Here is a 70,963-nt window from a genome sequence, read left to right as displayed (position 1 = left end):
TATAAAAGTATAGTTATATGTTATGCTAAGAGAACATTGGTTTTATATTAGAAAACATAATATTAGGGCCCGGAGAGATAGCACAGCGGCGTTTGCCTTGCTAGCAGCCGATCCAGGACCAAAGGTGGTTGGTTCGAGTCCCGGTGTCCCATATGGTCCCCCGTGCCTGCCAGGAGCTATTTCTGAGCAGACAGCCAGGAGTAACCCCTGAGCATCGTCGGGTGTGGCCCAAAAACAAAAAAACAAAGAAAAAGAAAAAGAAAACATAATATTATAGATCCTGCTTCACTGTTTACACTAATAAGATTGCAATATAAATTTCCACAGATGTAAAAAGTTTGGTAGTACGTAGAATATTTAATGTAAAAGATACAATAATTCATTATTGAAAATGTTTATCAGTGTGGCCATAAGTAAAGACAGGACAGGTTTTTACCTGTCTCAGCAGGCTCCACATCTACTTTCCCCTAAGCCACATCTTCTGACATGAAACACTGCACATCTAAAAAACACCACAGGATTAGTTGACAACAATGAATGACCTTTTACTTCTCCTTACCTTACCCAAAACTGGGCAGTCTCATCTCTCCTATTGCTATCACTTATAATCATAAGTGTCATAATTATCCCATCCCCAATAAACACTGAACTGTTCCTGAAAGGTCTCTTGAGTCTCTGCTCTCCATCCTCAACTCTTCACCCACAAAGACCAGACATATTATCTTAAATGAAGTAAGCCAGAAGAAAAAAAATAAATACAGGATGATATCACTTATATATGGCATTTAGAATAAGTGCATGGGCTTTCCTGTTTTCCTGAGTGAGTTAGCCAAGAAGATGACAGTGAATATAATCGCTTTAGGGCCCAGCACAGGATAAGCTGTCTCCGCTCAATAAGGGTGGAGACTGATTTCTGCCATGTGTTTGGGCACAAGAGAGCATTATAAAAGGCTGCTGCCTTGCTTACTGCCTGCTTTCCTGTGTGAAGCAACCAAGAAGATTACAGTGAACATAATCTCTTCAGGGTCCAGCATAGGGTAAGCTGTCTCTGCCCAATAAGGTTGGGACCAGAGGAGTGCAGCCAAGGAGCTAAGTGGAATATCTTCAATCCCATGAACTCCACCAAAACACATAGAAAAAAACCACACTACACGCATGGCAATGGGGAAACAATGCAGGAGAGCACCATGCATAGAGAATGAAGATGGCAACTCTGATGACCCGAAAAGTACCAACCACCTAGTTAGCCCCTCAGATAAGGAGTTTAGAGTAGAAATATGGAGGATGTTCAGAGAACTCAAAGAAAGCATAGATCGATTTGGACAGAAGACAAAGATAAAAATCAGAAAACTTCAAACTGAAATACAGGACTGAAAAACTCGGTAGATGAAATGAAAACTTCAATGGAAAGCCTCCCCAACAGAGTAACAGCAGCTGAAGACAGAATCAGTGATCTGGAAGATGAGACGCAGAATAATTCCATACAGCAGAATAGATTGGAAAAGAGCCTTAAAGCAAATGATCAGACAATGAAAAAAATACTCAAAGAATGTGAACAGATGAAAATAGAAGTCGTTGATAAACTCAACAGAAACAACGTAAGAATCAATGGGGTCCCAGAAAGCCAGGAAGAAAATCCCTAGGAAGAATCAAGAGTCAATAACAGGGGCCAGCGAGGTGGCACTAGAGGTAAGGTGTTTGCCTTGCAAGCGCTAGCCAAGGAAGGACCGCGATTTGATCCCCTGGCATCCCATATGGTCCCCCCAAGCCAGGGGCAATTTCTGAGTGCTCATCCAGGAGTAACCCCTGAGCATCAAACAGGTGTGGTCCGGGGCCGGAGAGATAGCATGGAGGTAAGACGTTTGCCTTTCATGCAAGAGGTCATCGGTTCAAATCTCGGCGCCCCATATGGTCAACCGTGCCTGCCAGGAGCAATTTCTGAGCCTGGAGCCAGGAATAACCACTGAGCACTGCCGGGTGTGACCCAAAAAAAAAAAAAAAAAACAGGTGTGGTCTGAAAAAAAAAAAAAGAGTCAAGGACATAATTACAGAGAAACTCTCAGAGCTATATGCAACCAAATCCAGCATGTCCAAAGCATACCAGCTGAAAGAGACCCTAAAAATATCATCCCTAGCACTGGTAAAGGAGGGTGTTCTTTATATGACTGAAACCCAACTTTAATTATATTTGTAATCAAGGTGTTTAAATAAAGATATTTTTAAAAATAAAGCCATCCCAAGACACATTCTAGTCACAATGATAAATCCCACAGATAAGGATAGAATATTGAAAGCAACAAGATCAAAAAAGGAAATTACATTCAAAGAAGCATCCTTAAGATTTACAGCAGACCTGCCACAAGAAACCCTCCAGGCCAAAAGGCAGTGGTGGGATATAGTGACACAACTCAATGAAATAAATGTTTCGCTTAGAATACTGTATTTGGGGCCGGGCGGTGGCGCTAAAGGTAAGGTGCCTGCCTTGCCTGCGCTAGCCTTGGACGGACCGCGGTTCGATCCCCCGGTGTCCCATATGGTCCCCCAAGCCAGGAGCAACTTCTGAGCACATAGCCAGGAGTAACCCCTGAGCATCACTGGGTGTGGCCCAAAAACCAAAAACCAAAAAAAAAAAAATAGAATACTGTATTCAGTCAGACTCACTTTCAGGTTTGAAGGAAGTATACATAGCTTCACAGATAAGCATCAAGTCAGAAACTTTACAGACTCAAAACCAGCCTTAAAGATAAACTGACCATTCATCTACTGAGGGGCATCTAGGCTGTTTCCAGAGTCTGGCTATTGTAAATAACGCTGCTATGAATATAGATGTGAGAAAGGGATTTTTGTATTGTATTTTTGTATTCCTAGGATATATATCCCTAGGAGTGGTACATATACACAATGGAATATTATGCAGCCATCAGAAGAGATGAAGTCATGAAATTTTCCTAGGGGGCCGGAGAGATAGCATGGAGGTAAGGCGTTTGCCTTTCATGCAGGAGGTCATCGGTTCGAATCCCGGTGCCCCATATGGTCCCCCGTGCCTGCCAGGAGCAATTTCTGAGCCTGGAGCCAGGAATAACCCCTGAGCACTGCCGGGTGTGACCCAAAAACCACAAAAAAAAAAAAATTTCCTATACATGGATGTATATGGAATCTATTATGCTGAGTGAAATAAGTCATCTATGGGTTTTGAGAAAAATGAAAAACATTTGTGTAATGATTCTCAGAGACAAAATAAAGGAGGGCTGAAGGGTCCAACTCCCGACATGAAGCTCACCACAGGGATAGTTTAGTGCAGTCACAGAAATAATTACACTGAGAACTATCATAACAAAATGTGACTAAATGAGGGAAGTAGAAAACCTGTCTAGAGTACAGGCCGATGTGGGGTGGGGAGGAAGGACACTTGGGATATTGGTCATAGGAATGTTGCACTGGTGAAGGATATATATATATATATATATATATATATATATATATATATATATATATATATATATTAAAAAATCAAAAAAGGGCCCAGAGAGATAGCACAGCAGCGTTTGCCTTGCAAGCAGCCGATCCAGGACCAAAGGTGGTTGGTTCGAATCCCGGTGTCCCATATGGTCCCCCGTGCCTGCCAGGAGTTATTTCTGAGCAGACAGCCAGGAGTAACCCCTGAGCACCACCGGGTGTGGTCCAAAAACAAAAAAAATCAAAAAAAAAAAGAAAAGAAAAGATAAGGCCTCCCAATTCTTACCACAGGCTGTGTTCTTTACACTGTATAGAAAGAGAAGGTACAGTAAGTACATGCACCCCATATACACCTCAACACAGGCCCTTTGTCTGGTTTGTATTGTGAAATGGGGGACAAAACAAAAATAAAAAACAGAATATTGAATCCTAACAAAAAATTCTATGATGGGCCCGGAGAGATAGCACAGCAGCGTTTGTCTTGCAAGCAGCCGATCCAGGACCAAGGGTGGTTGGTTCGAATCCCGGTGTCCCATATGGTCCCCCGTGCCTGCCAGGAGCTATTTCTGAGCAGACAGCCAGGAGTAACCCCTGAGCAACGCTGGGTGTGGCCCAAAAACCAAAAAAAAAAAAAAATTCTATGAAGCAGGTATTCTATAGATAAAGAAACTAAGGCAGAAAGGTTTTAATAAATTGTCCAAATCATATATATATATATATATATATAAATGAGATGTATACATAAATGAAATCATACATATACATAGATGAAACCAAAGTAAAATTGTTAAAAAGAAGTTTTTACATTAGTAAAAAGGAAGTAGGAAAAATTAGAAAGCAAAAATAAATAACACAGATTCTTTACTACCAAAAAAGAAAAAAATATAAACTTAAAGGTCTACTTTCGGGGCCGGGCGGTGGCGCTAAAGGTAAGGTGCCTGCCTTGCCTGCGCTAGCCTTGGACGGACTGCGGTTCGATCCCCCGGTGTCCCATATGGTCCCCCAAGCCAGGAGCAACTTCTGAGCACATAGCCAGGAGTAACCCCTGAGCGTTACCGGGTGTGGCCCAAAAACCAAAAAAAAAAAAAAAAAAAAGGTCTACTTTAAGACAAGATAGGCCTAATAGACACACCAAACATCTACACAAAGATAGCTATAAATCCCATGACAATCATCTCTCAACATCAATAGGCCAAATACACCAGTTAAGAGGCACAGTGTGGCAAAATGGATCAAAAGCTGAATCCAACATTCTGTGCCTACAAGAAATATAATTGAATAGAAAGAACAAACACAGATTCAAAATCAAAGTTGTAAGCACACATCAGGAAGGAATGAAACCATGCAATATGCAGTAAGGTAGATGTAACTTGAGAAAAGCACATCGAGTGAAATGAATCAGAAGGAAAAGGACAAATACAGAATGATCCCTCTCATATGTAGGAATTAAGATACACAGCTAGAGAAAAATAATGGGTGTTAATATTTCCCAGGTAGTCCAGACTTGGCTGATATCTCTGAGGAATTCTCAGAAACGGAGCCATATTCCCTCTTTCTGCATGAACTATAGCGGCCCAGCACAACCCGCTGCACCTTCCAACAAAAAGAACTCAACTCTCTGAATTAAATCATATAATATGAGCAGCCAAATTTTCTCAGATAGATTAGACTAGAAATAGGTGGGTGTTTCCTTCTTATATGAGATGGAGTCAATCCCTCCTTAGACTTCCACCACCACTGGAAATTCTGGCAGTCCCTTGCACACAGACACCATCTTTCTGGCAGGAAAAAACTGCCCTCTCTGCCACCATGTTGCTGAATAAAATGGTTAGTGGTGATATTACCCAGGTAATCTTGTCAATACTGATACCTCTGTGGCATTTCCAGAAAGGCAAGAAGCATATTCCCCTTTCTGCATTAAATACAGCAGCCCAATACCACCCCCTACACCCTTTGACAGAAATGGTCCAGCTCTGAAACTTAATCTTATCAAACCTCGAAACCTAGATCTATAACTCCTGAACCATGCAGACACCTCAATATCTTATAGTAAAGTCAGCCCCTTAGTATCGCAAGAAATATGATGTGAAAGTTACATAGTCATCTATCCACCTCAATGAGCCCAATCAGTAGCACACAAGGTTCTACTACCACAAAATCACATCCCAGTAAATCCTTACATACTGACTTTTGTGATAGACATAAAAATTCTTTCAAATTGACCTGTCATGATTTAAGATTTGACCATTCCAGTTTCTTTTGTGTTATAACAAGCAATATGAAGTAAACTTGTTTGTGTTTGCATGAAGGCAGATTATGATGGTGGGAATACTGGTGAACAGATGGTTACACTGGGGGTAGGATTGGTGTTTAGACATTTAATGTCTAAAATGATTGTAATATAAACAATTTGATAAATAAAGGTGTTATAATTAAATATTATTTTAATTAATTAATTAATCAATTATTTTAATTAATTGATTGATTGATTGATTAAATTATAATTAAATAATGTGGGGAAAAGATATATGTGAGGTAGCAACAAAGATCCAAAGGCAATAAAGAGGAAAATTAATCCACACTTTCAGGATGTGAAAGAAAGGAAATTTGTTGTACTTGGGGGATTGAAATGGATGATTGGTGTGGGGTTGAAATTGTGTCTATGAAAAACCATTATTTATAGTATTGCAAACCCAAAATTTAATAAAATTCCCTTCCTGCATCTTATAAAACTAATTTCAAGACTATGTTTCTCTATTTCCTACCCCTGTCCCATTCTTTCAAATATGAATAATAATATAAACAAAGTATTCTTGATGAAGGTTTTATTTCATTGAGTTGTTGTACTATGTCCCATTATTATAAATATAAATAATTATGTATACATAGTTTTCTATTATTTTATGGCCCAATCTATTTTAGATACGTTTACTCTGATGAAATACACTGATGAAGGTTGTCTGAAGTATACAAGACAGTGATTTCTACCCCTATACTTAGAAATATTACTGAATTTTTGTTTGTTTTTTGGGTCACACCAGGTGGCTTTCAGGGGTTACTCCTGGCTTTGCACTCAGAAGTCTTTCCTGTCAGGCTAGGGGGACCATATGGGATGCCAGTGGTGTTCAGGGACTACTCCTGGCTCTACACTCAGAATTTGCTCCTGGAAAGGTCATCTGGGATGCTGGGAATTGAACGTAGGTCCGTCATGGGTCAGCAGTATGTAAGACAAACTCTTCACCGTTGTGCTATTGCTCCAGCCCCATATTACTAATATAAAAAAAACTAAGGGCATTTGCATCATAATAATAACTTAATTGGAGATACAATAATGTTCACGAATATGCTTGCTACTGTATGTTTTTTTTCTTCTTTCTTTTTTTTTAATTTCTTTCTTCTCTTCCTTTTTCTTTTTATTCTTTCTTTTTATTATTTTTTAAGTAACTTTGCTCTTACTTATCTGGAAGCAAATGTATTCTGGTCAACTATGTGATGTATTTTCTTTAAATAAAGTAAAAAATTCAAGGTCATTTGTTGAGGATAAAGTATCTCTGTAAGGGGCTGGAGCAATAGTACAGCAGATAGGGTGCTTGCCTTGCATGCAGCAGATGTGTGTTTGCTCTTCTGCATCTCATATGCTCCCCCAACACCACCAGAGTCAATCTCTGAAAGCAGAGCTAGGAGTAAGCCCTGAGCACTGTCATCTGTGACCAAAAAAAAAAAAATAACACATTTTGTTTCTTTATCAAAGACTAACAGTCCATATAGCAGAAGATGTTTCAGGACTCTCCATTCTATTCCATTAATTTTATAGCCTGTCCTTATTCCAGTATCACTTTGTTTTGATTACTAATGCTTTGTTTTTCTAATTTCTCTGAAGAAAATATGCTAGTGAGGTTTTCCTAGGAAGAAGGTCACATTCCTTCTAATTATCTACTGTTCTGCTCCCTTATCAGTTCCTCAGAGGGGGTCCTTTGAGACTAAGGTAATAAGAAATGATGACACTCACAATTAGTCCTTTGTGTGGATCCCTGAAGGCCATGAAGGAATAATAAGGAGTGATATCTCAAATCCTTTAGGGTTTTTTTAGTTAGGGCTCATACCTGTGCGTCCTCTTTTAGAATCATCACCTGTGTTGGGAGACTCATGTCTGACTCTGACCCCATCCTGAGCACAAATCCTCAGCTCTCATCACTAACTGGGAGAGAGGAGAGAGCTGTGGGCCCCATCTCCAAGCATGAGCCAGCAGACACACAGCAGAGACCAGTGAGTGATGAGGAGGGATGTGTGGGAGGATAGTGACTCTTGTCTCCATATCCAGACAAGTAGGACACGGAGACAGACATGGGAGCACATGTGCATCATTTCAGTGTAGGCTCAAGTTATTTCTTTTCCCACTAGAGGTTTCAGTTCTCTCATCAAGAATCCTTCTCTCTCCGATTACTTTTCTAGCTCTCATGGGCCAACACTGATGTACCAAATTGAATCTCCTCAAACATGTCAAAATGCTCTTTGATCTAAATATGGTCAAAATGAGGAGGGGAGGAGAGTAACAATTAAAAAAATAAAAACATGGTGCTGGAGCAATAATACAGCAAGTAGGACACTTTCCTTGCACATAACCAACTAATCCGGGTTCAATCCCTGGTACACTGTATGGTCCCTCAAACCCATCTGGAATGATCTCTGAGCACAAAGATAGGAATAAGCCCTGAGCACCACTGGGAGAACCCAAAAGCAAAAAAAATAATGCTGCCTTTCCCTGTCATAGTCTTTGATACATATTCTGTGTAATTTTGTGTTTTTCTTGTGCATATTAATCCATAAGATGTGTGGGCACAATCTCATTTTTAATTTGAGAATTTCACAGTTGAGAAAAAGAACCAAGTAATGTTTTTGGTTGAGCCAACATTGGTTTGTATGAGTGTCATGTTTCTATGTATCAGTGATACGATGTTGCCACAACCAACTTTCTTTCCTGTGTCACCTAATTAGGTGAAGTCAGGTTGGGACCTGAGAAGGGCACCTGTTATTGTGTCCTGCCAACCTCGCCTTCCCCTTCTTTCCCCAGGTCCCTCCAAGCTTACTGCCCACAGGAAATCCACTGACTTTCATTACTGACTCCCCTGAGCCTTCATGGTGGTGGGCATGGTTCAAGGAACTAAAACAAAGACTAATTTAAAAACTCTCCTGAATACTGACACTTAGGTAACCTATTTTTCATATACTGCATGTTCTTGTGCCTGTAATTTTCTTTGGTTTACATGTCATTGATGACTAAATTCAAACATCAAGTCCTTTCATTTTGTTTTGATCCTCTTCCCAAGATGCCATTATTCCTAAGGAGAAGATTGTAGAAAATGCAAATTTGTAGACAAATTTGACAGCACTTGCTAACATGGGACCTGCTGTTTGGAACTGGCATCTGAAAATGGATTAGTAACAGACCCTGTAGAGATGAGGTCTTCATGTGGGGGACTGACTGCAGGTAGATATCTCCAGAATTGAAACCAATGGCAGAACAGAGTCTGGTGATGCAATAGTGATTGTTGGTAAAGTAAAGTTTACATGTTGGCTGACAAGAAATGTGAGAAGCCTCTTGGGTAAACTTCAAGGAAACCCAGTGGGGAGTTACAAGGTAGGTTTTTTTTCTATTGATGTACATCCAGAGATGTAATAATTTTCCTGTATTAGTCAGGAGTATGAGTATTTTATGCCCATTGTTGGGTTTTGAGAGCTATAAATACTGTTCCAATGAGAATTTAGTAGATAATAGTATTGAAAATCAGAAGGAAAGGCACAAACAGAATAATCTTTTTCATATGTGGGACTTAAGGATAAACAATGAGTTAGTGTAAAGATCCAAAGGCAATATGAGAGAAGTAATACACACAATTGAGCTGAGGATATGAGACGGAGGAGTATTGGGATCATTGAAGAAGGGAGATGGGTATGCTGATGTTGGAATTATGTTCATGAAAAATCATTATTAATAATAACATAAATCACAATCATAAAATAACATTTAAGTTAAAGAAATAGTATCAAAGGCAACGTAAACGTATTTGTCATCTAAACTTACATCTAAGAACATTTTGTTATATTTTGTTTTCTAATTCCTTTCTAAAAATCTGAATTTCACATAGGGTAAGTGGTGTGGTGTGCCTCTGTATTCAGAATTTTGTTCCCCTTCCATATCTAGATGTCTCTTCTTTTTTTTAATTATCTTTATTTAAACACCATGATTACAAATATAATTGTAGTTGTATGATTACAGTCATATAAAGAACACCCCCCTTCACCAGTGCAGGATTCCCACCACCAATTTCCCAGATCTACCTACTCCCCACCCCACCCACACCTGTACTCGAGACAGGCTTTCTTTTTCCCTCATTCATTCACATTGTTATGATAGTTTTCAGTGTAGTTATTTCTCTAACTGCACTTATCACTCTATGTGGTGAGCACCATGTCATTAGCTGCACCTACATGGGAAGATGGGGGGAAGTAAGGGTTGGGACTGAGGCAGTAAAATATTAGAAATGAGCTTTGTAGAGCAGTATCAAGGTCACAATACAAGATGGATATTATGGATATATAGAATATATGCACACAATACTATCAATATGAAAACAAGGAGGAAAATTTCCACTGACTTTCCCAACATAAACCAATGCTAGAACAGCCTGCCCTCCTCCCAGAGCGCATTCCCATTAGTGTAGGGAGACATGGGGGAAAGCCTGTTGACCCCTATAGAGTCCACCTAGACTGGGGCCCAGGGAAGGACTGAAGTCCAGGGGAGAAAAACCCTATACCTGGCAAGAGCTGGTCTCCAGAATCAGTAGATGTCTCTTCTTTTCTAGTTCTTTCTTATCTATATACATTCTGTCACCATTTCTCCTTAAAAGGATAGATGTGCTCTCATTTAAATATTTCTTTCTGTCATTTGTGTCAATTCTGGTTCTATAGTGGGGAGAACCAGCCCACAGTAGGCATTAGGTAGTTTGATCACTTGTGCTTCAGTAAGATTTGAATGAAATTTTTCTCTATGACTTTAAAATGTCATGGCTATGACTATTTCTTAATATAATCCTCAGGATCTAGAGTTTCTTTATGGGTAGCAGATGTCTTTCTCTTTTTCTTGAGAATGACCAGACCTTACCACAAGATTCTCCCTATCTTTTCATTTTTATCCTTTCCCCTCCAGTCGTCCCAGCCTTCACTTCTCAAATAGTCACACTTTCAAGAGGAACCTCTCAGTAATCTAACTAACCTACAATGCCATTCTTGGAGCTAAGCTACCATTGGATGTCACAAACTGGTTGACACACAAAATTAGTTCCAGAGTTAGTTTCAGCTTCTAAGACCTAGAGAACAGTCTGAATGGGACACTCAACCCAAGGCCACATAAATAAATATACCCCAACTCCATTCTCTTTGCACCCAGAGTCAAAAATGTATTGACTTGAGTTTATTGAATTTATTTGTAAATTAGTTCATTGATATGTATCAGAAAAGAATGACAAGGTTCAACCACTTCAGTGCAGCCCTGCACATTTCAAAGTTCTAGACTGCTAACAGATAGGTCTCACGGGAGATTTGTCATCAGACTGCAGAACTGTTAGGTACATCCAGAGCAAGAAAAAAAAACTTGGGGCCAGAGAGACATCATGGAGGTAGGGCGTTTGCCTTGCATGCAGAAGGACAGTGATTCGAATCCGGCATCCCATATGGTCCCCTAAACCTATCAGGAGCTATTTCTGAGTGTAGAATCAGGAGTAACCCCTGAGCGCTGCTGGGTGTGACTCCAAAACCAAAAGAAAAGAAAAGAAAAGAAAAGAAAAGAAAAGAAAAGAAAAGAAAAGAAAAGAAAAGAAAAGAAAAGAAAATTTAATATGGTAGCCACTGTCTCAGGTCCCTACTCACTACATCAAGTACAATGAACTCTGTTCGAGTAGGAAAGGACCCATACTCTAATTTTAGCTGTGTATAGAGGCAGTTAATGCCACACTAACAAGAAAATAGAACCCCTAATGACCATTGAGTGAAGTCCCAAAACTAAATAGAGAGAGAGATGAATATGTATACACCTGTACCCACTGTCATTTTTTATATTTTTATTAAAACACTTGGTTACATTATTCATAATGCATTTTCCACAGATGAAGTTGTTCATGATTGAGTTAGTCATATACAATGCAAAATAATCTTCACCAGTGCAATGTCAACAGTTTCCCTCTCACCCTCCCTGATGCCCTCTTCCCTCCCACCCACCCACCCTGCCTGCTTCTGGAGCATACTTTTTACTTCCCTCTCTTTTCTTTCTTTTTATTTTTAATATTATTTATTTATTTATTTAGGTTTTGGGGCCACACTTGGCAGGGCTCAGGGGTTAATCCTGACTCTGTGCTCAGAAATCGATCCTGGCAGGCTCAGGGGACCATGCAGGAAGCCAAGTATCGAATCCAGGTCTGTTCCGGGTCAGCCACTTGCAAGGCAAATGCCTTGCCATTGTGCTATCGTTCTGGCCCCCCTTTTCTTTCTTTTTGACACTGTGGTTTGCACTACTGTTAATAAAGGGGTGCCATGCATGTCCCTTTTATAGTAGATAGTGGTTCACTACTCTAACTGTACTTTCCACTTTTTGTGGCAAGCTCCCTACCATGGACTCTCATTTATTTTTCAAAAGTTGTCTCTGCCCTCTGGACTCTCACAATGGAACAGGGGCTATGGAATTCATCCTGTTGGGACTCTCAGATGATCCACAAGTTCAGCTTCTCATCTTGGGTCTCTTCCTGTCCATGTTCCTGGTCACCATCACAGGAAACTTGCTCATCATACTGGCCGTCAGTTCTGCTTCCCACCTGCACACCCCCATGTACTTCTTCCTCTCCATCCTGTCTGTGAGTGATATTGGTCTTGTCTCCTGCACTATCCCGAAGATGATTTGGAATATTCACCTTCACAGCAGAACCATCTCTCATGCAGGCTGCCTGCTTCAGGTGTCTCTTTTTAATTTCTGTGCATGTTTTGACAGTGTCATTCTAGCTGCAATGGCCTATGATCGGTTAGTAGCTATTTGTCACCCCCTGCATTACCCAGTTATCGTGAACCCCCGTGTCTGTAACATTCTGGCTCTGGTGTCTTTTTGTGTCAGCCTCTTGGACTCCCAGGCTCACTTCTTGATGATTGTGTCACATACCTTTTGCACCCGTGCAGAAATTCCTCACTTCTTCTGTGACCCTCCACAAGTCCTCAGACTTGCCTGTGAGGATACCTCCACAGATAACTTATTAATGTATTTTATTGGTGCTCTTCTTGGTGGTATTCCAATATCAGGAATTCTTTACTCATATATTCGAATTGTTTGTTCCATCTTGAAAGTTCCATCTCCAGATGGGAGGTACAAAGCCTTCTCCACCTGTGGCTCTCACCTATCCATTGTTTGCTTGTTTTATGGAACCGGTCTTGGGGTTTACCTTGGCTCAGCTGTCTCACAGTCTCTCCGGAAGGGGGCAGTGACCTCAGTGATGTACACAACAGTTGTCCCCATGCTGAACCCCTTCATCTACAGTCTGAGAAACAAAGACATCAAAAGGGCCTTTCGTAATATTCTCCATAAAACAGTCTAATTATGAAATTGATATAGTAGGATTATAAATGAAAAATCAATCATCTGAAATGGACAGAAATGACTCCTCGGTGATAAGTTTTGTAACTCCAGGTTTTTCTATCTCTTCATTTATCTGGGAATTGTTTATTGTAGCTCTCATTTACCAATTGAGGGAGTGTTCTAAAATCATACATGTATCATAACAACAGTGCAACTAAATTCTATTCTCCCTTGGAATCTTCTATATTTGTCTCTTATAACTCACATATCATTAAAAATATAGAGAATAATATTGTATTGTTTTCATGTCTGTTTTCATGAGACTATGGCTTTCATCAAATCAAGTTAAAAGGTTTGTATGTCGAGGGGCTGGAACGGTGACGCTAGAGGTAAGGCATCTACTTTGCAAGAGCTAGCCTAGGACGGACTGTGGTTCCATCACCCAGCATCTCATATGGTACCCCCAAGCCAGGAGTAATTTCGGAGCACATAGCCAGGTGTTACCCCTGAGCATCAAATGGGTGTGGCAAAAAATAAATAAATAAAAGGTTTGTATGTCGAGACACAGATTATTGTTCCTCAGTATTTATCTCATATAAAAACTGTCCTAATTATATTGGGGGGAGCCACATCAAGAAATTCTGGGAAAAACCTTTTAGTACCTTACTGGCAGGCTCAGTGATCATGCAATACCTGGGAGAGGTCCTGGGATTCTCTTGTGCACAGTATGAGCAAGCTCTAATTCTATTTTTTTAATTTTTTATTTTTAATTATTAGAACAATGATGCAAAGAAAGAGGACAAGGTAAAGTTACAGTGGAAGGACAATCACTCATAAACAGAGTTCTCAGAAGAAATCCCCTGACTGAAGCCTAAATTTTGAACTTACAGTCAAAGAACATTAAGAAAAATAAAACAGAACCCATGTACAATTACTTTGTCCACAAGTCCCCAGATTGTAGTACATTATAACTTTTCTTAGCAGTGCACAAAGCAATATAAGGCCATAAAATTTATGTGACTCCTTAAACATCGAAGGCATAGTATTTTTTACATTTTCATGCACATGCATATTAGTTTAAGTTAACATCTAAAGTTTAAGTGGGTTTTTTTTTAAGGTTTAGTGTCAAAGGAGCACAGTAAAAATGGTGTTAGAGTGGCAAATATTGTTCGCATAGGCCCACCAAAATATGGGGGACATGGAAAGGAAAAGCCTTGGCCTAAATACAAGGAGACCCTACCCCTGAAGTTTCCTGGCATAAGACCAAATCTAGGCTCCAGGCAAACTAGTTTTTTCAATCCAAGTTATTATCTGTAGTGCCAATACAGTTTTATTTTTCACTCAGTTTCTATTGTTGGCAGGTTTCTGTATTAATGATCCTGGAATCTGCATATCCTACATTAAAGTCAGGCTGGTGTGAAGCATCCTCTCGTTTCACCTCACAATTAAAGGGCAATGCAGATAGCCCTGTCCAGTAAGCAGGTCGTTGTTGTTGTTAAGTGTTCTCAATGTTAAGGGACATCTCTTTTGAGTAGGTCGATGTCAGAGCAGCGATAGGGTCTTCCCTGGTAGAGGATTGCTTCCAGGTGATGTTATAGACAACCTTGGATGTTTCGTAGATGGCTTCCCTAGATCAGGGGTAAATGGAGAATGCCCATTCTTCTGAGGCCTGTGCCAGGTCATTATGTCAAGGTTCAGGGTATAAGGTACCATTGCACTACAAGATTTGTGTGTTCCCATCTCTATTAGAAAAGAACTTATCTGTATGTATAGTATTTTCCCATTTTAATGTGCCTATTCAAACAAGAAATAAAGCCACGTGGCATTATCAGTGTATATGGGGGCGTAAGAACATGTCCAAATATACCCGTGACTTGGTTCAAACATAAGAATTAAATTGAGGGACTCTTTCACCAAATTCCCTATTGAACAGTTCACAAAGAGAAGAAAAGATAAAAAATGGGGAAAATCGTCACTGTATAAGAAAATATTCAGCAAGAGCTATAGCTGTCAAAGAAAATACACATAAAATGTTGAAAAGACATACATGTCCATTTTATGCCTTTTGAAATAGTTGGGGTGTTAACTCCAGTGCACCACTTTGGTCCATGACTTAGAACTCTGCAGTACTGAAGTTAAAAAGGGTAAATGTGAAGTAATGATGGTAGGGGGTGAGAGAGTTAAAGAGAAAAATGAGCTTTTGTAGGGGTGTGCAAAAGGGCAGAGTACAAAATGGACATTCTGCATACATAAAAACATAATTCAAGGATATGGAGTACTATTATGTATCTTGAACATATAGACTGGTAAGAAATTACCAGTGATTGCTTTAATGCAACCGAGCAACTCTCAGCACCCACAAGTTAAGCCCAGGGTAACCTTCAAGCTCCTCCAAGAAACCCACCTCGCTAGCTTGTCCAGGCATGTGGCCCAGGGAAAGCCCTGGAGATCCGGAGCAAGGCGGTAGAGGGGTGCTGGAGTCACCCAAGTCCCGCACCCCCACCCCAGGCCTGGTTAAGAAGGCCTTCGGCATAGCGGAGGCCTGCCGAACCCCATGCTGGCAGAGAGTCCCGGCTCCCAGGAAGGAAAGAGACCTTCAAGAGCTGGGAGGCTGAAAGTTCAAAGTCCCCACCCCAACCCTCCCTAAGGAGCCGGGTGGGGAATGGGGGAAAGCCTAGGGTAACCTTTAAGCTCCTCCAAGGGACCCACAAGCTCTAATTCTTTAAGCATCTCCACAGTGCAGTATATTTCCTTTGTAAGAATATATTGCATTGGGGTCAGAGTAATAGTATCGCAGGTAAGATGATTGTCTTGCATGTAGACAACCTGGGTTTGATCTCTGGCACCCCCTGAGCCCTGAGCCCTATCAGGAGTGTTCCTGAGTGCAGAGCCAGGAGTAAGCCATGAGAACTACCAGGTGTGGCAACAAAGCAAACAAAAAAATCATGACATTGAAAACTAGTTATAATTGTATCTGAAGCTCATGGGTTCCAGTTGCCCAAGAATTTTGCAGAAATGAACTTAAATAGTGGTTATTCCATAGGATAGTTTAATTTCTATGTTTCCCCCAAATGATGAGTATAGTAAATAAAGAAAAATTCTTGTAAAATGTCACTCATTTGGAGAAAATACTGGAAAATCCATTCTATTATAAGCAATGTTTAGTAATTAAGGACAATTAATTAATAATTAAGTATAAGGTATGCTACATGACTTTAGCTATTGTGAGTACACTCCTCAGACCAGCGAAACCACTGATTCTATAACTGTTACTGAGCACTACTGATGATAACTGCCCTACCATTAGCCATGTGCACACAACTGAAAGTCACATGCACTCATTTAATCTTTTAAAAATTAAAATTTTCTGGGCCTGAAGAGATAGCACAGCAGTGTTTGCCTTGCAAGCAGCCGATCCAGGACCAAAGGTGGTTGGTTCGAATCCCGGTGTCCCATATGGTCCCCCATGCCTGCCAGGAGCTATTTCTGAGCAGATAGCCAGGAGAAACCCCTGAGCACTGCTGGGTGTGGCCCAAAAAACAAACAAAAAAATTAAAATTCTTGGGTTGGAGTGATGGCTTAATGGTAGGGCATTTGCCTTGCACGCAGAACCCAGGATGGACGTCCCATATGGTCCCCAAGCCAGGAGCAATTTCTGAGCTCATAGTCAGGAATAATTCCTGAGCATCACCAGATGTGACCCAAAAAAGAAAAAAGAAAAGAAAAGAAAAGAACAAATCAGAAAGAAGTATAAAGCTTTAAAAGACCAACCTCAAGGAAGAAAATTAAAATCATAATTTTAAATGTCTCCAAGAACAGGAACCATTATCCAGATGTTTTCATTAGTGAATTCTACAAAATTTTCAAATATTTATTGCCTATAACCCTCAAACTCTTCCAAAACATCAGTGAATCAGGACAGTATTTCATAAATTTCTAATATCAAACCCAACAGACTCGTTATATCCCAGATGAATATCAATGCAAAGAGTCTCGACAAATCTTAGTAAATGAAACCCAACACATGGTGATCAAGTAAGATTCATTCCAAAGATGTGAAGATGGTTCAATAAATACAAATAAATTAATAAAATAATAAAATAAAATTTAATAAAATAATAAATGTAAATTATTAATAAATTAATTGATTTAATTAATTAATGTAAGATTCCATACCACCAAAGAAAGAAAAGAATCATTAGACCACATGAAAACAGGCACAAAATTTTTTATAAATTCCTCTGTAAGAACATCTTATAAAGAATATGATATTATTATTCTTTGGGGGACATACTCAGAAGAGCTCAGGATTACTCCTGGATCTGTGCTCAGAAATTGTTCCTGTCAGGCTTGGGGGACCATATGGGATGCTGGAGATTAAACCCAGATCAGCCACGTGCAAGGCAAACACCCTACCCACTGAGCTATTATTCCAGTCCCAAAATATTCTTAGTCTTATAAAAGTCAGGAAACAATCTGTGTTGGCAGAGATGTGGTGAAAATGGAAGCTCATTCGCTGTTGGTTTGAACCTTTATTGGTTGAGGCTCTAGAGAAAATAATATGGAGACTTCACGCAAACATGTGACAGGAGTCAACAATTCCATTTATTAGCATTAATAATTAACAAAAATGTTGATTAAGAAATGTCACCCCACCCCCATCTTTTGCATAATCTTGCCTGATGGTAAGACCTGCTCATTTCTGGGAGGGGTCTTTGGAAGGTAACAAAAGGATTGCCTGAGGAGTGTAAAGGGGATTGAGAGAGATTCAGCAAAACGAAAGATGAAGGGAGAAGAGACAGGTTGAATTCAGGGCTGATTATGGAGCCAGTGTAACAGGTTATGATAGAAGTCACACCTGTTGGCTAGGGCCTTGAATAAAGCTTCATGTCTCCTGAAACCTGACTGCATGTAAATCATTTTCTCCCAGCTATACTGAAACCTCAGACCCGTCGGCTGGAGGGAGTTACAGGCATATGGCTCGGGCCAGCAGAGAAAGGCTTCTCCATGCATCCATCTCACCATCATCCACCTCCATCCAGGACTCAATTATTAACATGTTTTTCTACAAAGAGATATATGTATGAGCTGGAGAGATAGCACAGCGGTGGGGCATTTGTCTTGCATGCAGCTGATTCAGGATGGATAGTGATTTTAATCCTGGCATCTCATATGGTCCCCTGTGCCTGCCAGGAGCTATTTCTGAGTTCAGAGCCAGGAGTAACAAAAAAAATATGTGTCCATCTATATACATTATATTACTAAGCACAGTAGCCAGTATGTAGATACAAATGTCCTGTGATATATGAACAGATTTTTAAAAATTGTGGTATGGGGTCAGATCAATAATACTGTGAGTAGGACACTTGCCTTGCATGCAATCAATCCCAGATTTAATCCCTGGCACCCCATATGGTCCACTATGCCCCACCAGGAGTGATTTTTGAACTCAAGCCTGAAGAAACCCCTGAGCATCACCAGGTGTTGCCCAAAAACCTATAATATATTGTGGTGTATATAAGGTCAGAGTGACAGTACAGCAGGTAAGGTACTTTGCACACAGTTAACCCAGGTTTGAGCCCCAATATCCCATATGGTTATATGTGCACAGCCAGGAATAATTCCTGAGTGCAGGACTAGAAGTAACCCCTAAGAACCCCCTGAGCATCAGTGATTTGTAATGCAAAAACAAAAATCTGTAATATAGAGGCTGGAGCAGTGGCACAAGCGGTAGGGCATTTGGCTTGCAAGCACTAACCTAGGACAGACCATGGTTCAATCCCCCGGCATTCCATATGGTCCCCAAGCTAGGAGCAATTTCTGAGCTCATAGGCAGGAGTAACCCCTGAGTGTCACCGGATGTGGCCCAAAAGGCAAAATAAAATCTGTGATATGTAGAAGATAAAATGCTACAAAACTGTAGAAAATGGTGATACTTTACAATTTGATGTAACATGGATGGATCCAGAGAGCATCATATTAAGAGAAATAAGTCAGAGGGTGATCAAATACGATATTATCTCACTCAGCTGTAGTATATAGAACAGCAAGACAAGGGAATGTGCAGTATTGAACAAAGACAAGCCCTTAACTCTAGATGACAAAACAGAGATTATCCAACAGTGTTGGGGTAGAGGGAGTGGATGAAGGACAAGTTGGACTAAAATTGACATAAAGACAAGAGGTAAAGGATGTTGGGAACCTCATGTGCCCAAGTTGGTGAGGATGTATAAATTTGTACATCAAAACCACAGGCATTAACAAGACTTAAACTATGCCACCTAAATCACAAGAAAAATAAGACTTAAAGAGCTCTAAGCCTGAACGCAGGGCTTTGTATATGGGAGGTCCTTGTTTGATTCCCACCAATATATGTTCCCTTCACACTTGCTAAGTGCATCCACCCACAAAATTAAAATGGAAAAACATAATATAATTTATAAAGCAATACAGTGAAGGCTGGAGAACTCAGTGTTAATTAATATCCACCTACATGTCAATTATTCCTTATGGAACTTTTGTTCTATAATGAACAGAACATTGCACTGCTATGGGTTATGACTTAATCTGCCTGTCTACTTAGAGATCAAATTCCTGATGTCAAGAACAGAGTTTAATTAAGACAGAGGCAGATCAGAGAGACCAAGGGCCTCCCAGCAATCACAGCCAGCCACCTAGGCTGAAAGAGGGAAAGAGAGGGCCAAGGTTGGGACCAGGGGCAGGAGTCAGCCAGGGAAAGGATCAGACAAAGGGAAACAGCAGAGGCAGCAAAAGACAACAGGAGCAGAGTAAACAGTAAATAGTTTCTCCAGAAACTCTGTAGCGACCATCCAGCAGGAGCAATCTGGCAGGGGCTATGGCCCCCCTATCACTGCAGCACTTTATATACCCCCAGGCCAATTGTCCTCCAGTGGTAGTTACAAGAGGCAGGCTTCTGATAACTGACACCTACATCCTTAAAGGGACAGTAGCTTACTTATGACTGGTCAGGGGCTATAAGAGTATCTCGATAGAGACAAACACTTAAAATTAAGTAGCTATTTAAATAATAAAAATTTGGGCCCGGAGAGATAGCACAGCGGTGTTTGCCTTGCAAGCAGCCGATCCAGGACCAAAGGTGGTTGGTTTGAATCCCGGTGTCCCATGTGGTCCTTCGTGCCTGCCAGGAGCTATTTCTGAGCAGACAGCCAGGAGTAACCCCTGAGCACTGCCGGGTGTGGCCCAAAAAACAATAATAATAATAATAATAATAATAATAATAATAATAATAATAATAATAATAATTTTTCATAAAATTATGGAACTAAGTTTTAGCATTATATATTGACAGAGAAAATAGATCCAATTTTTGTTGTAGAAACACATTTTTCCTATTTTACATAATTCCTTTTATATGCAAATTCAAAAGGTCATAACTTCAACTTTTAAGAGACTGAAAATAATGTTGAACTCTTTGGAATGCAGAAGTACAATGTACAAGTGAGACTGAGGAAAATGGAGATATCGCTTCTAATTATCTCCAATTCTCCCTTCTCTATTCATCCTTTGTAAGGGGTCCTCTGAGACCAGAATAATAAGAAATGATAACACTCACAATTAGTCCTGTGTATTCATCCCTTAAGACCATAAAGGAAGAATAATAAGGAGTGAGATCGTGAATCCTTTAGGGGTTTTTCAATTAGATCTCATACCTGTGTCCTCTTTTAAAATTATCATCTGATTGAGGGGCTCATGCCTGACTCTGCCTTGCTCCCCATCCTGAGCACAGAGCCTCAACTCTCATTACTCAGGAGGGAGGAGAGAGTGTGGGCTCCAGCCCCAAGCATGAGCCAGCAGAGACACAGCAGAGACCAGTGAGTGATGAGAAGGGATGTGTGGGAGGATGGTCCTGACTCTTGTCTCCTTATCCAGATAAGTAGGACATGTATCTTTCCTATTTTCCAATGAATGTGGGGCAATATTTGAACTTTTTTTTCAACTGAGGGAAAAAATAAACAGTATCTTTCCCAAATGAAATGATATCTATTTGCAAGAGTGTCAATGCTTCTAGGTTTTAACAACATAGTGTGACCACACCACCATTTATTATTTTTAAGCGATTGTGCCACTAAAATAATTTAGCTTTGGAGATGAAGTAAGGTTTGGATCTGTGCAGGGCATATACATTTGTGTCCAGTCAACTCAACCTTCCCTTTTTTCCCTAGCTCCCTCCAGAATCACTGCCTGCAGGAAAATAACTGTCTTTCATGGTTGATTCCCCTATGCCCACATGTTGATGGGCATGATTAAGAACTGAAACTAAAGCAAAATATTGATATGAAAATTATATTTCCTGAGTGCATAGAAACATATCTGGGGAATGTCTTCTTCCTCCTGCAGGGTTCTTGCATAGAATTTCCTCCATTTTTTGCATAGCTTTTAGAACTAAATTTGTACATATTTATCACTTCCCTTCAAACCTTCTCTCCAGAGAGACATTTAATTTACTCCTGAGCAGGTGGAAAACTCAAATTTGTAGCACATTTTGACAGTTTTTGTTGTTTCTTATTTTAATTGCTTTACTTAAGCACCATGGTTACAAATTTATTTGTTCATTGTTGGGTTTAAGTCATACAATGTACACCATTGTTTCACCAGTACACCCCTCCCATAAACATCATCAATGTCTCCAGTTTTCCTCCCTCTCCCAAATCCCCCATCCTAGCCTTGCTCTAGGGCAGAAAAATTTCTTCTCTCCCTCCCTCTTCCTTTTTGTCTCTGGTTTTGCATTATTCTTAATGCAGTAGTTCTTGCCTGTTAGTTACTCCCCTTTCAGTGTCGAGTTCCAGACCAATCAGTTCCATCTATCATTGTCCTAGTAGACTCTACTCTACTCTAGCTACACTCACTGCTCATTATAACAAGCTTTTACCCTGAACTAGATCTCCTGGATTTTATCTTTATTGTCTTTGGTTATTATTACCATACTATCTCTTGTTTTTCCTATATCCCACAATCAACTGTTGTTGTTAATAACAATGGAAACCTGCTATTTGGAATTGGCTTCTGAAAGTTGTATTTGATCAGAATCCCCAGATCATTGGGGCCTTCAGTGTTGATCTAGCTCTGTAAAGTATTGAGTTAAAAGATGGGCAGGACACAAAGCTGGATCATGTAATATACTTTTGGGGGTAGAAAGTTTACACATTGGGATCAGATATATGAGAAGAGTTTTAGCTAAATATCAAAGAAACTCAATGTATGATTGTGAACAGGATCAGTACATTCCATCAGTGCCAGAGATTTTATAATTTCCATTTGTTAGTCAGGGGATCTGAGTGTTGTATGCCTACTATTGGGTTTTTGAAACCAACAGATGGTGTTACCATAAAAATTTAGTAGATAATACTGCCAATGATTACAAGGTAAGCATTATTGTCCTTGATTTTAATTTTGAAGAGCTTTTTGTTATTTTCTTGTATTAAGATTGTTCTGAACTTTAACAAACATAAAAAGATGCCTATCAAGATGGCAGGGTGGGAGGGGGAGGTACGCCAGGAAACCTAGGAGCATTGGTGGAGGAAGTCAATACTGGTGGTGGGACTGGTAGCTGGAACATTGTGTCTAAAATGCAACTAGGAATAGTTTTGTAAACCGTTTTACTTTAATCTTAAAAATAAATTTTAAAACTACATAAATAAGTTTTTTAATAAATTAAAAAATAATAAATTGTTCAGTAAATTTGGGGTTCCTGAACATATTAAAGTATTTATCCCCCTCCCATACCCAGTTGTCTCTTTCATGTCTTTTTTTTTTTTTTTTTGCTTTTTTGGGGGGCCACACCCTATGGCACTCAGGATTTACTCCTGGCTATGCGCTCAGAAATTGCTTCGGGCTTGGGGGACCACGTGGGATGCTGGGGTGTCGAACCTCGGTCTGTCCTAGGTTAGCACGTGCAAAGCAAATGCCCTACTGCTTGTGCCATGGCTCTGGCAAGCCCTCTTTTATGTCATTATTATGTATTTACATTTTTCACTGGGTGCACTTCAAAGTACTGTTTGATTCATATTTTTTTCTTCCATGAGCCTCAAATTATATTTTCATTGTTAGACACCTGCTAAAGGCTTTTATGTGACTTGCATCACCTGTGCTTCAAGCAGTTTTAAAACAAATGTTTTTCTGTACCCCAGAAGTATCAAGGATATTTCTTTCTATAACTTACAGATAGGTCTGGATGAAACAACAGATCCACTACCATAAGAAGTAAACCCAGGAGCTGGAACTATAGTACAGCAGCATGACTCATACTCAGGTTTGATTCTCAGAAGACTGTATGTATGGCCCTCCCAGTTGTAGCCCACAAAAGCAAAAAAAAAAATGTTTTAAAGAAGTAAATCCCTTAAGCCATACTCTTCTGTCAGAGCCACACTTTTGACCTATGTAAATCAGATATATGAATATGAGTGAGGGGACTGACAAGGTCAACCAATGCAGCCTAATGCTTCACACTCTAATGTACAAAATGATTAGCAGGCAGTAAGGACGAAGGGAGGTTTGGCATCAGGTTGCAGTTCTGGGACATCCAGAGCCAAGGAAGAAGAATTCAAGATGGTGGCCATTGTCTCAATTCCATTCTCAGTGTAGACTCTCCCCCAAGAAGGAAGGAGCCACATTCACAAATTAGCTTCATGGGAGGTATAGTTAATGCCATACCGAGAAGTAAACAGAATATGCTATCTTTGGATAAATGAAGTCATTTATAAGTTTTTAAACATGGATGGACATGGAGATTATTATGCTGAGTGAAATGATTTAGAGAGAGAGAGTTAGACATAAATAATCACACTCATTTGTGATCTAAGAAAAATAAAAGACAGTATAGTAATGATATTCAGAGAAAATAGTGATGAGGACCAGGAAATCCAGTCCATGGTAAGAATCTTGCCACAAAGAGCAGTGAGTGCTGTTAGAGTAGAGAAAGGTCCACTATGACACTGAGAGCTAAAACTAATGAGTTTCAACAGGAACTGGGTACTGAAAGTGACATGCGTGGCGCCTCTTTATTAACAATAGTGCAAAGCATGATGTCAAAAAAGAAAGAGAGGGGGGCAGAGAGATAGCATGGAGGTAAGGAGTTTGCAGAAGGACAGTGGTTCAAATCCAGGCATCCCATATGGTCCCCTGTGCCTGCCAGGAGTGATATCTGAGTGTAGATCCAGGAGTAATCCTTGAGCGTTGCCGGGTGTGACCCAAAAACGAGAGAGAGAGAGAGAGAGAGAGAGAGAGAGAGAGAGAGAGAGAGAGAGAGAGAGAGAGAGAGAGAAGTAAAATGCCTGTCTCAGACAGGTGGGGAAGGGGGTGGGAGGAAAACTGGGGAGAGTGGTGGCGGGAAATGTGCACTATACTGCAAAACAAAGTGTCTAAAAGAAAAACATACAAAGAGATAGAGAAGAAAATGTATCCCCCAAAGACAGGAAGAGGAGAGGGCATGAGGGCGGGTGATATTGGAGACATTGGTGGCAGGAAACATGCATTGGTGAAGGTTGTTGTACCTTGTTGACTGTAATTCAATCATAAACAACTTTATCTGTGGGGAAATCAACTGTATTGTGATCAACCTTGTAACCACCGTGTTTAAATTTAAAAAATAAAATGGAATAATTTTTAAAAAAGGAAAGTTTTGCAGGTCAACCCTGGATGGGGCTGGATAGTGATGGATGGTGAATGAGATCTTTCTCCTCCAGCTCGGACCATGCATCCACCACCCTGTTCAGCTGGCAGGTCTGAGGGTTCAAGATAGAGGTGGGTAGAAAATTCACAGGCAGTCAGGCTTCAGGAGATATCACCTTTCTCAGTGGATAAGGCTGAAGAAAAAGCCCCACTCTCCCTCAGACCCTTGCTTTTATAGCCAAGAATCAGGTACCACCCTAGGGTGGGAGACGAATACCAAGTAAGGAATAATCCAATATACTATCACCAGGTCACAGCCTAGTGTGGGGCACAATTATTGATTAGGGTAGGATTTGTAACCCAACAGGAAAGCATGGCAAACATTTGAAGCTTGGTTTCAATTTTGTGACAGTATACTGTTAAGTCCAGGAGAACGATGCGCAGTTCAAAGACACCAAGATCACAGTCTCATGCAAAAGCAGGGGGGTTGGGGCCGGGCGGTGGCGCTAGAGGTAAAGTGCCTGCCTTGCCTGCGCTAGCCTTGGACGGACCACGGTTCGATCCCCCGGCATCCCATATGGTCCCCCAAGCCAGGAGCGACTTCTGAGCACATAGCCAGGAGTAACCCCTGAGCGTCACCGGGTGTGGCCCAAAAACCAAAAAAAAAAAATTGTTAAAAGCAGGGGGGTTATTTTCTTACAAGCATATTCAGGGGCTGTGCTAGAGTCCAGCATAAGCCAGAAACTGCCAGCCCCGAGCCATGAGCTTACAAGCTGTATATAGTATTTCAAATAATAGAAAGTTACAGTAGATTGGTTTGCTTTAGGAAATATATGACATCTGGCATTTGCTCAATCACATTTTTGCAAGGTTTAGGTACAAGCTTACAGGGTTAACATGACCAGGTCAGAACCATGTCAGAAGAGAAAGAAAGTTAAACTGTAACTGGGTCTACAAGTTCCCAGAATTGTGAAGGGGGGTAGGTGATCAGGGCAGTCAGGGAACTTAGGGGAAATTTTTCCTTTACAATAGGAATCTGATTCTCTTGTTTGTTATTCCTTTTATGATGGTGATGAGTCAGAGGGCATATTCTTCACACATACACTGCTCATGCCAACAACACAATGTCGCTTTTTAAGCTGTAATACAGTTCAAGTAACACATTCACTACCAACAACACAATGTCTCTTTTTAAGCTGTAATACAGTTCAAGTAACACATTCACTTATGGTGCTAACAATGATTTGTGAAGGCTGGAGAGATAGCATGGAGGTAGAGTGTTTGCCTTCCATGCTGAAGGACAGTGGTTTGAATCCTGGCATCCCATATGGTCTCCCGAGCCTGCTAGGAGCGATTTCTGAGTGTAGAGCCAGAAGTAACCCCTGAGCGATGCCGAGTGTGATCCAAACACCAAAACAACAACAACAACAATGATTTGTTATTTCAAGCTCTCAGAACATGTGTTCACAACTAAGAAGTAGAGTTTAAGTGGTTAGGACTCAAGTATTATTACTGCATTTGTACATCTCTTCAGTCCCAGATATAGTCATTGTGCCTAACACGTGTGCATTTACCATTTTCATTTCTTTTTCACAAGGTGTCTCTGTGCTAAGGACCCACACAATGGAACAGGGGTTGTGGAATTCCTTCTCCTGGGACTCTCAGATAATCCTCAAGTTCAGCCTCTTCTCTTCTGCCTCTTCCTGTCCATGTACCTTGTCACCATCACTGGAAACCTGCTCATCATCCTGGCTGTCAGCTCAGACTCCCACCTGCATACCCCCATGTACTTCTTCCTCTCTGTCCTGTCCCTGAGTGATGTCGGTTTTACTTCCACCACAGTTCCAAAGGTGATTTGGGACATCCACACAAAGAGCAAAATCATCTCTTATGCAGGCTGCCTGGTGCAATTGTCTCTCTTTAGCCTTTTTGCTTTTTTGGACAGTGTTATTCTCACAGTGATGGCTTATGATAGGTTTGTGGCCATTTGTCACCCCCTACATTACACAGTCATCATGAACCCCCGCCTCTGTGGCCTGCTGTTTCTGACATCTTTTTCCTTCTGCTTCTTGAATGCACAACTGCATTGGGCGATTCTTCTACCACTTACCTTTTGCAATCATGTGGAAGTTCCTCATTTTTTCTGTGACCTGCCTCAACTCATCATACTTGCCTGTGGGGATACCTCCATCAATAACATATTAATGTATTTTATCAGTGCTGTCCTTGGTGCTGTGCCAATCTCAGGGATTCTTTTCTCTTACATGAGAATTGTCTGTTCCATTTTGAGGATCTCATCCACAGGTGGGAGGTACAAAGCCTTTTCCACCTGTGGCTCTCACCTGTGTGTTGTCTGCTTATTTTATGGAACAGGACTTGGGGTATACCTCAGTTCAGTTATTTTCCATTCTTCCAAGAATGTTGCTGTGACCTCAGTGGTGTATGCAATGGTTGTCCCCATGCTGAACCCCTTCATCTATAGCCTGAGAAACAAGGATATTAAGAGAGCCTTCCAGAAGATTTTCAGTAAACCCCTATAGACTCAGAGACTTGTGTTACTCTTTTTTATAATAATGTTAGAAAAAGGGGTGAGAGTGAATGCACAGCCGTAGGGTGTTTGCCTTGCACTCAGATACCCAGAACAGGCCTGGGTTCGATCCCCAGCATCCCATATGGTCCACTGAGCCTGCCAAGAATGATTTCTGAGTGTCTTTGGGTGTGCCAAAATAATAATAATATTATTAATAACTGTTAGAAATGACATCAAAAGTGACTCTCTGAATTTGACAAACATAACTCCTTGATATGTCATTTTATAACACATTCTCATGTCTTTTGTTCTCTCTGCTTGAAAATAGCATAATTTCATATTTTAGATCTTCCTCAATGAAGAGGTGTCATTTGGGGTGAAACATATGTCAGAAAAACATCACACAAATAAATTCTATCATCCCTCAGAATCTACTGTTTGACGTCTATGACAGAAGTGTCATAAAGAAATGCAGAAATTACCTTCTAGAAATATAAAGAATTGTGTTTATAAAGTTTTCAAACACTTACTCTATTTGCATAAAACTTGGGCTTTGATCTAATCTCCTGTTAAAGATTTGTGAGAGCATAAAAAGTATGATGCTCTTGGCTTCATATAGAAAGTTCTGGATTTTTTTTGGCTGGGAAGCTACACAAAAATACAGGTTTAACCAGGGTCAGACCCAGTGGTGGTCAGGATACCATGTCTGAGATTGAACTTGGAACTCTCACATGAAAAAGAATGACTACCAATCCTTTAAGTCATTTCACATTCTCCATTGATTTCTTCTTAGAACCAAGGGACAGGCAAACTCTTGGGCTTGGATTACCAAATGAAATTCTCAAGCAGTTTGGTGGCTAGAAAAGAGGTGAACTAAAAATCAACATAAAAACACTTGAGCCCATTGATGGTGGCTAGTTTTTTATATGTATATTCTAGGGCCTGGTACCCTTGTGTTGTTTCTCCTAAAGTCCCTGCCTATTGTCATTGCGGAAATGCCTTGCATACCAGAAATGTGTTTATATATCACCAGCTTGAAAAGTAAAATTGTCTCACATCTATTGCAGACGCGGGTCCCCATACAATTTATTTTGTGTGGTCTCACTATTTCATATGTCATATTCGTCCATTCGTGTGCCTGCTTTCCTTTCGTGAAGGATTTCGTCCCCACTAGAAGATGCTGAGACGCAAGACACCTGCAGCAACAGTCCCTAGAGCACCACCATTAGTATTCCTAAGCACAGAGCAAAGAGTAACCCCTGAGTACCTTCTAGTGAGCTAGAAATTATAATAACCATATTCTAGATACAATAACTACATATAACATGTTATATCATATATCATAACTATATAATATGTAGAAATTATAGTAAAGCCAAAGATTATAATAACAATATTTAGAGTAAACCATTTTGTTTTCCCTAAAATTTTGCTAATATTCCTACACTAATTGTAATAAATCTGGTTCAGAAGTGTGACCATGACAATGCGGAAATAGTTTTTTCTTCTGATTTTTCCAACTATATAGGATGTGAAAATAATAAAATAACAATGATAAAAATGACAGCATGCTATGCTAGTACTGTCAATAAGTGACTATTATAAAATCAATTTTATATGCATCAATTGTTTCATAAACATGAGATAGTCTTATTCAATGTAAATATATTGTACCATGTGTATTGGTGATCAGATGGAATTATAAATTGCAATGTTGCCATATATATTATACTATCATATATGTATTAGTCAGTCATTTTATGATTATATATCTATACCAAATATATAATTTTGAATTAGGGCATATAAGTTATGATCTATAATCCATACTAGTCAATAGGCATCTATAACTACAATATCAGTTATTCTATTCTACAATAGGATTTGATTCTGAATAATTATGATGATCTAGTAATAGTTACTGAACAAGTGATTCATTCCAGAGAGAATCAGAGCAGGAAAGAACCTGGAATAAGGGAGAAAGCAAGTCTGGAGGGGCCCCAGGAATAACCCAGCAGCCCCCCTGCAAGAGGAGAGAAGACAGAACAGAGGGGCCCAAGCCTAAGGTGGCTCAAGGTCCTGGTACTAAGCTGCACTCCCTTTCCACAAAGCTAAAACTTTCCCCCACCCTATCCTGGATCAGCCTGGAGCCCTCAGAAATAAACAGGACACAGCTCAGTTTCAGTGAGGTTTATTTCCCTTTAAACCCCCCAGAACACTCCCTGGGACCGATGCCTTCACTAAGAGGACCCTAAGGAGTCATTTTTGTCCTTAAAAACTGCAAACCAGGACTGGAGTGATAGGACAGCGGAGAGGGCTCTTGCCTTGCATGCGGCCAACCCAGATTCTATCCCCGGCATCCCATATAGTCCCCCGAGCACCGCCAGGAGTGATTCCTGAGCTCAGAGCCAGGCATGGTCCAAATCCAAAAAGAACTTTAACCTTTGCTGGGATGAGACAAGTCACTGGGATTTCTTCTGGGGGTGAGGGGCCTGTGACCTCCCCCAGAACAAACCGCAGCCCCCTGTTAGTGAGCCAAAGCACCCTTCATAGTCAGCTGGACTTCCAGTCCAACAGGGCCTTAGAAATCGGTCAAGGGGACATCAGCTCCTCATGGCTGAAGCAGATACGAGTGTCCAGAAGGCTTCGGAGCTGGGCCAGTGCCCAGGAGACCAAGCTGCTGCTCCACACCCTGCAGATGGGCATCAGGATGTCCACAAGTCCATTGATTACAGCAGAGCTGTGGGAAATGAGGTGGGCACCCTGGCTCCACTGTCTTTGCTGGTTCAGAGCGGAGGAGGTTGGGCCGTGGGAACCCAGGGTCCATGTTAGATTCCGTGTGCAGCCAGCAAGCTCGCCTCTCAGGCCTGCCTCTGTCACCCAAGATTGTAGCCACTCAGGAATCTTTGCATTCAGGGCCATGGGGAGGGGTAGTCTGCAACAGCACATGGTGAGTGGACCAGGAATGAAAAGGGCTTTGGAGGTGCAGCCAGAACAGGCCAACCCACCAGGCCATGTTGCTCCGAAAATGCTGGCCCTAAGCTAACATTTAGAAAACAGGGCAGAGATGCAATAGATCAGCCCCCCAGACCTCCCTGTACAAGGCTTCCTAGCGGTCACCAGAAGACACAGCCACCAGGTGGTTGTACTGGCACCAGGAAGGGTCTTTGTAGCTGCTTCTGCACCTTCTTGTCCATACTGGGTTGCCAGGTACCTGTTCCCTGCCCAGCCCAAGAACATACACTGAGGCCCAGAACCTCAGTCTCTACAACTCCAGGCTGGGGACACTCACCAAGGACCTGAAGAGTCTGCTAGACTTTCCCTTAGATCTGGAGCAACATATTCAGGAATGGACTTTACATGCCTCCAGCAACAGGCAACTCGCTCCCAGCTGGCCAGTGTCTGAACCCTCGCTGGGAAAGCATCTCTTCCCTCAAAGGGGAACCCGCCTCCTGTGCCTGCAGCACGGGGGGCTCTCAGTCCCAATGACCATCCACTCAGTGGTACAGGCCCCCACACCTCTACAGAATGTCCAGGAAAAGTCTGTTTCAGAGTCAGTTTCTCAAGCTCACTGTGGGGGGAAGAGGAGGTGTTGGGGGTGGGCTGGGGTAAGTGGGAGAAGACAGACAGAGGTTTGACTCTGACTGCCTGGCCGGTATGTGCCCAAAGAATGATCTAGAATGAGGGTGGAGGCTGGTTTCACAGCTGCCAACAAGACTGACAGGCAGCACACGACAATTGTGCTGTGGACCCGACACTCTGAGAGGGGTTAGGAGAGATGGTGGCGCCATGGGGGGCATCCTGGCTAGATGCCCAGGACACCCTGCTGGGGGCAAAGGCACAACAAACAAACAAACAAACCCAGAGCCTGCCAGAGAGTGAGCAGGCATCTACAGAGGGGAGAGAAGAGTGACAGACCAGGGCTTTGTGCAGTGGGGTGGAGAATCTCAGATCTCGGAGGGGGGGAGGGGGCAGGAGCCAGGCAGGGTCTCCAGTGACAGGGGCACCCTGTCAAAGGGCACCACTTTGCTCTTGCTCTTTTTTGCCACCATCTCAGAAGGACTGAGGGCTGGGGGCCGGCCCCTTTCTGGAATGCTGTAGTTCAGCTGTTTTCATTTGCAAATGACTAGAAAGACTGATGGGTTTCAGAGGTGGATGGAGGAGACGGGACCCTCTAACAGGGATGAGGCAGGGGTGAGATCTGGGATTGCGGGGCATCTCGGAGGTTTCTTGGTGTCTGAATTCTTCTTTCATGTTTTCCTGTCTCAGGTTACCTTAGGACATGCTGGAGAGGGAAAAAAACACAGGACACATTATTTAGATGGTTTTTAAGTGGGAAATGCTATTCCATGCATGTGTGTGGTCTGAAAGAATCATCTAGCTTGACTCTGCGAAGCCCTCAATACTTAGAAGAGTCCCTCACTTCAGCACCTGCCTCCCCATTACCTGAGGGGGTCTAAAGGTTATGTCCCTTGGTATTCCAGCAAAGCAAGCTTGATAGCTTGTGGTCTCAACCAACTGAACGGGAAATTCAATTTTCCAACTGTACATTGTCCATCCATCACCATCCATCCTTCTAACATCATGCATCTATCTCTCTCTTGATCAACACCCATGGTTCCATCTATATACCTATCCATTGTTCTACCCATAATCATTATCCATCCTTCTATCCAACATTACCATCCATCCTTTATCATCATTATCCATCCATCCATTGATTCATCCATTCATCCACCCATCCTTCTTTACACCCGCTCATCCTCCACTTTCCCTCTCCACCCTTCAATCACACACACACACACACACACACACACACACACACACACACACCACCTCCTGGTATATCTTTACTAGTACTGCATATGTGTATTTAATCTTTCTCTTGGGGCTCCTCTGTTCTGCTCTTTGCTTTATCTGAGCTTTTCATCCAGATGAATGATTTCCTTGTACTTTGCCTCTGTGAGTGTCAACTCATCTATCTACAGAAGGCACAAGTCGAGATGGTCATTTCAGAACTGTGCAGACAGCTGGACTGAGTTTAGTATCTGGTGAAGGGGTATACTAGTTAAAGACCTTTCTTGTTTGAAAGCTACACCCAGCAATGCTCAGAAGTTACTCCTGACTGCGTGCTCAGATATTACTTCTTGTAGGGCTTGGGGGATCCTATGAGATGCCATTGTCAGAATCCCAGTCTGGTGTGTGCTGGGCAAAAGCTCTCCCCACTGCCCTATTGCCCTATAGCTCCTGATGGCCATTTTTCAAGGTCCTTTATCAAGCCTGAAGCTTCCTAGGTCACAAGGCTAGAGTGCAGGCATGTAACATCCATACTGGGGCATGAACCTTGCATCTTTCCAAGAGTCCCCTCTGACCCTTTGGGGTGACCTGCATGGTACATGTCTGATTTCTGGAACCCTGGGTCACAGTACAAGGTCTATGGGTCTACAATAATGGTATGAAGGGCGGTTGTTGACCCACAGAACAGCACCGTGGTGTGTGATAATCCTGGAGATGCAGGAGGTGATGATCAGCCCTATCATGTGCCCATGTGAAGAATGCCCTGGCAAATAATATCACATGAAGACCAGGTGGGCATCCTGTGTGGGAACACTGCATATGCCATTGTTCTGTAGTGACAACAGTGATGGAAAAGGAGCATCTGGGACTCCCTCCGGGTATCCTCAGGCTCCAGACTGGCCATTTAACCAGACTGTTCATTCCCATCCACCTCCATTCCTTCCCCCAGTGCCCTTGCTAAACCCTGCAACAGAGAGCAGTGTTGGGGGGGCGGCATTTTCCCCATTCAGAACATGGCAGGGACTCAGGGATAACCCTCACTGCTGGGTATATGGGGCCTGGGTGGAGGTGGAGGGTCCATGTTTGGAGCTATATGTGGCTCAGCTCTCAAGAGACCCCTGAGGCCAGGCAGAAGGTCCCACTGCCAGTTTTGATGCCTGAGACCCCCTAGACCATCTAGGAACCATCGGGGCAGCTCAGACCTGAGAATTGAGGCCCACCACACCTGATCTGCTTAACAAACCCACCTCGTTTCTGCCTCTTCTGAAGCCGGGACTGACCTGGAAGAGAATGAAGGAATCAATATGATCTAGGGGTAACCAGGAAACTGGCTGGGAGCTCACCAGGAGCTCTACCCTACCCTGGGACTCCATAAAGGACACCAGCCAGAACCTTCCTGCCAGGACCCAGTCATGTTGGAACACATCCCTTGCACATCAGAATGTGGCACCCAGGACCTGGGAGAGAGCTGGACCAGTATGTTGTGGAGCCGGGCTGCTCTAGCTGCCAGGACACACATCTGGAGCCCATTAATGTACATATGCACCTAAGAAAATAAGAGCAAGAGGAAGTAAGCCAATGTGACTGTTTCTGAAGTTCTGGGGAGAAAGAAGGTTCTGAAGCCAAAGAAATATGGTGGCCAAGTGATCCCTGGTAAGCACACAGCGCTCCAGGAAAGACTTCCACAATGCACCTTACATGCATTTCACATCCATTGTCTATTTTAACAAAAAGAAGGTGGATATAAAGAGGTCTCTTAAATCTCTCCATCTGTCTTTCCCAGCACTGAACATAGGAAGGTAACACAAGGGACATACAGTCACTTTGGTTTGGTTGGTCTGGAGTCACACCTAGCAATGCTCAGGGATTACTCCTGCCTCTAAGCTCAGGAATCTCTCCTTTGGGGGTGGGGAGCCACATCCAGCAGCACTCGGGGGTCACTCCTGGCTCTGCACTAAGAAATCACTCCTGGCAGGCTCAGAAGATCATATGGGAAGCTGAGAATTGAACCTGGGTCTGTCAGATTGGCCATATGCAAGGCAAACAGCTTACCACTGTGCTATTGCTCCAGCCCCAGGAATCTCTCTTGATGTTGTTTCTGATTCCACATGGGATGCCAGGGATTGAACCCAGATTGGCCACATACAAGGCCACTGTGCTCTTGCTCTGATTCTAACAGGTCACTTTAAGAATCACTCAACACATTTTGCTTTGCATGCAGAAGGACAGTGGTTTGAATCCTGGCATCCCATATGGCCCCCCCAGCCTGCCAGGAGCAATTTCTGAGTGTAGAACCAGGAGTAATCCCTGAGCACTGCCAGGTGTGACAAAAAAAAAAAAAAGAAAGAAAGAAATCATTCAACACAGTTTCCTCCCCCTGCTTCCACCAATACTGAAAATGTTAGAAATGGAAGCCAGAGCTAGCACAATTTGGAGGGCTCTGGCCTTGCACATGGCTGACCCGGGTTTAATCCTTAGTATTCCACAGGGTCCCCAAAGCAAACAACTCTGTATAGGCATGGAAAGATATCTATCAATACATCTAAAACTTTTGCTCCTGGTTCTCAATCTGGTACAGGAAAGTACAGATGCTAGGTGAGTGATCTTTCCTCAAATGGAGGGTGAGGCATGGCTCCGTAGTAGAATGTGGGCCTCGTGGGCCTGATGTCCCAGGTTCGATCCCTAGCCTCTGCACCTTTCTCAGTCTTGTGCTTGCTGCTGTTTGACAGGAGTGAGTTGACCCCTGGCCCATGGTACTATCCTCAGATCACCACATTCTCCTTCCTTTCATTTTATAGGGGTCATTGGGGCCAAACCTGGTGATACTCAGAGGCTATGTCATGCAAGGGATGGTGCCTGAACCAGGTCCCTGCTCTGTCACCAAGCACAACCCTATCCTACCCTGCTCTCTGCCATTGATGGACTTGGGTTTGTTTGTTTGTTTGTTTGTTTTGAGTTTTCCGGGTTTTTGCCACATCCGGTGGCACTCAGGGGTTATTCCCGGCTCTTCGCTCAGAAATCACTCCTGGCAAGCTCAGAGGACCATTTGGGATGTTGGGAATCAAAACCAGGTCGGCCGTGTGCAAGGAAAACTCTCTCCCTGCTATGCAATCACTCTGGCTCTGCCATTGGTGGACTTTTACAGTAAGGGCTTACCCATTGTGGTCTTCTGCTGCCACCACCGCTGACTCTGGCTCCTCTTCTTCACACCTGGGCAGGCCAAAGTCTGGCTGTGGTCGTACACTGTGGACAAGAAGGCAGTTGAGGATGAAGAAACAGCAGGAGAGTGCTGGCACAGTAGAGAGGATGCTGACCTTGGATGAGGTCCAGTCAAGTTTCATTTTTGGCACCTTATAGGGTCCCCTGAGCACTACCAGGGGTGATCCCTGAGTGCACAGCCAAGAGTAATCCCTGAGCACCACCACCAGATGTAAACCAAAAACCAAAAAAACATAAAAGGTAGCAAAAACCTGAGGTCTTGCCCTCAGCACAACTCAGCCCCTTTCAAGGTAGAATGAAGAGAATCTGGGGTCTGGGGGTTATTGGGGGGACACTTGAAGGATGTCTGAGCCTGGATAAGATCAAAAAGTATGACTGATTCCCTTGGCTCAATTTCCAATAAATGCAAATTCCTCCAGTGGGCAGAAGCATTTCTGATTTTGGGGGGGTTTAAGGTTGGGGGTTTGGTGCCCTGCCCTCTGGCTAGCTATGATGGGCTGTGTCCTTCTGTGTCCCTGGGCTGAAAGCCAGAAGCAAGCATGACAGAGCCAGAGACACAGATGGGGATGGAGACACAGGGAGACACAGCCGGAAAGACATAAACACAGGAGAAAGTGAACAGAGAAAGGAAAGGTGGAAGGAAGGAGAGAAAAAGCCGAAGTGATAGGATAACAGGGAGGGCACTGGCCTTGCCCATGGCTGACCCAGATTTGATCCCGGGCATCCCTTAAGGTCCCCTGGACACTTGTCAGGAGTGATTCCTGAGCACAGAGCCAGAACTCAGCCCTGAGCATTGCCAGGTGTGGCCCAAAACCAAACGAAAGACAGAGAAGAGAAAGCAAAGAAGGAATGAGGAAGGAAAGAGGGAAATGGGAAACCTTCTTTGCCATGTGGAGAACCTTCTGGACCCAGGCTCTGATTCCATGTTCACCAAGGCTGGCAGAGAATGTAGCAGGGACACATGTTCTCCCACGAGAGTCCCAATTCTTTCTGGATTTGCTATGTAACTTGGGCAGGTGTCCTGCCCTCTCTGACACTCTTGGACTCCAAGATGTCATTAAAAATCCTCATCTTGGGGCCAGAGAGATAGCACAGCGGTAAGGTGTTTGCCTTAAACACAGCAGACCCAGAATGAATGGTAGTTTGAATCCCGGCATCCCATATAGTCCCCCAAACCTGCCAGGAGCAATTTCTGAGCATAGAGCCAGGAGTAACTCCTGAGCGCCGCTAGATGTGACCCAAAAAAAAAAATATATATATATATAATAAGGCTCAGGTGACCATCTAGTCTCCTGCACCCAAAAAAAAAAAATAGACATTGGCAAGGGAGCATTTCCTCCACAGAGGGTGCAAACAATGCCTGGTTCCCACCGCATCCTACATGGAGGCTATCCATAGTCTCTGTATTTCGGAAGATCACCCCTCTCCCCTTTCTCAAGAAGAACCCGCAGGGGCCTGGGTCTGACTGCAGAGCAGAACTGGGGTAAGGGGTGAACAAAGACCCTGCAGAGCTTAAGACTCTGGGCGCCCCCTTGTGGCTGAGGGCTCTATGGCCACTGGGGGACACATTGGATGGATGGGGTAGCGCTGCTGCACTCACCTCTCCCTCCTGGCTCTGAGTCGCTCCTGGTCAAACCTGCAAGAGAATGAATGGGTGAGGTGAGTAAGGAGCAGCTTCCCAGACTGCTAGGTTGCTGCCCGGGGCACCCACCGGGACTGAAGAAACTGGCTTCACGGCTGCAGAAAGGGACGCCATTTGAGAAAATGACCCAGGGGTATGTAATTGATTAGTCTCCCCTCTACTCCACCACACCACACCCTACAGGGCACTGCCCTCGCTGACCTCTTCCAGAGTTTGGTGGAGATATGACTCAGCCTGAGGCTTGGGGCAAATTCATCACCTGCACTGAACTGTCCTTAAAAGTTCCTAGAAGTTGGGGCCAGAGAGGTGTCGCAAGCAGTAGGGCATTTGCTTTGCACAGGGCTAACCTAGGACGGACTGTGGTTTAATCCCCCGGAGTCCCATATGGTCCCCCAAGCCAGGAACGATTTCTGAGCACATAGCCAGGAGTAACCCCTGAGTGTGGCCCAAAAACAAAAATAAATAAATAAATAAATAAATAAATAAATAAATAAATAAATAAATAAATAAAATAAAAAGTTCCTAGAATTTGCACAGGGGATGCCTGTCCCTCTATCAGTGGCCCACAGTTTGGGATATTTTGGGCCTCACGTGTTAGCCTGGATCACAACTAGTCACTAACAGAAAGCAGTCCTAAGTGGTGTGTTAATGAGTGGATGTGGCTGTGTGCCAATAAAACTTCATTGATACACACAAGTTAAAGGCCGATAGTGCTTTGAACCTTGCACTGAACTGCGCTGCTCTGTCTGCTGGCCCACGTAGCTGGTAGCTTGAGAGAGAGCTAGGGGCAGAGGTGGGCGCACACCCCAGCCCAGCCACTCACTGTAGCACACAGTCGGGGATCTGGACATGTTCCATGGGGATCAGCCGCTCGAGGTCTTCCAAGCTGTGTACGTACTGAATCTTGTTGATGAACTTGACGCTGGATAAACAGAAGGGCTTGTCTGAGATGCCTGCCTGGTGGGGGAGCAGCTGGGCAGCCTGGCCCCGTTCCAGGAACAGCAACCTTGGTGTCCTGCCTCACTCACTCATCCCACCTCGGCCTCTGTCACTGTGATGCAGTGACAGAATGACAGGGCAGGGGGATCACTTGCAAAACGAGGACCCTACTACACAGCTGTTAGGAAAATTGAAGTCATGAAATTTGCCTACACGTGGATGGACATGAAGACCATCATGCTGAGTGAAATAAGTCAGAGGGAGAGCGATATACATAGAATAGTCTCACGTATCTGTGGGATATAACTATACTAACAACTACTGTGACAATGATAGTGAGAGAGAGAAATAGAATACCTGTCCCAAAGACAAGCAGGGGGTCGGGGAGGAGAGAAATGGGGAACATTGGTGGCAGGAAAAAGTTACACTGATGAAGGGGAGTGTACATTTAATGACTGAAACTCAATTATGAACATTTTTGAAACAAGAGTTTAAATAAATTATAATTAAAAATTAATTAAATATTTTGTTAAAAGTCACCCTAATACCTCAGAGTCATGTTAGCCTGTAATCAGGCAAAAATAAAATCCTGGGGCTGGAGTGATGGTATAGCAGGAAGGGCACTTGCCCTTGCAGGAAGTTGACCTGAGTTTGACCTCTGCATCCACAGGGTCCCCCAGTTCCTGCCAGAACTGATCACTGAGTGCAGAACCAGGAGTAAGACCTGAGCACCTTTGGGTGTGACCCAAAAAGAAAAACAAAGAAAATAGGTACCAGGGGTGACTAAAGTACTGTGGGGTGGGGTATCCCAGATAATCTACTGCACTGAGAGACCCAGAAAATGCAGTGCGCTCAGACCCTCACATGAAACCAGCAGCCCGAGAGGAGTGCAGGAACCCCAAGCACTGAGTGGGAGGCCCAGGGGACATGGCACACCTGATGAAGGGCCGGGACACTGCCAGCACGGTGCGGATGAACCAGGACGGGTGTACGATGATCAAGGACTTGAGGTTTTTCCGCAACCTGCAAGGAAGCAGAGAGGCAGAGTTGGGGTTCAGGGGCAGCCGGGCAAAGTGTGGGGGCGGGTGCTGGGATCCCATCTGTCCATAGAGTGTCCAGAGTATAGGTAATTCAAGACCCCTTTCCTATCCCAAAGACCCCAAGTGGGCAGAGTGGGGCAAAAACCCAAGGCAAAGACAGCAAAGTAGTGAGGAGTGAGGAGTTCTTTGGGGATCTGGGAGGAGGAAGGCCAGTCCAAACACAAGAGCATATCCTGGGGGACCCTTGTAGGACCTCAGAGAAATCTCTGCAGATACAAGATTAGGGGGCTGATGTCTCCTGGACAGGTCTGGAGAAGAGTAGTTTCTGGAAAGGGGTAGTCTGGGACCCCGTGAACCAGCTGGTGTCACTGACATGGTGATGAAGGAGCACTTCAGACCACATGCATTTGAGGACTTCACTGTTTCAATTTTGGGCTATACCCAGTGGTACTCATGGCTGAGTCCTGGCTCTGCACTCTGAGATCACTCCTGGTGGGCTCAGGGGACCCTATGGAATGCTGGAGATTAAACCCAGGTTGGCTGTGTGCAAGGCAAATGTTCTCCCTGCTGTGCTATGGCTTTAACCCATACGTGACATGCAGTTTGACAATTTGGTTACGTGTGTGTACATGACTCAGAGTGCATGCATATGTGAGGGATCCTGAAGCCTGAGAATCTCACATACGCACACATACACTCACACACATATATACATTCACACAGACACACACAGTCACACTCCTGTCTCCTCTCTCCAGGAGGGACAGCAGACCCTTGCCCACTCCTGCCTAGTTTGGGGAGACTGAACTAACATCTCCCAGTTCTCTCTTCCATTTGCTCCTGAATTCTCTTGTGGGTGCTGTGGGTGGGGCACAGGTGAGATTGAGAAACCATGGGGTGCACTCAGCAGCATGGCGCAGGGTGCAAAGCTAGGGCTCAAACCCAGGGCCATGCACATGCCAACTCCATGTGCCATATCTGTGCCCACTTTTCACTGCAGCTGTGTCCATGTAGCCACTCCTGCAGGATGCCGTGGGGGTTCCTCAGGGGTACTTCACCCATGTCCATCAGCCAGGAAGTGGCAGGCCACCACAGCCTCCAGAAACAGGGCAGTGTGGTGGATTCTTTGGCAGAAAGTGGGCCAGGGTACCTTCATCTTGAACTGGAAATCACCCCAACACAGAGTCTGGGGACAGGGATCCTCATCTTGCCCCCTCCCCCAGACCATCAGTGCATCCACCCCACCCCACACCTCCTGTCAATCATCTGGTAGCACTTCTTTAGCCAGCCTAGGCCCGGCATCCTGCGGCGTGGTGTGGCCCCATTCAGGTATACGATCATGTAGTCCTCAGCCACAAGAAGCTCCAGGCTGCTGATGACGTACCTGGGACAGAACAGGGGTGCAGGGTTGAGAGCCCTGCACTCCAGAGCACAGCATCTGTGTCTTTGGACTCCATATCCCTGTCCCAGCCATGCAGAACACACATGTTCTGGGGTATGGAGTGATGCTCAGATCTGGGGATGATCCTTGGCTCTGAGATGATGCTCAGGGGTGCCAGGCCAGCTTTGCAGACTTGCCAAGGCAGCGGAGCTTAGGAAGCTGTTATGGAATCTGTCCAGGCTCCGTGAGTCCTGAGGCATGTTTGCTCAGGGCTGTGGAGGACATTTCCTGCCTAAGACAGCTGGGAACAGATGCCAACACATGTGACTCCCAGCACAGGTCAGATTGAGGATCCTCCTGCTACCTCTGCCCTTACAATTTGCAGGAAAACAAGCTCTTTCTCTGTCAGCCCAGACAGAGATAGTGTCACAGAAAACCGACCACCTTCCCTGTCCTTTGCTGGACAGGGTCATGCCAGATGGGAAACTTCCACTCGTGAGCATATCAGCCACACTGAGCCTTCACTGAGCCCCTCTGAATGCCTGCCTGGATCCCTAACCTAGGGCTGTGTGCCTGGGGAAGTGACTTTACCTCTCAGTAGGAAAATGGACCTGCCCCCACTGTTTCCAGTATAGTTTTCCCAACTACATTTTCTCATGGCTGCTCCAGGTCAGTGTCACCGAAATCACAGGGCTCATGCCTCTAGTGCTCGCCTTGCAAACATGAGGTCTCGAGTTTGACCCCCAGTGCAGTCCAGTTTTGGTAACCCCACTGCCCAAACCCGGAAGTCTCCCTATCTACCTGGTCCCCCCACTTTGTCCGAAATCTGCCTTGACTGTACTGGGCCATCTGAGACCCGCAGCAGCCCCAGGGTTCGTAGGGGGAGGCCATGGAGAGCATGGGTGAATACATACAGGCTCCCAGGTGTGCGTGAGCATGTGTGTAAACAATTGTACATGTGATAGGCAAACACAGACCCCACAGAGGTGTTTGTGAACACACAGAGACCCCATTTCCACTGCCATCATGTACTCAGGCACCAGGACACAACTCCCACCACCCAAGCCAGGACTGGATGGGGGAGGCAAAGAGGGGGCCAAAATGGAACAGGAAGCAGGGAAGAAGGCCGGGCCAGCCCTGTGAAGTAAGTCCTGTGATGGGAGGCGGGGCCTGGACTGGAGGCGGGGCCAGCCCTGTGACAGGAGGCGGGGCACTCACAGAAATAGATTCTCCATCACATAGTGGTAGTCAGGCGAGCTGCTGTCCGGGAGGAAGCAGGCAGCAAAGACGATGATGGCATTGAGGCCTTCCCCGTAGTACCCTGTGGACAGAGAGGATAGCAGAGAGGTGAAGCCTCATCTGAGCCCCACACTCTGAGTCCCTAAGGCAGTACCTCCTTTTATGGAGATAGGGTCACATGGTTGGCAGTGTTCAGCACTTACTCCTAGCTCTGTGCTCAGGGGTCACTTCTGGCAGTTCTGGGGACCACATAGGATGCCAGGATGGAACCCAGCTCTGCCAAGTGCAAGGCCAATGCCCTTCACACTGGACTGTCTGTGACCAGCACTAGATCTGACTGGGAGCAGCTCAGTTCGGCGGTCCACACCCCCAACATCTCTCTGCCATTGGGGGGGGGGTGCCAGCCACCCTCTGCAACACCTTGAGTGCCTGCTGCAGCACACATTCCTCCCATGCCCACCCATCAGAGACCTTCCCCCACGCAAAGAGAAGACTCTGGGTTTAATGGGCCCTGGGTCCTCACCACCATGGGTCACCACCCGCATGTAGGGCCGGATCATGTGCAGGTCGATCCTATGTTCCTGCTCCCCAATGATGACTGTCCGCCACAGCCGCCCATTGGCAGCGCTTCCATCCTCAGCCGCACCGTCCCCAAATAGATCTGCGCTGTCCCCTGGCATGTTCTTGGCAGCAGCCACGGGGGTGTCATCTGGAAAGAGGGGGGAGGGGGCAGGAAGACCTGGGTCCAGGTGGCCTCCCACAAGTGCTTGCATCACTGCAGTGGGTGCTGGGCCCAGCAAAGTAGGTCCCTATACTGCCCTAATGAATGGCGCCCAGGGGAGGAGAGGCAACTGGTAAATTCCATTTGTTGGGTCAGGGCCCCTCTTCCAGGCTAATCAGTCTGGAAAGCTGTAACCCTCACCCCGACATTGAGCCTGCTCAGACCTCAGTGCTGGACACGCCACACCCCTGGGTCCCCAACACCAGACAGCGCCTGGAGCAGCACTGAACACTCCCAGCTATGACATCCTCCCCCGCCCCCCCCCCAAAAAAAAAAGAATCAGATGTGGAGGCCGGAACAATAGTCCAGAGGGAATAGTGTTTGCTTTGCATGCGATCAACCCAGGTTCGATCCTTGGCATCTCATAGGATCCCCTGAGCATCGCCAGGATGCAGAACCAGGAGTCAGCCCTGAGCACCACTGGATGTGGTCCTCCCAAAAAGAAATAAAAAACAGATGTAAATGAGCACCCCCACCATTTCACAAGGAAAATGGAAGTGATGTTTCAGGAGTGGGGGATTCTGGGTGGTCTGTGCATTCTGGAGATGATGTTTAGCCACACAGAGCACAGATACCGCTCCATCACAGACTCTCAGAAGTCAGATAGAGCCTTGTGGGTGGGCTCTGACAAGGTCCTCAGAGAATAGAGGGTGGAGGGGACTGCTGGCGAGGCTGGCGAGTCAAGAGGGCTAGCAAGGCAGGAGAAGCTCCCACCTTCCCACTCCAGGTCATGGCCATTCCCCAGAAACTCAAGTGAGTCCGTCTCATCTGGGGTCTCGATGTCGTCCACATTGATGTCCAGGTCATCGGGGGTGTCCAGGAAGTCATCAGACAAGAGAGACCCCTCGCTCTGGTCCAGGGAGATGTTAATTTCGGGGGCCACCAGCGTCTTGCGTTTGCGGTGAGCTCCACTGAAGTTCAGTGTGTTAGGGGGTGCTGCAGGGAAAGAGGAAAACATAAAAAGCACCTGAGGTCCCTACCCGGATACCTCCCCAAGGTGCAACTATCCATGGTCCACAGTCCGGTCCACAGTCCAGTCCACAGTCCAGTCAGTCCACAGACCATGATCCATGGTCCATGGTCCAGTTCACAGACTATGTTCCACTGTTCACAGTTCAATTCACAGTCCACAGACCATGGTTCCGTCCACAGATCATAGACCATGGCCCACAATTCAGTCAATAGGCCATTTTTGAGTTCATGGACCACGGTTCAGCCCAGAGACCACAGTTCAGTCCACAGTCCAGTCCATAAACCATGCTCTAATCCATGGTTCTGTCCATGGACCATACGGTTTAGAGCCTTCAATCTAGCACCAAGGGGCCAGAACAACAGTGCAGCAGTGCATTTGCCTTGCACCAGGCTGACTTGAGTTCCATCTCCAGCATCCCCGAGCAGTGCCAGGAGTAATGCCGAAGCACAGAGCCAGAAATAACCCCTGAACACAGCTGGGTGTGTCCCCCTAAAATAATACATATTTGTATATTCAGCACTGAGCTCCTCACTTACCCAGGCCCTGGACCGCCCTTGTGGAGCTGTGCTATGTTCTGCCTCCTACACCAGAGTTTCCTAGGAGGGGCTCCCAGGGAGGAGTATAGTAAAGGTTGTAGGAATACCCCGAAACCAGAAAGAATCCCAGACCTTGCCCCCAGCTCTAAATGCTAGGGATATCACCACTGCCAAGAGGAACCCCCAACAACTGAGCTAGGATGCAGCCCCTGAGTACCATCAGGTATTCCCTGAAAACCCCAAAAAATGGTTGTTCATCCATAAGTAAGTGAATGGATTCCATTTTTGTTTGTCTGGGTTGATCTGTGTCACGGGGAGCTTCCCGCAGAGCTGCCTTCCTGCACACAGTGTCCTCATACATACACCCTAACTGAGCCCCTCCACACCCCACTACAGCCCCCTGCACTGAGCAGATGATGCATGAGAGGAACAGAGAAGTTGAGCAAGTGACTCAGGCCACACAGCCTCAAGGCCTCACTGTCCTGTGGTCCTAGGCAGTGCCTGACTCCCCGATAGTCCTCCCAAAACCTTGGAAACTTACAGGCCACATCTTCTCCTGGGCCACCAAGCGAATCCACCTCTGCATCTTCTGGGAGGGGCCTATGGGTCCAGCCAGGCGCAGACACCAGCCATCAGGAGCCCCGAATTCAGCCGGAAGCAAGAGGGGTTCAGAGAAAATAACCACAAAACCTCATTAGCTCCAGGGAATCTTTGAGCCAGTTCCTGTTTGTAATGCAGAAACTCACAATCACATGGGATCAGAAAATGGGGAGGGCACCTGCCTTGCAAATTACAGACCTGGGTTCGATCCCCAGCACCACATAGGGTCCTCTAAGCCTACCTGGAGTGATACCTGAGCACAGAGCAAGGTACCCTGAGCATGCCAGGGGTGATTTCTGAGTGCAGAGCCAGGAGTAACCGCTGTGCACTGCTGGGTGTGCCCCCCCCAAAAAAAAAACCACCCTGAGTATCACTAGGTGTGGTCAAAAATAAATAAATAAATAAATAAATAAATAAATAAATAAATAAATAAATAAAAGAGGAAAAGAGAAAAATCACCGATATCATGGCCTAAGCCTCCCTTCTGGTTCCATAAACTTTAATCCTTCCTCCTCTTTATTTTTGGGAAGGTGAAAGCTGAACCCCAGAGGAATTGAGGTGGCTGTTTGATATCAGAGAGGGGGCCACACCCCCTTCCTCATGGGCTCAGCAACAGAACTCACTCCCATGAATCACTGGGAAATGCAGCCAGGCTAACCCAGGGTCCGAGCAAGGTACCAAACAGGGAACGGGTTGTGACCTGAGACAATGATCACAAGGTTGCAGGAATAGCATAGCAGGAAGGGCGCTTTTCTCTCATAAGGGGCAGACCCAGGTTCAATGTCTGGCACCATAAATAGTCCCCTGAGCCTGTCAGGAATGAATCATTGGAAATGCCGGGTGTGGCTCACCCCAAAAAAATTCCTGTGATGGGGATAGAAAGATAACACAGTGAAAAGGCACTTGCCTTGCGTGTAGCTATTCAGATTCGATCCCCAGCATCCCAAAGGGTCCCCTGAGCACTGCCAGGAGTTACTCCTGTGCACCAAACTCAGAGTAAACCTGGAGCATCACCAGGTGTGGCCCCCACCCTCACCCAAAAAAAGTGCCTGGGAGTGTAAGGGAACCTGGGAACACAAGTGGAGGGAAGTTGGCTCTGGTGGAGGAAATGATGCTACAACACTGGACGCACACACCCCCATCTGGGTGCCCGTGGGCCATAAATATCCCATGTGGATGAGCAGAAACCCAGGACCCTCAGAGAGAACCAGACACCTGAGCCCTCTCAGAGGGCTCTCATGTGTGGGAACAAACAGGAAATAGGTGTCAGGGGAAGGGAGGAGAGAGGGGAATGATTTGGACCCAGCAAAGCAGCTGTTTCTAAACAGAGACCACTTTCCACAAGTCATTTCCCAAAATGGGGTCTCTTCCTCCCTCGTCTGGAGTGAAGAAAGTCAGAGGTGGGAGGCAGGAGCAACAGCAGAGCAGGGATAGCACTTGCCTTGCACACGGCCAACCTGGGATTAGACCCCCGCCATCCCATATGATCCCCCAAGATTTCCAGAAGTGATTTTTTTTTTTTTTTGGTTTTTTGAGACACACCTGGAAGCTCTCAAGGGTTACTCCAGGCTCTATGCTCAGAAATCGCTCCAGGCAGGCTCAGGCAACCATATGGAATGCCGGGATTTGAACCACTGTCCTTCTGCATGCAAGGCAAATGCCCTACCTCCATGCTATCTCTCCAGTCCCCCATAAGTGAATTTTGAGCACTGCTGGATGTGGTCCAAAAATCCCCAAAAGTTTGAGGTTTTGCAGGAGTGCTCCCCTTTATCCAAATTGGGCCCTGTCCCTCTTCTGGAGCTGCCATCACTCATCCCTGCACCCACAGCTGAGTTGTCTGGGGGCTCATGTCTAAGACAGGAAACTTGCTGCCAACTTCCACCTCAGCCTAAACCAGGGACCCCAGCGGTCCTGGAAGAAGGTTGAGCTCCTCCCCTGACTGCAAGATGAAGACATTTGGTGGAGAGACAGTTCAGCAGGCAGGAGTACACGTACCCCGGGCCCGGAGATATAGCACAGCGGTGTTTGCCTTGCAAGCAGCTGATCCAGGACCTAAGGTGGTTGGTTCAAATCCCGGTGTCCCATATGGTCCCCCGTGCCTGCCAGGAGCTATTTCTGAGCAGACAGCCAGGAGTAACCCCTGAGCACCACCGGGTGTGGCCCAAAAACCAAAAAAAAAAAAAGAGTACACGTACCCCATCAGGGCCTCCACCCCCCAACAGTGCCCTCTGGTGTGAGAACCGCTGACTGCTTCTGTTCTTGGGGTTCCCTCAGCACTGCTCAAAGGCCTCAGGACAAAAACAATTTAATTAAATGAACAAGGTCATTCCCAGGGTGAGGGCGGGCTCAGGACACAGCTCTTGCAGCATGAGAGGCTAGATTCTATTTTAGGTACCACAGGTGCATACATGCTCGCGCGCGCGCGCGCGCACACACACACACAACTAATTGGGAGGGAAGCTGGGTCACACCAGGCACTGCTCATGGTGACTTTGCACTTAGGGATCACTCCTGAATGGGGTTCAGGGAACCATATGTGGTGCCACAGTACTGTAACAGTACTCATCCCTGAGTACTACAGGATGTGATCACCCACTCAAAAAAAAAAAAAAAAAAAAAGGGGCCGGGCGGTGGCGCTGGAGGTAAGGTGCCTGCCTTACCTGCGCTAGCCTAGGAGACGGACCGCGGTTCGATCCCCCGGCGTCCCATATGGTCCCCCAAGCCAGGAGCGACTTCTGAGCGCATAGCCAGGAGTAACCCCTGAGCGTCACCGGGTGTGGCCCAAAAACCAAAAAAAAAAAAAAAAAAAAAAAAAAAAAAAAAAAAAAAAAAAAAAAAAGACAAACAGAGCAAGTGAAAATACAAAGAAATGAGATAATACAGGAGAGGGGGTATGGACAAAAGGACAGCAAGGAGGGCACTCGATTTTCCAACCCAGGTTCGATCCCAGGTGTCCCATAGAGTCCCCCTAGCCTGCTTGGGGTGATCCCTGAGCACAGAGAATCCCAGTTCCAGCATTTTGTACGAAGGGGGTTCAGAAAGCACCCTCATTTATTATGGGATGAGGGAACAAAGTCAAAGGCCAGCAGCCGAGAAAGAAAAGAAACCAACAGAGACTGGATAGAGAGATGTTCAAAGTAAATTGGGGGGAATGGTTTGGGCCACACACCCAGCAGTGCTCAGGGTTGACTCCTAGCTCTGCACTCAGGAATCACTTCTGGCAGTGATCGGGGGACCCTATAGGGTGCTGGGGATTGAGCCCAAGTTAGTTATGTGCAAGGTCAGCTGTGCTTTCACTCCAGCCCTGCCTGAAAAAGGTTTATTTTCTGCAGGAAGTTCTTGAAATGCAGATAGATAGTGCTTAAGTCAAACAGTTGTTTAAAGTCAGAAGCATCCCTGAGTCATTCTTGTTCAAGGGCTGCAGAGAGAGCTCTGGGAGGCTCAGGTAGATGCTAGGGCAGGACCTCAGATTGGTAACAGCACCACCAGAAATGGCCCACAATATTAAACTGGGAGCACCCAAATACTGAGGGCTGGAACCCTCTAATAAAAATGTCTTGGGGTGGGGCTGGAGAGGTAGCATGGAGGTAAGACATTTGCCTTGCATGCAGAAAGTCGGTGGTTCAAATCCCGGCATCCCATTTGGTCCCCTAAGCCTGCCAGGAGTGATTTCTGAGTGTAGAGCAAGGGGTAACCCCTGAGCGATGACGGGTGACATCCAAAAACAAAAAAAAAAAGGTCTTTGGGGAGGGGCTGCAGTGGTGACACAAGCAGTAGGGTGTTTGCCTTGCACACACTAAACTAGGATGAACTGCGGTTCGATCCCCTGGCATCCTCTATGGTCCTCCAAGCCAGGAGCTATTTCTGAGTGCATAGCCAGGAGTAACCCCTGAGCATCACTGGGTGTGGCCCAAAAACCAAAAACAAAAAGTCTTTGGAGAACTAGATAGTGCAGCAGGAAGAGCACTTGCCTTGCAAGTGGCCAATTCCAATTCGATCTCCAGCACCCCAGAGGGTTCCCTGAGCATCACCAGGAGTGATCCCTGAGTACAGAGACTAGGTAGGTGAGTGTGGCCCCCAAACAAGAAAACAAAACAAACATTTTTTAGGGTAGAAGAAATGCCTGCCCCAGCTCCACAGGTCTCCTGTGCACAGAGAAAGAATTAAAACACCAGGGGCTCTGAGCACAGAGCCAAGAATAAACCATGAGCACCACCAGATGAGGGTGTTGCCACCAGAAGAAGAAGAAGAAGAAGAAGAAGAAGAAGAAGAAGAAGAAGAAGAAGAAGAAGAAGAAGAAGAAGAAGAAGAAGAAGAAGAAGAAGAGGAGGAGGAGGAGGAGGAGGGGAGGAGAAGAAGAAGAAGAAGAAGAAGAAGAAGAAGAAGAAGAAGAGGAGGAGGAGGAGGAGGAGGAGGAGGGGAGGAGGAGAAGAAGAAGAAGAGGAGGAGGAGGAGAGGAGGAGAAGAAGAAGAGGAGGAGGAAGAGGAGGGGAGGAGGAGGAGGAGGAGGAGGAGAAGAAGAAGAAGAAGAAGAAGAAGAAGAAGAAGAAGAAGAAGAAGAAGAAGAAGAAGAAGAAGAAGAAGAAGAAGAAGAATTAGACCCTTGGCATCATCAGGTATGCCTCTTCTCCACCCCCAAAAAAAATGCCAGGAAAATTTTTTAAATCACTCAAAAATTTCTTTTGCTTTATGGGCCACATCTGGTAGCACTAAGGGCTTACTCCTGGCTCTGTGCTCAGGAATCATTCCTGGCAGGGCTTGGTGGACCTTATGGGATATTGGGGATCGAACCTGGTGGTCCATGTGCAAGGCAAGCATCCCAACCCACTGTGCTATCATCATTCCGGCCTATAATGGAAATTTTCATTTAAGCAGGAGTGTATTCTCTCAGTCCTGTCCGGAAGCATTACAAAACAGATGAAGCAGAAACACATGCAAAAAAAATGGAGGTGCTATTTGCGTGTGCCCGGAAGTCTGGGAATTCACTGCGTACTGATGAAGCTTAAGGGCGCAGCAAAGAAAGAAAAGAAAAGAAGCAATGAATGGACTCTTTTGCAGCTGTTGAGGATGGTTCCACATCTGCAGGACTGTGTGGAGAGGCGGGGGTGGGGCTGCAGCGATGTGTCCCTGAGCCATGGTGGAAGGACTAACTTTTGAGAGGAGGATTTGGGGCTACCTGTAAATTTCTGGACCTCACCCATGCTTCCACTCATTCATCAGGGCCAGTCACTGTCCCGCACTGTCACACCTTTGATGCACCTCTAGGTCTAAGATGAAGTCAGGACCATAGACAGTGCCCACCACCCCCACTGGCTCTGTCCCCAAAGGCCCTTAGAAAACTGAGTCCCTCCTTAACCATTGGAAATTCGTCTACAAAGGCCAAATTTCCCCAGCTCTGAGGGGGGGCTTCATACCATGGAGTTTAGGAGGCAGAGATGTGAGTAGATCTGATCTCATAAATCTGGGGGCTAATGGGAGAGGCCAGTGAGATGGTTCCAAGGGCTGGAGCTCCGACATTGTCTGTGGGTGCCCCAATCTCCATCCTGGCCTCACAGAATCCCCCTGCACTGCCAGAAACAACTCTGGTGTGGCATTGAGCCTAGAACAACCCCCAGTATCCTCGTATAACCCCCCCAACTGAAATATCAATGAATTAGAAAGAGGAAGAGAGAGCTGAGAAGAATCTGAGGGGCTAGGGGTGCAGAACTCCCCCCCCAGCAATAGAGGATTTAGACCCCTAGACTTGTCCCAGCACTGAACGCTTTAACCCCAAACTCCCACTCAGCACTAAATGGCTTAACCCCCAGCCCCTCCCAGCACTGCACAATTTAACCCTTATACCTCACAACACTGCAAGGTTTAACCCCCATGTTCCCCCAGCACTGCATTATTTAACCCTTAGAATCCCTGGCACTGCAGAGTAAAACCCCCAGACCTCACAGTATTGCAGAGTTAAACCCTCACACTCCCTAGCACTACCCACATTGACCCCCCAAGCACCAAGACAAGGAACTCCCAGAATTTACCAGATGCGGCCCAAAACTAAAAAATTACTGAATACAGTGACAATGTGGGAGAAGAAGGAGATGGAGAGAGCCCAGAGAGAAAGACAGAAATGGGGTCATGGACACCCACTATGCACCCCAGCCTTTAGCCTGGCAGCAGGGAGAACTTTGGGGATAGGCTTAACCTCAGAAAATTAGGATGGGGAGATGCAGAGGTGGCAGCTGAGGCCTGGGCAGGCTTCCAGGGCGCCCTCACATCCTGCTAATCTCAGCCCGCGTCAACCTGGGGAGGGACCCGTGTCGCCCCGCAGAAACCTGGACTGCAAACAGGTGCTCAGGAGGTGATTCAGGCTACTGAGCACCAGGGGGCGCCCCAGGTTCAAGCCGCCCAAACCCTGCTCGCTGCAACCCAAAAGTCATAAATGGGGTGGGAGGCAGCTATGCTTTGTAATACTCGGTTTACTTCTAGTTCTGCTCTTAGGGATCATTTCTGGAAGGGCTCAGAGGGTGGCTCCAGGGATTAAACCTGGGTCAGCCTCATGCAAGTGTCTTCCCCACTGTACTATCACTCTAGCCCCCAAACATCAAAAAATTTAAGATATTTAAAAGGGGGCCAGAAGGATAGCGCAATGGGCAGAGCATTTGCCTTCCATGCAGCCAACCTGGGTTCAATCCCTGGCATTCCATATGGTCCCCCGAGCTTGTCAGGAGGAATTCCTGAATGCAGAGCCAGAAGTAACTCCTAAGTGCCACTGGGTGTGGCCCAAAACCAATTAAAAACAGGCAAACAGGGATTGAGTTTATATGTACTAGGAGAGGAGAGAGAGAGAGAGAGAGTAGGGGAGAGAGTAAATGATACAACAGAGGAAGTAAAATGCTGTCAACTGGCTGGTGGCCTGAGGGATAGGACAGCAGGGAGGACATTGGCTTTGTGGTTTGATTCCCCAGCACCCCACAAGGTCCTGGAGCCCTATCAGGCCTTGATTTCTGAGCCACAGGACCAAGGGCAATCCTAAGCACCATCCTGGCATCCTGGCAAAACAAACAGCAACGCCTGTCACCATGTGCAGGGAGGTACTGGGGCACAGGATGTGTAGAGAGCCTGGGTGTAAGAGCCCCCCAGCCCCTGCCTAGCACAGAATGAATGGAGACAAGGTGGCAGCGTGCCAGAGCCTACGTAGAGCAGGAAGCAAAGACAACACTCCGGAATCAGCAGCAGCAGCAGGCGGGAGCCGTGGGCGCAGGGTTGGCACCCTGGCAACGCCCCCCAAGACACAGAGACGAAACAGAGAGAGAACAGAGCGCGGTGGCAGAGACAGGCGGGTCTATTGAGATGCAGCTGCACCCTCATCCAGTAGCATCAATTCTCAGGACAGAGGGACAGACCCTCTCTTGCTGGCTAGCTCGGCAGGGCTGGCTTCCCCAGCGCGTGCCAGGGAGAAAGAAGCCTGTGCTGCAGAAAAGGAGGGGCCGGGACCCCCAGCCCCATACCCAGCCCCCTCTGCAGCTGCGAGGAACTCACACGCGCAGCTGCTCTAGCCCCTTCTTTGTCTCCGCAGGACATGGAGGGGGATAGGTTCAAATAGGGTGAGAGCACTGCCCAGAGGGGCCATGAGAGAACCAGCCCCTGGCTTAGAGACACGAGTGTCCTGGTAGATTCTGCATACTACCTGGGCTCCTCCTGCAATTCTGTGCAAGACTGTTTGGAAGGGGCTGGCAATAGTACAACAGGGACTGTATACAGAAACCTTGCACTCAGAGAGCCAGGGTTTGATCCCCGGCATCCTATATGGTCCCCAGAGCCCCACCAAGGAATGATTCCTAAGCTCAAAGCCAGGAGTCGGCCCTGAGCACCACCATGTGTGACCCAAACATGAACAAACAAAAGGACTATTGGAGGAACATAAATGGCCTTGGGAGGAAAGTGGGGCCCTGAGAGGCTCAGCCCCCCCAATATCCAGCTCCCAAGTCCACTTTCTTTTGGTGACCATTTGCTCCCTATTAGAACTAGCAGGGGGGACAGAGAGAGTGCAGGCCTCAAACACAGTCCAGTGTGACCCCCAAACTCAGAAACCAACCAAGCCATGCATGCACCGAAAGCCCCTGGTTTTGTTTCCACACCAAGCTGAGCTTATTCCTAGAAAGGTGGGCTCTGCCCCTAAGGCCTTCAGAGCTTCTCCAAGGCCCAAAGGACAACAGAAAGGCCAGAGTGCACAGGGAACAGGGCTGGAGTCACAGGAGGGCGTGGGGGGCATTTAATGTGCATGCTGCCGCCCAGGTTCCATCCAGCAGCCCACACAGTCCCCCAAGCCCTGTCAGAAGTGGTCGCTGTGCACTGAGGGAGGAGTCAGCCCTGAGCTCCCTAAAACAGACACAGACAGTGCAGGGAACACCACTCCAGCTCTGCTGGATGGAGATCCAGCAGGACCAGAAGTAAACATCATATGGTGAGCAACCCTGAGCACCCCCAGGTATGTCCTGTGCTGGTTCCCTGGCACAGCACCCTAGAAATGCCCTGAACCCTACACCAGTCCACCCACCCGGCTGTAGTTTTGATTCAAGAAACTCCTGAAGGAGGGCCGGAATGATCGCACAACAGTAGTTTGCCTTGCACTCAGCCGACTGTTTCGATTCCTGGTATCCCCGAGTATATCAGGAGTGATTTCTAAGTGCAGAGCCAGAAGTAACCTCTGACCCCCGCCAGGTATGGCCCAAAAACCAAAAACAAAACAAAACAAAAACTCAAGGTTTTTATTGTGCTGTTTTGAATATAATAAAGAATTAATTATTTTTAAGAAAACTCCTGAAACACATTTCTTGGCCATAATAGGGCCCTGGGGTCCTTCAGGAGGACAGGCAAGGCAGGAAACAATGACCCTCCCTATGTGCTGGACAAAGGAGCCCTGGGCATACCTGGGGAGACCTTCGTCCTGCCACTCGTCCTTCACCTCCACATTCTCCATGCGGAGCGTCGCCTCGGTGGTCCCCATGGCAGCTGGAAGGAGGTGCCCAAGGCCCGGGGATGGGACCTGGAGGGGTGTCACAGACCGGAAGTCACCCGAGGAGCAGTGGTGAGGGTCCACTCAAGACACCCACATACAGCCCCTCAACTGTCCATGGGTCCCTTTCAGAGGAACAGGGGATGACCAGGTGAGGGGGGACCCACCTCCAGCCTCCCTATGCCTCCCCACAGCCCAGCCTGCTGCCCTCCTTGGGCCTCCCATTGCCATTTCTGCTAAAGTGTGAGTGACTGAATGATATGTGTGAGCCCCTTAAGTTTCCATCTGGGCAGGACAAACTGCGCAGCAGGGGCTACTTGTCTTGCAGGTGACAGACAAGGTTTGATCCTGGCACCCCATAGTTTCCTGCACCTGCCAGGAGTGATCTCTGCAGGGCTGAGGAGGAGGGTCAGTCTGCCCACTGCAGGGCAGAGTGAGGAGGGTCCATCTCTGTCCCCTGCAGGGCTGAACGGGGTGGGTCTGTCTCTGAACCCTGCAGGGCTGAGGCGAGAGGGTCCATCTCTGTCCTCAGCAGGGCAGAAGGGGGTGAGTCTATCTCTGTACCCTGCAGGGCTGAGCGGAGGTCCACTGCAGCCCAGAGAGTGGTGAGTCTGCATTGGGACCTGAGAGCCAGGCTGGGTGTCTCTAAGGCAGAGTTTCTGGCCAGACAAACACAGGGACCTGCCAGCTCAGGAAGAAGCTCAAGAACCTTCCCCATGGAGGGATTCTCTCTCCTCAACAGGACCCCATCCTCATTCCCTCGTCTTCCCCGTCCTCACCATCCCCCTGTCGTCATTCATTCATGATAGGCCCTGAGAGCAGGGCGGAGGCGAGGGGCGCGGCTCCCTGGAGGGGTACCGATTGGGATGGGGGAGAACTGGGGTGCCGTCACCGCCCACAACTCCTCCCCACACTGTCTGTGCGCAGCTCTGCCTGTGCGTTTTTCTTATCCCCGAAATGGGGTGCCCTGAACCCCCAGCGAAAAGACAACCCCCAAGCAATCCAGAGAGGCCCCTACCAGTGCGGGCCCCTAGTGGGGTTCGGGATGCTACGGGTTGCTCTGGGCCTTGCACTCCGGCCCTTGGGTCCAGACACTTGCTCCTAGCTGAAGGAGTCTGGGTGGGGACCCGCTATATAGCCAGCACCCCGTTCTCCGGCCCGGGGTGAGCGCAGAGGCGGGCGTGGTCGGCCCGGGTATGCTCGAGATGCGGTTCCTGGAGAGTGGGCAGGACGGGAGGAGATCGGGGGGTGCGTGGGTCCTTGGGGGGCTGCGTCCAGCCGCGCGGGGCTCACCTGGGGGGCGGTGGCGGAGACTCACTGGCGTCCGCGGCCTGCGGTGGTCACGCGCGCCCGGAGCGGCGCATCCCCGGGCCCGGAGCGCGCGGAGCTGCGGGCCTGGCTCGGGGGACGCGCGTGGGGCCTCCGCGCGGGCGCCTCCTGCAAGGTCACCCCGGGCGGCCGGGAGGGCTCGGGGCCCGCTGCGGTGGTTCAGTGCGGGGGGACCTCCACCCTCCACCCTCCACCCTCCACCCTCCACCGGCCGCGCGCTCGGGGACCCGCCCGCCTCCTCCCTCCCCGGGACGCGGGATCGCGCCCGGCTCCGCGGCTTTTGTGAGCGGGGTGGGTGGGTGGGGCCAGCGCTGCACCCCAACCCGCAGCGGGGCCTTCCCATTGGCTGCGGGGACACGCGCCTCCGCCGGCGGAAATGACTCCCCGACCGCGCCGCGAACCCCAAGGGCCTGGGTGGAGTGGGGGCGATGCAAGCTGCAAGCACGTACATCAGTGGCCACGGAGCCTTCCTTCTCTGGCTCAGATGCACGCCCCCCCCCCCGCTCTCCGGGAACCCCCTTTTCTATGTCCGATCTGCTCAGGTGGAGCCGCAGCCCCAGATCCCCAAAGGGGTCCCCTCCAGGGAAAGTCTGGGTGCGGGTCTTGTCCAGCCTCGGGAACCTGGAGCTCTCTGCAAAGGTGGGCTTGCAGCGGGGGTCCAGTTCTACCACCACCACTCACTCACTCACTCCCAGGCTCAGGAGTCTGCTGGCACCCCATCTTTTCCTCTGAGCTGTGGAGACTCAGAATTGGGGTTATTTCTGCTTTTTTTTTGGGGGGGGGGGGTTTAGGTGGTGGTGTCAGCTCTCAGCCAAATGCGTGAAGCTGAGGCAGTGGTTCTTGGTTTTATTGGCACCCCTTTTGCAGGGAGGGGGTCTCACCTACATCCAACCACTCCCCCACAAGCTATGTTCTTCCCGTGAACCCAGTTGTAAGACCTTATTGGGGAACAGTCTTCGCCCAGGCCCCCACCTAATCAATGTGAAGCCCTGAGTTGGATCCCTGCAGCTGTCTTCATGCCCACTGGAATGACAGCACGCAGGATCTGCCCCACCCTGACTGAGGGTGCTTTCACAGCTGAATGTGCCCCTGAACCAGAGTACCCGGGTCACGTGAGCAGCATAAAGGAACTACTTGGTTCCTGGGTTCCTAGGTGCACTAAGAACTAGGATCTTGGGGCTCAGAGGAGTCACACTCTACCTTGCAAGCTTGTGATTGTGAGTTCGAATCCCCAGCGTCACACATATGTTCATGAGAGCATCCGTCTGAATCCCTGGTGTCCCAAAGATGGGTGCAAGATCCTGGGGGCTCTGCTCTCTCTGACACCCCCACCCGCTGTGTCCCAAACATTTTTCTCATCTCAGCCCAGCCAGGTATGAGTCAGCCTCTATGGGATTTGGGCACAACAAACATGAAGTGAGGCCAGCCCCCCAGGACTGACCCCTTCAAGCATGTGTGCAAGCACAGACCTTGGGGAGCCTCTCCCTGACCATGTGAGCTCCGGACCCCAGCACATGACACATGACACCCCTGCTGGAAATGTGTGACCCCATGTGGAGACATGTATGAGATCAACACATCAGCAACATGAAGAGGAAATGGAAGGAAGAAAGAGGAGACTGGAGTCATACACAGGGTGAAGGGCGCTGGCCTTACACACAACCATCCTGGTTTGGATCCCTGGAATCACCATGTATGACCCTCAGGACCCTGCCAGAAGTCAGGAGCACAAAGCTAGGAGTAACCCCTGAGCACCACTGGGTGTGACTTCCTCCAATAAAGGAGGGGCAGGGGGTTCCATGGACTGGAGAGTGAGCTCCAAGGACTGAAGTGTGGCTTTGCTTAATGAGCACCCTGAATTAATCCTTGCATCACATGGTCCCCCACCCCAGCACTACCAGAGTAACTCATGAACACCATCATGTATGGCCAAAACAAACAAAAACTAAGGGAAAAGAGGGGTTCTCTGCAAACACTACTGAGCACAAGATCATCTGAGCCCTGAACGCTCTGGCAGGTGACTTTATAACTTTATATAAGGCTTTATATAAGACTTTATATAAGGCGCCAGCATAGCCCCAGAGTAGCTGTGAGAGGCTGGAAGAGGGACCCAAGACAAGAGCTATCCCAGCTCAAGAGTCAGGAAGGGACCTGGATGGACTTCTTGCACCAAAGCCTGAGTAGGGACATAGGTTTGTGGTTCTCCTAGCCACCCATCACCTTGAAGGTTTTCTGTGTTCATTGCACCCACAGGGCCTTTGCACATGCTGCTTTGCCAGGAAGCCTGTGCCCAAGGAGAGATTCACTCTAAGCCTCAGTATATCAGAGGAGCATCCTGCCCATCTCCTCCCTCACTGGTTCATCCACTGCTCTCCCACCATCCTTCTGTACAGGCTGATATATTGAGTGCCAGAACCTGAGCTCGTGGGGGTGAGACTGCAGTTCAGGCTCAAGTTCAGGTGCTCCTGCTCAGGGCCTGAAGCCTTGGGTATCACTTGGTACTCCCATAGCACTAGGGGTATACATGGGAGACCATGTGATGTTGGGCTCCAATGGGATCAGAATCAAGGCAGGCACCTTCCCCTGCCTTAAGGGAACTCCAGCCTGTTCAGATTTTTATAAACTAAGGAGCAAGGAACCCAAGAGAAGAGGGACCAGGGCCAGTCATCTATCAGCCAAGGAGGATGAGCCACAGTGGGGTTCCTAGTAGCATAGGACATATGGTGCACCACCACCAGACCAGGGAGACCATAGCCCCTACCAAGAATCACCTGTACCCCAACACCACCCTAGGATCGAGTGTGCCCACTCCAGGGCTATATGTCCCCCATCACATGATCCCACTCAGGCTCACATGTGCTCTCTCAAGAATCATGTGCCCACTTCAGGATCACACATGCCTGTTCCCCCCCATGGGTGTCCATCAGCATCCTGCCCTCACCCACACTGGCCTGTCACATCAATCCTCTCCTGAAACTACTGTTCCTGCCATGAAGGCCTGAGCACAGCTGCAACTGACAAGATCACTTTTGTTTTGGGATCCACCCCCAGTGCTTCTCAGTGCTCAGGAGTCCCTCTAAGGAGTTCCAGGGAACCACGGGCTGAGGGGCTGCTAGAACCTGGCCTCCCATCTGTGCACTGCCTTCAGTCTCCAGCATAGATGTAGGGCTGGACACACAGGCTCCCAAAGTGACTGTTTCACTGCGGGATCCTTATGTTTTTTTTTTTTAAGCATGCTGAGCATGCTTCAAGTTATTTTCCATCTGCTGGTGGCAGCTTCTCTGGCCTCCTGTTGCAACTGCATTTTAAGAGAGAAGAAATGATGCTGGTACACAGCACACATTTGGGGTAACAGAGGCAGAAGGCCCAAATGTGTCAGTTCACCATCTGCTCCTGTGTTCTGTACCCCTCCCAGCCATAGGCATCCTGGCCAGATTCCTCTGCAAGTGTCCCCACTTGCACAGGGGCAAGTGGGGACACAGAGCTCAAGATTTAGACCAGGTAGAACCAAGCCCAGATAGTGCCCGAAGGGTAATTAATCCAGGACAGCCCTGGCTGGGGTCTGAACTGTGACTAAGATTGTACCTCCAGGGCCCGGAGAGATAGCACAACGGCGTTTGTCTTGCAAGCAGCCAAGCCAGAACCAAAGGTGGTTGGTTCGAATCCTGGTGTCCCATATGGTCCCCTGTGCCTGCCAGGACCTATTTCTGAGCAGACAGCCAGGAGTAACCCCTGAGCACCGCCGGGTGTGGCCCAAAAACAAAAAAAAAAAAAAAAAAAAAAGATCAGATCAGAGCAACAATACAGCAGGGAGGACATTTACTTGACATGTGGCTAACCCCAGAACCCCACAGGGTCCCTCAATGGGATTAGTAATTCCTGAGCACAGAGCCAAGAGTATGCCCCAAGCACAGCCAGTATGGTCCATAAGCCCCTCACCCCAAAAATAGCACAACAGGGGCCGGAGAGATAGCATGGAGGTAAGGCATTTGCCTTTCATGCAGGAGGTCATCGGTTCGAATCCCGGCACCCCATATGGTCCCCCGTGCCTGCCAGGAGCAATTTCTGAGCCTGGAGCCAGGAATAACTCCTGAGCACTGCCGGGTGTGACCCAAAAACCACAAAAAAAAAAAAAAAATAGCACAACAGATAGAATGCTGCTGACAGGGGTTTGAGCCCTAGTATCCCATATTGTCCCCCAAGCACCACCCGGAGTGACCCCAGAATGCAGCACCAGAAGTCAGCCCTGAACACCACTGGGTGTGACCCCAAAAAGACTCATTAAAAGGCTTTTTATGGGTCAGATAGATAGTGGATAGAGCAGTGGCTTGCATGCCACCGACCTGGGTTCAATTCCCCTGCATCCCATATGATCTCCCAAGTACCACCAAGAATGACACCGCAAGCACCAGAGTGATAGCACAGTGGTGGGGCATATGCCTTGTACACAGCTGATCTAGGACAAACCCAGGTTCAAACCCTGGCATTCCATATGGTCCCCCAAGCCTGCCAGGAGTAATTATTTTAACTGGGTCACACCCAGCAACACTTAGGGGTTACTCCTGGCTCTGCACTCAGATGCCAGGATTCGAACCACCATCTGTTCTGAATTGACTTGCGTGCCTCCAGAGTGATTTCTGAGCACAGAGCCAGGAGTAAGCTCTGAGCAGCGCTGGGTGTGCCCCCCCCCCCAAAAAAAACAAGGCTTTCCTCCATGAAAACCCACCCTGAGGAACTGAGTTTGCTGACTGTCATTCTCTATGTATGCTTCCTTCATTGCCGCTGTGATAGTCTGCACTTGGCTGGCGCAGGATATAATTCTGGGGGAGACCACTAACATGAGAGCAGGTACTCTAGACCCGGTGCCCCAGCATGCTCTGGGCTAGTCTCAAGCACTCCCAAACGTCCTGTGGCTGGTTCCCAGAGAGCCTGGCAGCTGTGTTCTGGGGTAGGGTAGGGGCTGGAGGATTGTCTCGGAGGGTGGTGATGGCTGTAAACAGGTGTCGGCCTGATAAAGTGAGATGGGAACCACAGGGGTGTCCACACAGTGTCACAGCCAACTAAGCTGGGGGACCAGGGAAGGACCCCCAGAACCCTGCTTGGTTCTCTATCCAGAGCCACGTCGACCCCTTTTCCAGGATCCCCCAAAGCACCGGCAAGCCTATGAGCTGTCCTTGGTGCTGAAACAGAAACAGATGCTGATGACGCTTCTGAAATTCCAACTGTGTGGTGAATTCTCAATTTGTTTAGATTTATGGGCCACACCCAGAAATGTTCAGGAGTTTCTAATGACTCTTTGCTCAGGGATCAGTCACTTCTGGTGCTCAGGGAATCATATGAGACGTCAGAGATGGAAGCCAGATTGGCTGCGTGTGAAGGGAGCGTCCTCCCCACGGTGCTCTCTGATACCATAGGATATGTTTCTAATTTGGGGAACTTTTGTTCGTAGATTTGCTGTACAACCTCCCCTCAGTACACACACACACACACACACACACACACACACACACACGGTGTGTTTCTTGGCCCTGATTGCCGCCACCTATAACCGGGGCCTGAGCAACAGAACGGCTGGTAGAGTTTGCCTTGCACGCAGTCGACCCGAGTTCAATCCCCAGCATCCCATATGGTCCCCTGGAGCCTTCCAGGAGTGATTTCTGAATATAGAGCTAGGAGTCACCCCTGAGCAGCGCCTGGTGCTGCTCCAAAACCAAAAATGACAGACAAGTGTCATGACTCACCCAGATGGCTCAAGCCACATGTCTTTTGTTTGGGGGCCACTGTAGGAAGCACATAGGAGTTGCTTCTGGCTCTTCATACAGGGATCACTCCTGAAAAGTTTAGGAGACCATATCAGGTGCCAGGGATCAAACCCAGATTGGCCTTTTACAAGGCAAGTGCCCTCCCAACTATATTCACTCTCTGGCCCTATGCATGCATGATCTTTTTTTTTTTATCTTTTATTCTATTTTTTCTTTTTTTTTGGGGGGGGGTCACACACAGTGATGCTCAGGGGTTACTACTGGTTATGCATTCAGAAATTGCCTCTGGCTTGGGGGATCATATGGGATGCTGGGGGGTTGAATCATGGTTCATCTTAGGCTAACGCGGGCAAGGCCTTACTGCTTGAGCCACCGCTCCAGTCCTTTTATTGTATTTTTTTATTTTATTGTGTGAGTCTGTTTCCCATTTTCAACATCTGGGGCAACTTTTACAGATCACAACTACCTCAAGCCATAAGAATCCTCCAAGGTGCGGTCGGAGAGATAGCATGGAGGTAAGGCATTTGCCTTTCATGCAGAAGGTCATCGGTTCGAATCCCGGCATCCCATATGGTCCCCTGTGCCTACCAGGAGCAATTTCTGAGCATGGAGCGAGGAATAACCCCTTAGCACTGCCAGGTGTGACCAAAAAAAAAAATTCCCCCAAGGAGGAACAGTTCCACAACAGACAGATCTGGTGAAACATGTGTGCTCAGTTGGTGTCACTGCAGTGCAGACATCCCAAGGGGGACCAAAGCCCAGGAGGATGTGGGAATGCCCGGCCATAGAGGAAGCCAGGGAAGTGCCACTGTGTGGATCAGTAGGCCCCAGACATGCTGGGAAGATGCTGTGTGTGAAACACTAAGCACTAGACTTTCAGGGAGCAGCCAGTGTGGAAAGAGTCAGTGTTGGCCAAATAATGGGGAAATGTCCTGCTTTGCACAGAACAGACAGTCTGGGTTCTGCACAGAACAGACAGTCTGGGTTCTGCAGTGGCTAGAAGCAGTGGGAATGGCCATGGTAATGAGTGTTTGGGCATTTGCCAGAGCCAGGCAGGACATCTGTGCTCGCCAGACCCACCATATTGTTCCTGGCAGTTACACATGGCCAGGAGGACACGGGTGGACAAATGCCACACACTAACTCATGCATCCTGCTGCCTTTGGTGCCCAGGGCTTCCCCAGGTCCCTGTGCAAGAATTCCCAGATCCAAGCTGCTATAGATAAAGTGGAAGACTTGGAAAGAACAGAGAGCAGAGCACAAGACCATCTCCAGCTCTACTACGGGTCCCTCAAACCCCACCAGGAGTGATCTTTTGAGGACAGAGCAGGATTAAGACCTCTGCACTTTGGAGCTTGGAGCAATAGTTACATTGGATAAAGTGCATACCTGGTCAGAGATTATCTGAGTTCAATCCCTGACATCCCAAATAGACTCCTGAGTACTTCCAGAAGTGCACTTCCTGAATGCAGAGTCAGTAGTAACCCCTGAACATTGCTGGGTGGGATCCAAAAACTAAAATAAAATAAAATAAAATAAAATACTGAGAACAACAATAAAGTGGCAAAAATGGACTGGCCGTGAGGCTGTTTTTCCCCCCTTTTTACAAATTGTTTGAGGGGCCTCCGTGCAGGCTCATAGGGCTGGAATGCACTTTTTATAGGGGAGTCCTAGATTCATTTTCTCCCATCTACCCTCCCAACTCTGCCAGAAGTGGCAAAAAAAAATAAAACATTTACTTACCTTATTGTTCAATCTTCAGTGCTGTGAATTGCACCCATAGCTTCCCACCTAAGGTCTATGTGTTAGTGTCAAGTTTCATTTCCATCCCCTTAAAAAATAATACCTTTTAAAAATGAAATTATTGTAGATTCAAATCCAATAGGATGAAATTCTATTTTTGTTTTGTTTTCGTTTTTGGGTCACACCCAGCATCACTCAGGGTTACTCCTGGCTCTATGCTCAGAAATTGCACCTGGCAGGCTCAGGGGACCATATGGGATGCCGGGATTCAAACTACTGTCCTTCTGCATGCAAGGCAAACACCCTACTTCCATGCTAGCTCTCTGGCCCAATAGGATGAAATTTACAGAGAGTTGGGCTGTGTCTCAGCAGGAGAGTACTTGTGTGGCATGTATGAGGCCCCAGGTTGCAGTCATAGTCCAAGAAGGGAGGAAGGGAGCGAGAATAAGAAGAAAAAAGGGAGGAGGGAGGGAGGAGGAAAGAAGGAAGGAAGAAGGAGGAAAGGGAGAGAAAGAATAATAGGAAGGGAGGAAGGAGAAGGAAAGGAAAGGAAGGAAAGACAGAGGGAAGAAGGAAGAAGAGAAAGTAGGGAGAGAAGAATAATAGGAAGGAGGGAAGGGTGAAAGGAGGAAGGGAAGGAAGGAAGGAAGGAAGGAAGGAAGGAAGGAAGGAAGGAAGGAAGGAAGGAAGGAAGGAAGGAAGGAAGGAAGGAAGGAAGGAAGGAAGGAAGGAAGGAAGGAAGGAAGGAAGGAGGTATTATATTGGTTTGGTTTGGTTTGGTTTGGGAGCCACAACCAGCAATGCTCAGGGGTTACTTCTCTGCACTCAGGAATCATTCCTGGCAGTGCTTGGGAGATGATAAGGGAGGCCAGGGATTGAACCCAGCCAGTCACATGTGAGGCCAGCACCCTCCCACTGTCCTGTCACTCCAGACCCCAAAATATGCTTCTGTGGGCACCACCTCCCCTCCCATCATCATACCTTTGGCTTCAGGAATCACAAACTTGAAGTTTCTAGAATTCTGACCTTTCAAGCATCTGATGTGGGTGGAATCCTAGAGTCTGCACTCACTAGGAACTAGTGCACTAGGACACATAGTGTCCTCCAGGCCCAAGTGAGGCCCCATGCTGTGGACAAGCCAAAGTGTGTGGCCCATTTGGAGTGGGACAGCAGCACATCTTACATATCTGCTTGTGGAATGAGGCTGCCAGGCACATTCCTGGGAGGTTTCATGGTGACTCAAGGCCAGTGCTGGGGCATAGAATGGCTGAATCACAGGTGATAACTCTGGATGACTCACTGATATTTTCAAAGACACCACGGGGGTGGTGGGGGACAAGGTGAGAAGACCTGATTGATAGCACAGCAGTAGGGCATTTGCCTTGCACATGGTTGACCCAGGATGGGCCCAAGTTCGATTCCCAGCATCCCATAGGATCCCCTGAGCCTGCCAGGAGTGATTTCTGAGCACAGAGCCAGGTGTAACCCCCAAGTGCCGCCAGGTGTGGCCCAAAAACAAAATCAAAAAGACACCACCACGGTTCAGGAGCAGCTACAGTGCTGTGCATATCTGCCTAAGTGAGGGAGTCCCCAGTCCTCCCCAGTGCTGATGCTATCCCTGTTTGTTTCTCCCTTCCTCATTGGTACTATTGGTATTGGTAGTGGGGTTGGGGTGGTGGTGATGGGTGATGGTGACTTGGTGAGTTTGGTGATGATGGAACGGTAGTATTGCTATTTGTGTTAGTGATAGTGTTGGTGATGGTGGTACTGTCGGCAGTTTGTATTGCTGCTGATGGCAGTGATGTTAGTAGTTTTGGTGTTGGCATTTGGGTTGTTGGTGGTATTGCTCTTGTGGTTCTGGTGGTGGTGGTGGTGTTTGGGCTGGTGGTTGGTATTCACCAGAGATCATCCTCTATATGTTGTGATCCAGATGATAAAGTTTGTGGACTACATAGCTCACCCAGGTTCCATCCCAGGCATCCCGTAAATTCCCTCAATCCCATCAGGAACTATCCTTGAGCCAAACCAGGTGCGGCCCAAAAGCACAAACAAACCAACAAAAAAATAAAAAAACAAAAAGCAAAAAAACCATCTCAGAGAAAAACAGGAGAAATGTAAGATTCAAGAATGGGGAGGGGCCTTGTTGTGGGCGGAGCTTGAGCAGAACCTTCCGAAGAGTGATGGAGAGGGGCGGGAGCAAGCAGGGGCGTGGCCTCTGTGGGCGGGGCCTCCCTGGGCGGAGCTTGAGCAGAGCCTTGACAAGCGAGGATGACCAAAGAAGGCGAGATCAGAAGCGGGGCGGGGCCTGAGGTGGGGGCGGAACTTAAGTAGAGCTTTGATAGGAAGATCACAGAGAGGGCGGGGTCTTGAGTGGGCGTGGTCATGTGTGGGCGGGACTTGAGCTGGTAGAGGGGCGGGGCTCCGGGCAGGGGGCGGGGCGGGCGCCAAGATGGCGGCGAGCAAGCGGCTGTGCTCCGCGCTGGGCCCCGGCCCGCAGTGCAGGTACCTGCCCGCGCGGTCCGACCCTCTTCGCGGGGAACCGCGGTCGGCATCTCAGCCGCGACCCCGAGTGGCGTCCGTCGGGGCTGGGGGTGGGGGCGGGGTTTGCCCAGGCCTCTGCGCCTTGGGTGGAGGATGGGCTGCCCGGAGTGGGGTACGGGGGAGCCCCCATGCCCCCGTTGGGTGCTCAGATATTTCAGGCCGGGGCTTGGGAGGGAGGGAGGGAGGGTGGAGGACAGAGGAGAGATGGGCCGAGGAAAGAGGGATTGGGGGGACCCCAATAGACAGCCCTGCTGTGCTCCCCAACCTTCTGGCCTGGAGCATACACTGCATTCAGGCAGGCTGGCATCGCGGTGGGGGCACACATAAACAGGCTTGCACATACACAAACATGCATGCGCATACACACGAAAACGCGCACAAACATGCATGCGCATACACATATGAAAACGCGCCTCTGCAAACACATACGCGCGCATATACATGCGAATGCCTACGTGCATGCAGTAGCCCTACATGCAAACACAGGCGCAACACACATTTACATGTACGTGTACATGCGTCATACCTCTACACACATACGTACGTCGTTTCCATCTTCGGATCTAAGGGAAAAGAGTTGGAGAGATAGCACACAGCGGCGTTTGCCTTGCAAGCATCCGATCCAGGACCAAAGGTGGTTGGTTCGAATCCCGGTGTCCTATATGGTCCCCTGTGCCTGCCAGGAGCTATTTCTGAGCAGACAGCCAGGAGTAACCCCTGAGCACCGCAGGGTGTGGCCCAAATACCCAAAAAAAAAAAAAAAAAGAGTTGGAGAGGGTGTGGTGGGGAGAGAGGGAGGGACGGAGAGAGATGGAGAGAAGGGGAAAGAGGGGGCTACCCAGCTGACTAGGGTGCCGTGGCTCCCCCCCTCCCACTGTTCCGTGGGTGCCTGTGTCTAGCAGTGGGTTTTGCTGCCAAGGACCCAGTGTTTCACCCTCAGGGTCTGGAGTGAGAGCACAGCAAGACTTGCACGAAGACAACCCAGATTCCCTCCTGGACACCCCACAGGGTCTCCTTGAGCCTACCAGGAGTGACCCAGGAGTGTAAAGCTGGAGTAACCCCTGAGCATCCTGGGTGTGGTCTTACCCCCGCCCCCCCAAAAAAAGAAAAAAGTGTCAACCTCTGTAGCTATGGCCCTGCTGTGAGTGGGGACTGATTGGTGGTGGTGCGGAACTGGATTCTGGAAAACAAACCTCTCTCTCTCTCTCTCTCTCTCTCTCTCTCTCTCTCTCTCTCTCTCTCTCTCTCTCTCTCTCTCTCTCTCTCTCTATGTTGGCATGTATACATACAGGTGTGAATGCATCATCTATGGGCGCATTCTATGACTGCATGTGTGGTGTTGCATTGCGTATGTGTCTGAGAGTTCATGTGTATAAGTGAGTGCTCGTGTGTATGGGCATGTATGAGTTTATGGGTATGAATGAATGTATGCATGTTTGTGGGTGAATACATGTGTGCATATGTGTGTGTTGCTGGCAACCGTGCAGCCAGGGGTCTGCCCATGGGTCTGAGACTGGCACTGGCTGGTAGGTCTATTTGAGGAGAGTCCCTTGGGCACACGCGCAGTTCTCATGTGGCCCTTGAATTAGGTCCAGAGTGAAGTCGGTTTGAATTTTGACTGTGCCCCTTGGAGCACAGGTGGGTTCTTGGGGGTTTCTCTCCCTCGGACGTTGTTTCTTGAGGTTCCACCATCTCTTCTGTCATCTACATCTCCCCACACGCATGTTTGTGCTCACATACCTGCAGTCTGAGTCTCATCAGTGTCCTCTGCACAATTATGGGGGAGCAGCCTAGACTGTGGGTTCCAGTAAGGGAAGGAGGCAGGAGGGAGGAGGGGAGCTTGCCCCTGGGGGCTCTGACACTTGTGCCTTGGTTTTTGTTTGGGGCCTAGATCTACTTGACCAGTGCCAGCCTCAGTCCCATGCGCAGACCCTTCTGCACAATTGCCAGCAACACACACATGCCAATCCCAGCGCCCCACAGGGTCTCCCTAACTCCTCCCTGAGTGAGCCCTGAGCAGATCCAGGAGTCAGCCACCAGGTGTGATTCCAAAAACCCAAACAAGGGGCTGGAGCAATAGCGCAGTGGTAGGGCATTTGCCTTGCATGCAGCTGACCCAGGACAGACCTGGGTTTGATCTCCCAGTGTCCATATGGTCCCCAAGCCAGGAGCAATTTCTGAGCACATAGACAGGAGTAACCCCTGAGTGTCACCAGGTGTGGCTCAAAAACCAAAAAAAAAAAAAAAAAAAACCCAAATCTGAGAGCAGACAAGAGATGCATGGGGTGCCCTGTGGTGGGGGAGGTTGATGCCACTGCACCCTATAAAGGTTTGGGGGAGCTGACCACAGTGCAGTATCCTCAGCCTGTGCTCAACTGATCCCCATGTGTCCTGGGACACAATGGCACCTTTGGGGGTCCTTCCCTCAATGGGACCCTCTGTGGGGTTCCTGTACCCCAAGCCCTGTGGGTTCATCTGATTCTGCCCAGACACCCATCTGGGGTGTCTCTGCGCAGCCCATCCTGGGGCCTGAGTATGCTTCTCTGCACTTCCAGCTCGGCGCCTCAGGCCCGCACACCCCCTGCCTTGCCGCAGCCCTGGGAAGGATCGTAACTCACTCCTGGACCCAGATACGCAGGTATGGCCCGGACACACTACACAGCCACTCAGGGGCCAGCTGAGGCCTAGACACAGCACAGGCATATTTAGGGGTACCCAGAGGCACCAAAGAGACACTTCAAGATGCTAACAGGACAATTGCCTGGGTCTTCCTGCTGTCGCCAGGCTTCCTGCCCTATTCCCCCCCACCCCCTGCTATCTGTCTGTCCCCCATCCATCTCCCCTCTCCCTAGTGCAGCCCTTTTCTGGCCTCTGAGCATTCATCCCCAACTCACATTCACGCAGTCCCCATCCTGCCCAGGGCTCAAGCCCAGAATCAAGCAGTTCCCTGCTGTGTCTCCGGGTCCCCACGTCCCACCTCCTGCTCTAATGGCTGTAACATTCCTTCACACACATCCATTGTCCCCTCCCCATGTTGTACCAGGACCACGGGTGCCCTTGGAGCAGCCTGGTATGGGGCTGGGACCTGTCTGCTGACCAGCTATGACCAGAGACACTGACAGACCTGACCCCCCACAGCTGCCCACTAGCTAGCCCTGCCAGACTCTGGCAGATTGGGGGTCTGGAAACAGGGCATCTTGCAGCATCACCCCACTCTCAGAGACAGGCTGGGTACCCCACCACAGGAGCCTGATGGGAGACAAGCCGGGGCCTGAGATATGGGACCTTCTGAAAGACCAGGGCCATGTGGGACCCATGACCCCCGACTGTCAAGGGAGTCTGACTTCTCCACTGTTCATCTGAAGCCTCCCTGGGCAGACACTGAGAGATGGAGACAACCAGACAGGCTCAGGGTCACCTCCCAACCCCCAGCATTGGTGTTAAAGAGCTATCCAGGAGGACAGAGCCGAGGCTTTAGGCTTCCTTGCTCTGTCCTTTCCTGCTGGAACCATTGAAACCTGGGTGCCCCAGGATTCAAACCCAGGGACTTGTTCTCTCCTGGATTGAGCACTAAGACTAGAGTCAGGATCTCCAGTGGGCCTTGGATGCTCTGCAGGTCGTGGTACGGGGGTTGGCTCAGCCCCTACAGCGACCCTGACTTCTAACCCTGACCAGAGGCTTAATACTGCCTCCCGCATCCTGACCTCCCTCAGCCAGCCCACCCCCAGCAAAGAGGGCTCACGGATCAGCCCACCCTGTGGCAACCCCTATTCTCTGCCCCCAGGACCCAGCTGCCCTGCTTTCAACCTAGCCGTGTCTTTGGCCACCAGCTCAGCCACGACCACAGCCACCGAGATGCCGCCCCCACCCACCCCAAAGCCTCTGGACTCGCGCCCATGGGGCAGCTGCACCAAAAGATCTTCCATTCCAGCTGCCAACAGGCTGCAGAGCTGGACTGGTGGATCCAGGCTGCCCCCGGCCCACTTCTGTGAGGTCTGCAAAGTCAGCTGCGCAGGCGCCCAGGTCAGTCCCTGTTTCCCAGACCAGTCCCATCCCTGCCCCCCCAGTCCCCGTCCCTCCCCCTCCAATCCTTTTTTTTCCGCTCAAGTCCCCAGAGGCGTGGCCAGAGTCAGACCTGCTGGGTCACATGCAGGTGCCTTCCACACACACACCCCCCATGGGCTTGCACTGCTCTTTGCAGTCTTTACGCTCCCTCCTGGTACCAGGGCAGGAGATATGACAGTCCGGGTCCTGACTAGTGTCCAAGGGGATGACCTGGAGCAGAAGGCATGGCCAGCTGAATCTGTGCTGAAGCCTCAGGGCTGGGGACACTGGTACCGTCATGGCAAGGGATGGGGGTCTGGGGTGCCCTGTGGGCCATTGCACATGTGTACCTGCGCTGTGTCTCTGGGCATTTACATGCATGCTTCTGCACACATACATGCTTTCACGTCAGCGCACACACTTGCATGGTATCTGCATCTGTGCACATTATATGCTCCATGTGCATGCGCGTGAATCCCTGTCCCATGTTTGCTATACATGTGTACTGGTATGTGCGTGTCTGAATTGCCAGGCTGCACATGTCTGCTCATGCATTGATGTGCAGGTCTGTGCATGTGTGTGTGCTCTGGAGTAGGCATGTGATGGTGTGCCTTTGTGTATGTCTTCATATGAGCAGCAATGCGTACATGTGATATATCCATATATGTCGTGTGTCCCCATGTGTAGTTTGCACATGAGCATTTGTGTGTATGCGCGCATGTGAACATACACGTGTGTTCTTGTGAACATGTGTTGTGTTTTTGTGTACCTGGATGTATGCACCTGGTGGAATGTATCCTGTAAACCTAAACTTAATTCTTGGCATCCCATTAAAATCCCCGGAACACCACCAGGAATGATCCCTGAGTGCAGAGCCAGGAGTTGGGTGTGGCACAAAAACAAAAGCAAAAAAAAAAAAACAATAATAAAAAAGTAAAACAGAAAAAAGCAAAGACATGTGAGAAGGTCCAAGAGAGAAGACAGTGGGTGTGCACAAGGCCAGCCCTGGGTCCATGTGGTTCCCCAGCACTGCCGGAACCAATCCCCACACAAAAGAACTGAGAACATAGAGCACTGTCCCATTTGCTCACAAACACCTCCTTTAAGAATGGCCTGAGATGGGGCCGGGCGGTGGCGCTAAAGGTAAGGTGCCTGCCTTGCCTGCGCTAGCCTTGGACGGACCGCGGTTCGATCCCCCGGTGTCCCATATGGTCCCCCAAGCCAGGAGCAACTTCTGAGCGCATAGCCAGGAGTAACCCCTGAGCGTTACCGGGTGTGGCCCAAAAACCAAAAAAAAAAAAAAAAAAAAAAGAATGGCCTGAGACAATGGCTTGGAGGAGGGGAGAACATGCCCCAACAATAGTGACCTAACCTTTCCAACACCCCAGAATGCTTTGGTGTGACCCAAAAGGAGGAGGGAAAGAAAAAGGGAGGGGAGGGGGAAAGAAAGAAAGGATGGATTATGCAGGGAGGCGAGGCTGGGCCAGGCTTGCATGCTTGAGCCCCTATTGAGTCCCCAACCCCAGACAGGCCTGCAGAAAGCTGGAGGGGAGGGTACCCTGGCCCCAGTAGCAAGCCAGGAGGTGGGCTCTAGCTGGGAAGGCCCGGCCCCCACCTGGCCGCTTCTGCTGCAGACCTACCGGGAGCATCTGGAGGGTCAGAAGCACCGGAGGAAGGAGGCACAGCAGAGCGCTGCAGCCGCAAGCCAAGACCCCCTGCACTGCAACCTATGTTCTGTGTCCTGCACCGGGGCCGCTGCCTATGCCGCCCACCTCCGTGGCGCCCGGCACCGGAAGGTGGGACCTCCTTGGAGCACCATGGGGATTAAGGGTGGAGTGGGGACTGGAAAGGCAGCTCAAGAGGAGGCAGATCTGTGGGGCACCTGCTGAAGCCCCAGCACTGCACGCTTCCCTGGTATGGCCAGGGATGACATCAGCGCTGAGTTCCCCCAGCATGGCTCAGCGTCACACCAATGCTGCATGCCTCCCCCCTCGCAGGACCAGGCATGAGCCAATACCACCCATTCAAACCATTGGGCCGTTCAGCCAAGTGAAATACTTCTGAACCCTGAGACTGCATGGGGGTACCCAGTGTTTCATGGCTGGAGAGATGGGCCAGCAAGGGAGATGCCAGCCTTGCATGCAG

The 70,963-nt window shown here is 47.7% G+C and overlaps 4 protein-coding genes and 1 non-coding gene across 5 annotated transcripts in view; 4 read left to right on the top strand and 1 right to left on the bottom strand.

Annotated features, from left to right (window-relative positions):
- The first annotated feature begins 3,725 nt into the window (after positions 1–3,725).
- Positions 3,726–3,858, top strand: LOC126031993 (small nucleolar RNA SNORA51). The gene has a single exon (XR_007503795.1). It is a non-coding gene; the product is annotated as a small nucleolar RNA SNORA51 (small nucleolar RNA).
- Positions 3,859–7,693: 3,835 nt separating this feature from the next.
- LOC126029993 (olfactory receptor 18-like) lies at positions 7,694–13,088 on the top strand. The gene is made up of 2 exons (XM_049788211.1): positions 7,694–7,722; positions 12,146–13,088. Exons 1-2 carry the CDS (start codon positions 7,694–7,696, stop codon positions 13,086–13,088), a joined length of 972 nt encoding a protein of 323 aa, XP_049644168.1.
- A 12,527-nt stretch (positions 13,089–25,615) lies between these two features.
- LOC126029992 (olfactory receptor 7E24-like) lies at positions 25,616–27,258 on the top strand. Its single transcript, XM_049788210.1, has 2 exons — positions 25,616–25,623; positions 26,316–27,258. Exons 1-2 carry the CDS (start codon positions 25,616–25,618, stop codon positions 27,256–27,258), a joined length of 951 nt encoding a protein of 316 aa, XP_049644167.1.
- Positions 27,259–30,447: 3,189 nt separating this feature from the next.
- On the bottom strand, positions 30,448–54,954 carry ATCAY (ATCAY kinesin light chain interacting caytaxin). Its single transcript, XM_049788659.1, has 13 exons — positions 54,693–54,954; positions 53,314–53,429; positions 44,337–44,395; positions 43,001–43,222; positions 42,029–42,214; positions 41,485–41,587; positions 40,138–40,269; positions 38,782–38,868; positions 37,730–37,828; positions 36,865–36,900; positions 35,202–35,288; positions 33,293–33,325; positions 30,448–31,533 (listed from the first exon to the last, which is right to left on the bottom strand). Exons 2-13 carry the CDS (start codon positions 53,388–53,390, stop codon positions 31,524–31,526), a joined length of 1,131 nt encoding a protein of 376 aa, XP_049644616.1. The 5' UTR covers positions 53,391–53,429; positions 54,693–54,954; the 3' UTR covers positions 30,448–31,523.
- Positions 54,955–64,682: 9,728 nt separating this feature from the next.
- Positions 64,683–70,963, top strand: part of ZFR2 (zinc finger RNA binding protein 2) — a 17,907-nt gene continuing 11,626 nt past the window's right edge. Inside the window, 5 exon segments of the mRNA XM_049788209.1 lie at positions 64,683–64,824; positions 67,330–67,412; positions 68,586–68,622; positions 68,625–68,797; positions 70,453–70,614. Of these exon segments, the coding sequence (XP_049644166.1) occupies positions 64,683–64,824; positions 67,330–67,412; positions 68,586–68,622; positions 68,625–68,797; positions 70,453–70,614 (597 nt within the window).

Source organism: Suncus etruscus, chromosome 15 (assembly GCF_024139225.1).
Source record: "Suncus etruscus isolate mSunEtr1 chromosome 15, mSunEtr1.pri.cur, whole genome shotgun sequence".
Taxonomy (NCBI): domain Eukaryota; kingdom Metazoa; phylum Chordata; class Mammalia; order Eulipotyphla; family Soricidae; genus Suncus; species Suncus etruscus.
This window is presented reverse-complemented; position numbering and strand designations above follow the sequence as displayed.

What these genes read in the sequence shown, in the direction of transcription:
- LOC126029993 (XM_049788211.1), top strand. Translation starts at nt 7,694, where the DNA reads ATGAGCCAGCAGACACACAGCAGAGACCA. An exon ending in CAGACACACAGCAGAGACCA is followed by an intron (nt 7,723 to 12,145) that starts GTGAGTGATGAG and finishes ATTTTTCAAAAG; the next exon opens with TTGTCTCTGCCCTCTGGACT.
- ATCAY (XM_049788659.1), bottom strand. Translation starts at nt 53,390, where the DNA reads ATGGGGACCACCGAGGCGACGCTCCGCATGGAGAATGTGGAGGTGAAG. An exon ending in TACCAGATGATTGACAGGAG is followed by an intron (nt 38,869 to 40,137) that starts GTGTGGGGTGGG and finishes GCTTCCTTGCAG; the next exon opens with GTTGCGGAAAAACCTCAAGT. An exon ending in GCAGCAGAAGACCACAATGG is followed by an intron (nt 33,326 to 35,201) that starts GTAAGCCCTTAC and finishes ATTCTCTTCCAG; the next exon opens with GTCAGTCCCGGCTTCAGAAG.